General features: G+C 44.3%; 1 protein-coding gene across 1 annotated transcript; it reads left to right on the forward strand.

Annotated features, from left to right (window-relative positions):
- Positions 1 to 10,187: 10,187 nt before the first annotated feature.
- LOC118776724 (olfactomedin-like protein 2A) lies at positions 10,188 to 38,113 on the forward strand. Its single transcript, XM_036527250.1, has 8 exons — positions 10,188 to 10,495; positions 25,057 to 25,320; positions 27,686 to 27,793; positions 28,454 to 28,630; positions 29,248 to 29,503; positions 34,109 to 34,378; positions 34,714 to 34,899; positions 36,766 to 38,113. Exons 1-8 carry the CDS (start codon positions 10,424 to 10,426, stop codon positions 37,368 to 37,370), a joined length of 1,938 nt encoding a protein of 645 aa, XP_036383143.1. The 5' UTR covers positions 10,188 to 10,423; the 3' UTR covers positions 37,371 to 38,113.
- Positions 38,114 to 72,089: the final 33,976 nt, after the last annotated feature.

The following is a 72,089-nucleotide window of genomic DNA, read 5'->3' on the forward strand; positions in this document are numbered from 1 at the left end:
TGTCCTCACGGCCAGACTGCCATCTTTCACCCACACTTGGGGGGGGGGGGGGGGGCAAGAGGGAGAGAACAGGAAAAAACAGGGAGAGAGAAAGAGAGACTGGGAAAGAGAGAGAGAGGGGGAGATCGGGAAAGAGAGACAAATGTAGTTGGAGAGAGACTGAAAGAAGGAAAGAGAGGGAGAGAGGGGAAGAGGGGAAGAGAGAGGCAGAGAGAGAGGGAACAGGAGAGAAGAGAGAAATGGAGTTGCAGAAAGAGAATGGGAAACAGAGAAGGAGAATGAGGAAAAATGAAGTGGAAGAGGGGAAGAGAGGCAGGAGGAGAGAGAGAAAGATTGAGGGAATGGGAAAGAAGAACAAAATGGAATGACAGAAAGAGGGAATAGGAAAGTGAAGGAGAAAGAGAGAGACTGGGAGAGGGGATGGGAAAGAGAAGAGAAAGAGAGAGAGAGAGTGGGAGAGGGTAAGAGAGGCAGGGGGAGAGGGGGAACAGGAAAAAGAGAGAGAAGTGGACTGGGACAGAGAAAGAGTGAGGGAGGAATGGGAAAGAGAGAAGGAGAAAGAGAGTGGATTAGGAGAGGGTGAGGGTGAGAGAGGCAAGAGAGAGAAGGAGCAAAAGGTCTCCAAAGCCCTGACAGCAGTCACAATGGCATTTCAGTGTGAGCGTAGAGATGACAAAAAGTCCATCAGGAAATCAATACACTTCTGTGACTGAAAGCTTTATAACCTCGCTACTTTTTCCAAGGACATAACATCACTGCACGACTACTGAAAAGTTTAAATGGAGTGTCAGAGAATAAATACTCTAAAATAACTCCATTTATAACTTGTGTATACCTCGGGAAAAGAGAGGTGAGAGGTTAAACATTTGTGAAATGTGCATTCAGGGGAAAAAAATACAAAGTTTAGCTTAATATTTCACAGAATTTCTATTTTAAGAACAAAAGCAGCAGTATTTGTGAAGATACCAGAAGTTCAGACCTATACTTGAAAACATTTTTTGAACTATCGGGGGAAATCAATCATTAAAACGCAAAACTGTTAATAATTCAGAGTCAGAAATACAAACATAAAACATTCACTCATGATTTACCTGATCCCTGCAGAAATCTGCACAGGGATCAACTTTAAATGTTTTATTAGGTGAAGGAGTCGAGCTGGGTATCACCTCAGCTGCTCGGCTCAAAAGCCCGGGAGAAAGAGAGAGAGAGTGAGAGAGAGAGAGACCGACAGAGAGAAAGAGCAGGAGCAGTTGCGAGGAGCTGGTTTGAGGTTTGCACCATGACAGAGAACATGACTGGCCATCACTTCCTCAGTTAAACCTGCCTGCTGTGTCTCCTAAACTTCCTCCACAACCCCCGCCCCACCCCCGTTCCTGAGCCCCACTTCCTCCACTGTACTCTTCCATCATCATTGAGTGCCTCAGCAGGGGGGGGGGGGGTTGCTGCCCCTCCCCGCTCCCCCTAGCCACAGCACAACTGTCCCCCCAGGGAGGGACTATAGCATGTCCCCGACTCCTCCAAATCTGCTGGGCTGGCACAGGACACAGCGGACACTCTCCCTGTGTGTCTCCAACAGCTGCCAGTCTTTTTCCTCAAGGCAAAAGAACACACACACACACACACACGAGAAACAAAGCCATTGTGTTTTTCACCTCCCTCTTCCTCGGTGCTGTTACTGTACCGTTAATTGCCAGTTTTTTTCTTCCGCATGGTTTTAACTCAACCATGAAAATGCTGGCAGGCCTGGTGAAGCTTTCACCTAAACATCAAAACTGACTCCACCGCGGCAATTAAAGCGCATAAAAGTGGCAATTTACACTTCACAAGTCAGATGTTTCTAAAATACTTTAATGTTCAGACATAAAGCTGAGAAAGAACTGAGACTGTATGAAAACCAAGCCAATTAATTACATCACAATTACTACGTCCAGCTCTTCATGGACAATGGAAGAAAAAAAATCCAGAAAAAACAGAAGGTAATTCAAATTATACTTTTTTTAATGTTACGAAAAATTCCCTTCTGTGCCATTAATTTAAACCAATCAATCTGAAGTCTCTTAACTGAGCATCTTTTTTCACAAACTCAAAACAGTGACTCAAAACTACCAAGTAAACTGAAATGTCATTTCTCATATATTGTGACGGAAGGTTTTCAATAAACATTTTAAATGAAGCATGCAGGTAATCACTTTAAAAAAGACCTGTTTAAACTGATCGGTAGCTCTATAACATTAGTGCTCGTTAGGCTTTCCAGATCCATGAAAATTAGATTTCTGCTCTAACTCAGCAGATTAACGATCAACCACACACCAGTGGACAAAGGACTATAACTGATCAATGCATAGCCTCTCACCTTCAGAAACAATGCGCTCATTTAAGAGATATCTCACTGAGCTCAGCGCATTTACACTCACAAACCTGTGTAAATCAAGCCAAGAGAATCATTGTGATTTGAAAGAAACATACATAGAATGCCCTGCTCAATTTTAAATATTAAATTTAAAAGCAGCTATAACGGTTACAATGGGATTCAATTTGTTGGTTCCCCAAAACTAATCATTCAGCAAATAAATTTGTTGCATTTGATACTAAGAAATCCTCCACTGTTCTTGTCTTGTGTTATCAATTAATCATGTTATGAATGAATTCATTAGATTACTAATTTAATTCTTACCACGTTTGTAACACAAATCTCATGATGCACAAGCTTTACCTTCTGCATTTTATACAGTTAACTAACCAAATGTTTTGACATGTAACATTACACTCCAATTGTGATTTTACCATCCGTATGATATATTACAAATTTTGTTATCTTGTTTAATCGTGGCATCTGTACCGTGTAACACAAGCTGCGCAATTACAGATCTGATGTTATTTAAGATAGTAAATATTTATCATTCCGCTTGCAGCTGTAATGAATCTCTTGAATGAAGCGTCTTTTCGAATGATAATTATCTCTAATGACGCTGTGCTGCATTCGGAATTCTGACCGGCGTGTGAAATGGGCTAATTTGGACGCGATGAAAGCAGGAGAAATCAGAAAAGGTGACAAGAAAAGTTTTACAAAAAAAAAAAACATTGTATTCATTATATCAATACATCATTATACTGCATTGTTTTCTGTAAAAGTAAACTAAGCCAGTTTAGCAACATCTACAAATGAACTGAGATGATGCGATTTATTAAATAAATTTAATTTCCTTTTGAGCGGGCAAATAAAATGATAGTTGTCTAAACAGTTTCTGTTTATTTTGAAATTCCTGCTTGTATATTGTTAAATATATATGTTTTATATTTATTCATACGAACATTCATCATTTCTACATGAACAGCTCAATTAGACCTTTGACGATGGCCTAAGTTAAAACACAACCAATGCTGAAGATTTGATAGATAAAGAATGCAAGGCATTGACCAGTTCGTTTTGAAGTGTCATGAACTGCCCTTTCAAGACCCGGAGATACCACGTCATAAATCAAATTCCCAGAGAACTTCGCTAATCTGCTCTGATAGTCTCCGTGCTGGCGTAAAACAAGTCCAAGTACTGTAACCGTAATTATCCAAAATGTAACTGTTATAAATGGCGCACGTGAACATGCAAATGTTCAACTAAAATGAAAATCATTTTCGACTTGAAATTAAAAAAAAAAAACGTTAAAATGGATAACCTGCCTATATGAGTTCCAATTTCACTATCAGTGGAACCACTAAGGAAATCCATTTGAAATTTTAAAAGTTTGTTTTTAGACGCATAAATACACAGATTTAAAAGCAATAATGCACATATTTACTGAATAAAAAAACTTTGACGCATACACCAAGTTTTAGTTTGCAGCAAATGGAAGCCGGATAGATGCACATGATTTGGAAAATCAACCAAACAGCTAGGTTAAAAGTAAAGACGACTGTTTTAGTAGTACAATTAGCCACAAACACATTTATACCATTTTCAGTGACACTGTTGCTGTTCATATATTGAATAGTTTATTAAATCAATTGACTTGAGCAATTAATTAATTAATTGGCGTCAGGAAATTTAGCGTGTAAAAAGGGAATACATCCATCCTTCGAATCGCACGCTGCCAGCCTTGCGTAGAAAATACTAAATCCTATTTATTTCCTTAACCTGAGATCAAAGGAATGTATTCTCGTCTTGGGAATGTCAATAAATCTCAACAGGCATTCAACCGGGCACGATACATGGCACTGGCGCCTGGGTTAAAGACAATCACGTAGCTATCCCCAGGCTCCCCTGAAACAAAGGGCAATATCTACAAGCTGTTAACAATAGGACTTTATTTCTTCTTCGATAGGTATACGGAAACGTGTGCATATAAACTTACAAGAAGGTGCTGCTCTGTTTTTTTACGGCAAAGACATCCAAAACGCGCTACCTTTGATAAAGCTAATGCACTGAACACCCTTATTTTAAATTCCCCAAAAAACTGATTGAAATGTTGTTCGCGGGATACGTTTGATTAATGTTTACTTTTCTACCACCTGACGAGCACTTCACCACTCCAGCCTGACACTTGTAGTGCTCACTGCTTCGTGTCACTTTAATTTTACCTTCAGATAGTTTATTGGCTTTATCGTTTGGACATTGCCGCATTGTCCGTTGCCGATCATTTTAAATGATCCGACAGATCAATCAAACGCGTTTCATAGTCCAATGGTTATTTTAAGATTGACCGGTTTTTGATGAAGTGATACGCCTTTAATGCAGATTTTCTCCCCCCATTTCTGGTTATTTTCATCATTTGCAAGGGGTATTCAGAGGAATCTTGAGCTATACCTAACAGCTCCACAGCTTTCTCCCAAGTTCAAAAGTTCACCTTTTACGATCTCTCGAAGACCACTGACTACCCCCGTCCAAATAAAAACATTCCTATTCCTCCTCTCACCAAATGAAACTTTTACACCCACGACAAGGGAAAAACACGAATCTGCAACCAGGATTAATTTAACACTTTAAACTCCGACTGTGCTGATTCAAACAGTGAGGAAGCGCAAACACAAGCCAGTTCAGACACATTTGATAGGTGATCCAGCAGTATTTTTTTTCTTTTTTGCAAGAAACTAAACACAAAATATGCAATTTGCACTTACTCCAAGCGAGGGAAAAACGGTTACAGAAAAAATTTATTCATAAAAGAATTTTATAAATTTTTGAACGTGGAATTTATTTTTTGCATGTGGACCTGGATGCATTCCGTGGCTATAATACCACGTTAAAACTGGCATTTTACAATGAAAAACACCTTAGTAGTAAACAATGTATTTATTGCTCAGAATATTTTCCGACTAGGCCACATCTTTAAGAACTTAAGCAAAATTCTCCTGTTTCTCAAACGGAAACGCGTCGCAATGGAAATGTATAACAATTTGCATCAAATATTCATTGCAAACGAAACTGAACGGGGATGCGGACTTACCGTTGACGGACTTCACGTTGCTTCTCTCGGTATATTCGAACCCATTCGTTCTGTTCTCTATCTCCATGCTCGCCCTCTCCTGCACTTCGGGCAGCCCTTATCGTTGTTTTTTGTTTCTAAATAACTAGCTATCTTGCGTGGGTAACGCTGTTATAATTAGGCTCGACGGACGCTCCGCTTCTCCATGCGTACTGCTGTCAGCATACAGAAAGATAGCCACGCTTTTACATCCACGAAAACAGCCCCTCGCAGAGCCACAACATTTACGTGATGACGTATTTCTATGTTACCTTGAAGCATCCTGGGCTATGTAGGACCTTATTTTTCTCTTTGTAGTTCTGCGTCTCTCTTTTTTTTCAGCGGAATAATGGCCTCCGCCAAGTGGTTGGGCTGAAGCCAATCGTTGCTATCTTTTCTTTTCTGTCGAGCTGCTGTTAACGTTACTGTGAATTATTACATGTTTATCGAAACATTTTAAATAGGTATTTATAATAATTTATAATCATATGTGCATAAATTATAATGTGTTTACAATCACCATTTAATTATTTTTACACTATAATTTACGGTCAAATAATATATTTATTTCTCCCAATTTTAGACATTTCATCAGCATCGATTAAATCAAGTGTTAGTCAGTTTTCGACATTCATATCTTGTATTGTGGAACCAGAGGTTAACATGGCGTTGTAGTGGCTACAGCGAAAATGATCATCGACGCAAAGCTACCTCTTTAGAAGACAGATGTGGACGACATGGCAGCATGCTTAAACACAGTCTGCCAACATTTCACGCCTCAAATTCAACACTGCCGTTACAATTCTATTTCTGTTGTTATATAAGTATTTATAAAAACGAACATCAAACAGGATAGTTAGTTACAGCTCACAAAACAATGCTATGACAATACCAGGACTGTGCAATGCACTCCATCAAAAAACTGTCAAAGAGAGAGACGTCACCAGGGCATCAGCTGAACCTGGCTCCAATCTCGCCAGCCAGGTTACACTTGCACATGTGTAAAAGTGCTTGATGTGACAGAGTATAGGCCTCCTTGCAGAAGCAAGAGCTCTCAGGACTGACCACACAGGCTCAATCAGAACCCAGCATAGCCTATATTACATCCTGTAACTCACAGCCCACTGGTTCAGTGCCTCATATTTCAAAACCTTTTTTCCATATCTGTTTCACTCTTCCTAAAAACACAACAAGAGCAAAGATCAGAGAAAAAAGTTATGCATAGAACATCTCACGTTCCAAGATGCAGTCCGTCAGTCCCTTCATTGCAAAGCAATAATTGATTTTCATACCTGTTACATAGATCAAAACAAACCACATCCAATTTTTGGCATTTCATTGGTATTCTTTCTTATCCACCTCTTCTCTGCCTGCATATTGTTATATGTATTGAAAAAACTGGCATAAATATGCCCAAGAGTGTGTAAATATGTGCAAGATAAGAAGAGGTGGGTTTTACTGGTCCTGCCTTTACACCAGTGGAGTGTTGTGAGATTGAAATAGGAGTGGCTAAAAAATAGGATTTTGTGCTATTATTCTGTTTTTGATTGATTTTCCTGATTAACTCTTTGTTATAACCAAAATGATGTAATATTACCCAGTCTCTTTACCCTAAATAAAATTATTTAATGCAAAGTGCATAATGATGCCACTACAAAGCTACAGTACACTACATTAAATGTAGCTAAATAAAAAAGCAAATTGAGTAACAGATGGGTGATCCTAATTTAGAAGGTTTTGAAGGTAATTTTTAAGCCTCTCTTTCTTTCTCACAAGCCTCCACTGTTCATGACTCTTGATATTAAAACAATGGAAAGTTCTCATAACACACTTTCACTCCCCTGAGCCCCAGTTCTACAAATGCAATTCAGCCTAATATTTTCTCTGCTGTTGTTCCAAACTTGGCCCAAGCAAAAACATGACATCATATGTAGTGATATAACACAAATCACTGTGTATGCAACTAGACAAAATAATCACAGGGTGGTTTCTTTAAATGAAACCCAAGATCAGGGGTGAAAACAAGACATGCTATTTTCAAATCAAAATTGATTTACGTACAGTGTAGTCAGTGAGTCAGTTGTTAATGTGTGGGTGATTTGTTCAAGACAAGGCACTGAGAATTGAAAGGAACTTGACCAATTTTTCTGTGACAAATTAGGACAGTGAAAGACACAATCCACAGAACTAAGAACCCCGACTCGAAACAGAGACCAATTAAATGACACACAGTTTCAGTCAACAGTTAATAGTGCATTAAAGGTATTGAAGTAACAAGCAAGGCAATTTCCTTTTTCTTGCCGTTTTTACCCCTCTAATTGGTACATGTTTCATGTTTGGAAACTTGACTGGTTCAGAGGCTAAAGTTCTGAGTCTTCATTTAACTTAATTCTTAAAATAGCAGCACTGAACCGGGACTATAGATAAGCTGATTGAAACTAAATTGGAGCAAAGACAGATATACAATAGCAAAGGTACACGGTGGCCAGAATTCTAAACAACCAGGCAGCGCAGCATGTACTCTGCTGCCCTCTGCTGGACCATTCAAGCGTAGGCGCATTCAGACATGATAGGCGGGAGGTGTTTAGCTGCACCGAATTTCACATTATTCAGAAAAAAAATGTTCAAAATCAACTAAATTCACCAACTTTACAGTACAAAATTTAAGAAATCAGTTTATTAAAAAAATGTCACTTGGTGCCCCATTGCGTGGTGTGATGTCATACAAGGAGGAACCATTTTTAGAAAGCGCAATTAAAATGCAGTCCAGAGCAATGACACCCTCGTGAAAAGTATTTCGGAGTGCGCCATGTTTCCTTTAGCGCAGCATCCAAATCGAAACGCTTAATGCGCGTGTTCAGTCTGGCACCGTGTTGCGTCACGGCCACCTGCATTCCCGTGTTGGAGGTGCCTGCGTGATCTGTGCATACCTAAACTGAAGATTGTGGGCTGAAACGGTACTGAAGAATAAAACCGGAGGTTTTAGGGTGAATCGGAATTTTGACATGCATTAGTAAAAACTGCATTTTTGTATTAATAGGCGCCATTCGGTGTTTCTCAATCCTACTCCTGGAGCCCCCCTGTCCTGCATATCTTCTATCTATCTTTGTTCCAAACACACCTGATTGAAATGACTAACATACTATTGATTAAATCAGGTGTGCTCAGCTAATCAAAAGTGCCACTGGTGAGTTCAGCCAGGTAGGTAGAGCAGGGAAAGATGGAAAACGTGCAGAGCAGGGGGGGCCCGGGAGCAGGATTGAGAATCAGTGGGATAGAGCCGTGTTTCCCAACCCTGCTCCTGGAGGCACACTGTCCTGCATATCTTCTATGTATCCTTCCTGCTTGACTAAATCAGGTGTGCTCAGCTAATCAAAAGTGCCACTGATGAGTTCAGTCAGGTAGGTAGAGCAGGGATAGATAGAAGATATGCAGGACGGTGTGCCTTCAGGAGCAGGGTTGGGAAACGCTGGGATAGAGGATAATTGTAAAAATTATCCTCTAACAAAAGGCTAAAGGCCTCTAACTAAACTAAAGGCAGGAAGCCCAAATAATTCGACTAATTAACTTTCGATCATTTTTTTTTGAAAATGCGTACAGATATACGTGTGTAGTGAGCTGCATTGCGATGGAGAGCGTTACATTTTCAATATTTGTATAAAGCGTTGTTCTAGATCCCGTCCGACTTGATTCAAATGTCCGTGCAATTTTAATTTACGTCCGTATAGTGCAATCGCTCTGACAGATTCACAGCTGCTGTCTACCTTCAACGACAACGTTTTATTATTATTATTATTATTATTATTATTATTATTATTATCATGACAGCGTTGCGCTCCTGTTAACATTAAGCCCATTTGTAATGTACCAATGTTTAAGGTGAGAACAGTGACGCACAATACCAATTTTTACCAGAAGATGGCGATGTCCTGATATTTTTGGGGTGCTGACGGACTCGCAAAGCGACAGCTCGAAGTTATACAACGTACATTTAAAGTATTGTTGCTTCGCTGCCGGCTTTCTGTTAATCTCATGAATGGATTTGGAAACGTGCAAAGTAAGACAAAACTATATATAAAAAAAACTTCTAGGGACTTTATTTGTGAAACGCTTTGGCTTTGCAATGCCTTAATTACATAACTGTTTTATACTCGTGCCAATGTGTGTGTGTACATACACAAAGTATACATATAATGGCCCTGCAATGTATGTCTATAACTATATATTGTTTGTGGTTGATTATCTTTTGTTCAATGTGTCCAATCAATATCAATTACAATCCAGTTTTACTGTGCAGTTGTTTTAGTGTTATTTGACAACGCATTAACGAGGAAGAAGGTTACAATAGGCTTTGCTTTCACGCAATTGCAATGGAAAAGAAGCATATTAATTAGAAGTCGGTGATCGAGCATGTATGACGTAGCATCAACTTTCATTTGGGTGTCCAATTATACGGGTTATGGTAATGTAGTCATGTTACCTAAAGCTGGATCAAAGTTATGCAAACATACATACATACATACATAGCCTACATACAGGTATACACATGTGTACATACATACATTCATGCATGCATACATACACACATACTATATGTAGCACAATTGCAATCCGCGTAAATCAAAATTGGCATTTTTTTGTGGGTGTCCAGTCCAAGTGATGCCAGTTGCTCCTCCCCTCATATGTGTGAAAAAAGACCAGGGTGCAAGGGTGTTGCAGCAGACGCAGACACTGTCCGGGCAGGGTTGTGTGCCGACAGTGTCCGGAGTCGCTGTGGGCGGAACGCAGGACACCAGTCACCTCCAAGACGCGGGGTCTATGGCACTGTTGGCGTAATATTGCTGTCTGCTCTCAATACCCATGCGAATTAACCAATCAGGAAACTTTTGCTCCCTATAATTACGTTTTGCCTTGCGTGAGCGCGAAGAGCTCTACTCTGCCCGTGAGTTACTGGATGCGCCGGAGAGATGTGGAGGTTTACAAACATCATAGCTTGCGCAGTCCTCGTGCTGTCCAAAGATGTCATCGCTCAAAACAAGGTGGGTAAAGAATGCGCTGTATCCTTGCAACTGGACTAGAAATGAAGAGCTTGTTGACCCTCCCGGCTTTCTCAAGTTGCTTTGCATTTCAGTTCGAAAATATGACTATAAAACATAAACAACTGCATGGAATAGTTTTTTTGTTATAAGAGGCGTGAAAGTCCGTTTTGAGCGACACTGGCATAGATGTTCTTGTATATGCTAGTTTATGTACATTGGCACATTATTGCGTTACTTCTGGGGATATGCACGGGGGATCTGTACCGGAGAAATACGATCGTTTTAGAACTCGCTGTTTCAAGACATGTTCTCTGTTTCTATAGGTTCACTAACCCAAAGCAACCAGATGTTTAAACATTAAACAATGCTCGAGCTAGCCACGTGTTTAAAGATTTACACGTGGAAGCTAAACCGTATCATTCGTCAACAACATAATTACTGTTTTGAAACAGTGTGCATCCTGTGTTAACGAGATGAAGATATTACACTGAAATCGTGTAGTGGCTACTTGACATTTATGAGTGGCAAACATTTATCTTGTTTAAACGTGTCTCTGCGAAGGGATCTGGATACTCCTTACATATCTAGCTATGCTAAGAGGCATGCGTCTTTATGTTTTATTTGTGTTTTATTTTGGGGGTGGAGGTGTGCGTAACTCATTAACAAGACTTTTCAGCTATGGCGCGTAAAAGGGTGCAGTCCAAAACGCATTGACTTGTTTATGCTTCCATTAAAACAGAGGCGTCAGAAGTTTTCGCATGTATGACTGACAGCAATAGTTCACTGCGACGACATCGCGAAGCAGGTGGCCAGTCACTGGAAACCGGAGTCTTATCAATCTCATTTTTTGCCATTCTGTAGAGAGTATATATTGTTTTAGCCTTTCAACATGCGTGCAGTAATTTCTCTGCGCACCCGTCAGTCTGTTCCTTAAGCGGTTCCCATCCTCAGCCAAGTTTTTATTAATTCAACCGCTAAATGTGTGCCACTGTCTCTATAAAATGACAACAGCAACAACTCCACGTTTGAGCAGTTTTCCTGTAGCATGCTCCGAAATGCTCCGAATGCTTCCGAAACCCACACGGTCAACCTCCTCGATGCTGATAGCGCGAGCGCGGTGGAAATTGCCGATGTGATCTGTCAGTTTAAATTTGGCATTGAGTTTGGTTCGCAATGACGAATCTCAGACTAACTGACGACATTTCGGTCCTTTAATTTTCTCACTGTATACCAATAAGAGTGACGTCTCGGCTGTTGTGCAGCAGTGAGCAGGCATACCTTAACGGGCAAACTAATTTTATTCAGTCGGTAGTTTTCATATTATATGGGAAAACTAGGACTAAAAGACACACTTGGTTTTACCATAAGTTTTTTTCTCTCTCTTGAAGGATCTAACATACAAAACACGAAGGGTGAACTGGAGAACAGAATCGTGTCTGAAAATGGCTAGATAATTCCGGATAAGAAACTTAAAAAAAAAACAAACAAACAAACAAACAAAAACGACACAACAATGACGTGCTTGATTGGGTCACGACATACAGAGACGCTGCATCTCAGGACTGTACCGGTAATCAGACAAAAGAGGGCACATCATTCATAGCTTCAATTCCATTCAAGATCCTCTGAGAATTAACCCTTTAGTGTCCGTGGCTGCATCCCTCATTAACTAATTACCCAGGTTACGGCATTTCAGGTTGTTTTTATCCCACTGGTCTGACTTCCAACAATAGGTAAACTTCCCCAGGAAGCACACTCACCTCTGTTTCTAAATATGTTCTTCTTTTCTTCTTGTGTTGGTTGATTTTGTTGTATGCCCTTATGTAATTAAAGAAATTACTTTTATTTTTATTTCTCATCTGGCTTCCAGTAGAATTCCATGAGCCAGTCCTTCTCTATGTCCTTCAAATAAACTTAACAACAACTGACTATGGAAAGCATGTCATTAATCCATCAGTACATTTGTGGGGAAATCATACTTTTTGTTATATTACATTTATTTAGCAGATGCTCTTATTCAGAGCAGCTTCCAGCACAAAAGAACAGAAGTGTATCCATTCAGGTTGGATGAGAAACAGTGTCGGACCAGGCTAACAACACTCCCCGACCACTGAGTGTGAGCATTATACTATTCAAGCCCTACCGCAAGCTAACTTGTATGACCTAACTAGACAGCCTAGTACACACACTACCATACATCACAGTCACTAGATCACAGAAACCAAAACACATTGTGATGCTACAGTGTTGTCTAATAGTGCATGATGGCTGATGTATCCCATGTAACTATCACTGTCTTATACCGTAATACCGTGTCCACATTTGAAGTGACATTTGTACACCATCAACTGGCTGGTGTCAGTGGTAATGCAGAAATGATGCACCTTTTATTAAGCCTAGAGAGGATCACATGTTGATAGAGCCTGTTCCGGTCCTCTGAGGTTGTGTCAACTATTGTCACAGAACGGCAGGCAGACCTCATTGTGGCCAAAAGGAAATCTCTGTGTGACAAAAGAGGACAGTGACAGCACCAGATGAAAAACAAAGGCCTTTGTGACAACTCTGGAGTCACAAACCATAAACCGAATGACTCAGCGACAACAAAGTGAGACCTAAAGATAAAGCCCGTGTCCTTTTTTTAAGCCCCGAATTTGAAAGTATCACTGTGCAGTTCCATGCACATGGACAACATGCATAAAGCAAATTCTTCAATAGTGCATGTATGTCAATAGTGCATTCAATGTATTTACAACAGTGGTGCAGTCTGCATTCAATATACTTTTAAACCATTTTATTTACAATAGTGGTGCAGTCGTCAAAATTTCAAATAATGGCTTATGGAACATGTTGGGAGAACTGTTTGAAAAGTCAGCCATTTATATTTGGTGGGGGTGTATTTTTGCTGTAAACTTTATTTTAAGGATACAGTTGCACTGTTACAGTTGGATTCCTCTACAGAAATCACACAATCACAGCCTGTTTATTGCAGCAAGGCAGCAGTAGTATCAGTTGTTTTGTCTTGGCTCTGAGAGGAGTTAATGATCAGATGTAAGCACAAGAGGACACACATTAACTATTAATGTGGTCCAAATGTTACGCTAGAGACAGATCACTGACACTGACATTCTTTCGTAAGTGCATCAACTTTTCATCAGATCACACAGCTCGCAAAACACAATGGATGGATTTTAGCAAATGCTATTTCAGCAAAAAAAGTTTTTTTTTTTCATTTGAATCAGGAATCTTGCTGTGAAAGACCATGAGAAATGTTCCATAGGACAGGCTAGCGTACCATAGGATTAGGCCAATTTTTATAGGATTCTACAGGCTTAGAAGCAGCCGTGTAGGAACCCTTTAATGGAGGCTGGCTTATTTCAGTGGACAACATATCCATGAGCAGCCTGAATCTGTTTGATCTTCGTAATGACTCTTTTTTTTTTTGGACGACTTCTCAAACAGGATAACCGAGCTTTACTCGCGTAGCGAATTGTGCTGCTCCCCTTTATCGCGTTTCATAAACCAAAGATAATCTCTGCCCAGTGACTTAAGACAACTGTCAAATAATAGTTTCCATGTTCCGTGCGGTATTTCCTGTAGTGCTCTGGCTGAGGGTTTTTTTGACAGACGACACAGATCTGAGGCTGTTCCGCAGATTTAACAGAAGCGGCACTAAAAGAAACACGCAAGAGAGGACCTTTGCAGACTTTTTAAATTTAACTCTTAATTAATACTGATATTATCTAAATGCGTAAAGGATACCATCATTCATGACAGCACTGGTATATTATATTGTAGATGATGATTCATGTCATTGGACAGTTGCTAAAGCAATTTAGGTTAAGCATCTCTCTCAAAAATATGACATCCCGTAAGTGTCCCATCTGGCATTTGAACCTGCAGCGTTCTTGGTTCTTGGAGGTGCCGTGACTGTATACAGGAGCTGTGATGGTGTGTGCACCTGTGGGAAAGGTGATTGCAGCATTAAGGACAGTGAGTCTTCCAGAAGCTGTGGTCTACCTGGTTGGGGCAGGGAGGGACTGTAGCAAAGGTATGTATGGTGTGTGGTGATAGGAAACAGCTCTGGGCCCACTTTGCTTGGCAGTAGAATGGATGATGTAGTTTCAGTTTGCTGGATGGCACCTGTGCAAGGTGTGGAGCTCCCCCTTCATTCCCCACCACGCTCTTGCTCTGTGAATCCTAATATTTTCACATGGAAACTGTAACTCCATTCTGCGTGCCAGCCATCGTCCATCTCCGTCCCTGTTCCAATGAGGATGCCAGGTTGAGTCCAGTCAGACGTCTCTGTCTTTGAATACACTGGAAAAATAAACTCTACTATTCGCCTCTGCTGTCTGAAGTTATGGAGATGGGAAACAATGGTGCCTTTGCCTCTTCTTGCTAGACAATTCCCCCCTTATATCTTTGTACACATGAGCTTGTACTGTATGTACCCTCCGAAGTCTCTGTACGCTCCTTGGTTCAATTTCATTGTGTTTTAAGCAGCAATCTAAAGCCTGGGAGTATTGGAATTATTCCCTTTCAGCCTTTGAGAGGTTAGACCTGCTAGTTATCACTTAGCCACCTCTGTTTATTTTTTTTTCTTTGGCGTCCAAAAAGCAGGCTTCATGCGAACAGTATGCGTTCCCAGTTTGGAGCGAGATGGCGTCAAGTGGGTTCAAGACAATATTTGCCTTGTTTGCACAGCTGCAGGATTTCGGAGCAACCTTCCTCTCTCTCCCAGATCTGTGTGCCCCCGCCCTTTCCGAAGGCACACGCTAATCCCTCCTTCCAAGACCTCTCATTCCAGATGACAGCTTCCTCCTGCAAATAAAGTCGAGGAGTGCCACGAGCCGTCCTGCCCAAAGACAGCCACCTAGACTCTCCTTCACCCCCCGTCTCTGGGTTGGGAGTCAACTGCATGTGGGCGACATTGTAGCATAGTGGTAAGGAGCAGGGATCATAATCAGAATGTTGCTGGTTCGATTCCCAGACTGGGGCACCGTTACTGTATCCTTAGGCAAGGCACATAACCCAGAGTCAGCCTCAGTCGATATCCAGCTGTATAAATGGATGACATGAAAAAAGTATAACATATAAGTATGTAAGTCACTCTGGATAAGCGTCTGCTAATTGGCAATAATGTAATGTAATGTTATCTCCACACAGGAGGTCAAAGGGAGTGCAGTGCTCTCAGGGTCACAGACTACAGCATATTGAGCTTTGTGATGCACTCTCATTTGGAGGCCTGTGGCCTACTTTGTGAATGCACAGAGATGTGGCTCATTGCTGTCATTATTACTCATTACTATAATAGCTTTTGATATGTTGAATGTCCTCCTGGGCACTAGCGCAGAGGAGGGTATGATAACTGTGATTAAGGCTGAAGTGGCCTGGTGGCCTTGCCCGTATCGCTTTGCCTCTCATCCCATCCTGTGCTGTGTGAGGCAGCCGGTTCCACTGTCGTTGCTGACCGAGATGGATGTGAGACAGGGCCCGTTGTCAGGGCAGAAGTGGAGAGACCACTTGGCGCCGCATGGCACAGCTTGGCACCACTTGGCACAGCTTGGCACAGCTTGGCACAGCTTGGCACAGCTTGGCACAGCTTGCCACCGCTTGGCACCGCTTGGCACAGCTTGGCACCGCTTGGCACCGCTTGGCACAGCTTGGCACCGCTTGGCACAGCTTGGCACAGCTTGGCACAGCTTGGCACCGCTTGGCACCGCTTGGCACAGCTTGGCACAGCTTGGCACAGCTTGGCACCGCTTGGCACAGCTTGGCACCGCTCGGCACCGCTTGGCACAGCTCGGCACCGCTTGGCACAGCTCGGCACCGCTTGGCACCGCTTGGCACAGCTTGGCACCGCTTGGCACAGCTCGGCACCGCTTGGCACTGCTTGGCACAGCTTGGCACCGCTTGGCACCGCTTGGCACAGCTTGGCACCGCTTGGCACCGCTTGGCACAGGGACATGAGAGCAGGAGGGTGCAGCCTGCTCTGTGTTTTGGGTGTAAACAGGCCTGAGATTACCGTGGACGGGTCAGGGAGAGACGGGAAGGGGAGTCCAGGCGACACTCCAGCTGGAGTTATGAAACCGCGAGACGCGGTGAGGGAGACCGAGGGACTCTCAATCCCTCCAGCCTTGGCATCGGCCAGCAGGTTCTGGTGCCAGTGTGAAATGAAGACAGCAGAAAACGGCAGCCCCACAGTCATAATCATTTTCTCCTCTGAGCTTCACACTCCATGAATAATATGTGAGACATGCTGCCATGTTTAAAATGCTTTTAATGACATCATTAACAGTACATTGTTACAATATTGTCATTTGGCAGATGTTCTTATCGAGAGTGGCTTACACAGGTTATAATTTTATCCATTTATACAGCTGGATAGTTACTGAGGCAGTTTTTGGGCACCTAGTACCTTGTCCAAGGGTACAACTGCAGTGCCCCAGTGGAGACTTGAGCCAGCAACCTTTTGGTTATGAGCCCGGCTCCTTACCACCACACCACACTAATTCTCTATCAGTTTTCTATTAGGTCATCCTCTGTGAGAAGGCATATGACAACGGGTCAGAAATGGGTCAGAATGAGGAAGTATGACCCAAACATGGCTTGCTAATAGCTCTGAAAGGAAACCTCTTTCATCTGAGTTTTTTTCCCCAGCAGCCGCAGTGCTGTGTGGTCGTACAATATCATTCTCCTCCACAGGGACAAGTTTAGTGCTCTCTGTCCCACAAAGGACCTCTGCAGCGATCAGCACTTCCTGTCCACCCGTCACCTCTACACACTTGCTGGACAGCGAGGGGGACTCTAGACTGATTTTATTCAAACTCCATCATTCATCGACTGATCGTGGTTTCACCCAAGGGAATACGCTTTCACATATGCTTTCTGCTCTCCCTAAAAATGTCTCAGTTTACAGTGCTTGACGTGTTGGAGGCAGTTTGTTTTTTGCATCAGCTCTTAGAATTTCAGAACTCCGCAGCCCGTCAGGCTGTGTTAGACGTTTGTTCATTCATTCTGTTAAGGCTAAGAACAGCATTCAGAATTAGCTAATGCGTTTAGACCAGTCATTAGTCATTAGGACCCATTTGCAAATTGAATTTGTTATATGATTGCACTCCAGAATTTTGCATTGCATTTGTGCGTGGAGAAAGAGCAGGCTGAACTCAGCTCCGCAAATTGGAAGCGAATGTCAGAGAGTTATTACCGAGGGCAGAGGAACGCAGACTCCCTGAGAGAGTAGACGTAACATGGGCGTTTTACACATCTGGCTGCGAAAACAGAAACTCATGAAAGGGGAGGGAGAGCAATAGCAGTTGATATCCAAAGTGGCTGAGGTCCTCATAGTGTGCTGGGGGCTCTGAGGTCATAATTTCTAGTTAAGCACTGTAAACACAATGTTTGGGTTCTTGCACCTGCATGTGTGTGTATGTGTGTGTGTGTGTGTGTGTGCATGCAGGTGTGCAAGTGTGTGTGTGTTTGTGTATGCGTGCAGGTGTGCAGGTGTATGCATGAGTGTATATGTGTGTGTCTATTTGTTTTTGTGTGTGTGTGCATGTATGCATGTATGCAGGTGGGCAACTATATGTATGAGTGTGTGTGTGTGTGTGTGTGTGTGTGTGTGTGTGTGTGTGTGTGTGTTGAGAGGGTGGGAGTGTGAAAGCTCTCTCCAGGGGACAGTGCAGTGAAGCTTGTGAAACCAGAATGTGCTGTTTCCACCATTCACCTCAGATCCAACTCATTAGCTCAGCACAAACGAGTGTTTTGGACACAAAACACAGATCCTGAGGAGGTCTAGGATTACAGTGTCATTATCAGGCCTCTGTTTTGATAGCTTGTCTGTCTGGTCAGTGTCTCTGGACCAGTCCCGTGTAGATGGCCTGTGCTTTATCTGGGGGAAAAGCAGATGACCCCTGTCGAGTTGGATTCCATCTTTTACCCGCATCCACCCTCCTCCACACCCCTCCACACCCCCCCCATCACATGGAAACAGAGGAAAACAAAAGTACAAAGATTAGCCTGACCAGTAATCTTCTCCCAGGAGAGTTGAAATTTGTGTCCTCAAAGCCAGCATGCCTTCTCTAAGCTTGCCTTATGCCTTTAGGTATTGCATAGTACACACAAGGCTTAATATTACTTCCCTGTCACAAAAGATCTTGACAAAGACTCAGTAATCCTCCATTTCTTATCTCCAATCTGAAACTCCGAGTATCATTCAGCTGCCCAATTATAGAGGGCCCCCGGCCACAAGTAAGCTGATTTTTCACGTGTGCTGCAACCTAATGAGATTTGGGCAGTGGTTCAGGACTTGAGATTGACACGAAATTAATTACCTGTATTGCTTTGGCCCGAGGTGCCAGGTGACAGCACAGCGACCGCTAAGCCACCCCGCGTAAAAAAGCAGCATTCCAACGCAGCGGTAGGGATGGCGTGTGCTTTGATCAACTGACATGTACGGAGAAAGGCTCTCTCAGGGCGCTGTCTCTCCCTCAATCACGGACACTCCTCCCGAAAGTTACACAGAGAGCGCAGAGGACGCTCTCCTTCTGCGGGTCTCTCTCGAGATCCCGAGCACCGCGCTCCTCCACACCGGCTAGAGGAATCCGCCTGCTAACGTGTGAGAGGAGCGGAGACGACGCAGCTGTTGCGTCGTGTGAGAGGAGTCAGCTCCTGCTCAGAGGAGGCCGAGGGAAACTCGGGGGTCTCTTGCGGTGGTCCCGGAGGTCGCCCTCACTAATCCAAACCCCAACAAGAGGAGCAAAGGTCACCGCTAAACAAATAAAGCCTTCCTCCAAAATACAAGCCTAGAAACATCTGAGAACTGTAATTATCTCCCGTTTCTAACAACACACTGCAGCACCCAGTGCTTGTTTTGTCAGCTGCAGCCAGTACAGTATCTAACAATAGATTAAGCACCACCTGACGTCGTGCTGAAGTCTGAAATAGATAACAGATACAGCAGCTTACACGTCTTAGGGATACAGACAGCCCGACATCTGGGGCTGTGAGCCATCACCAAGCGACAGGCATGGATGGCTTTAAAGCACGAAGTCTGTGATAAGTACCATCAGGTCTGGGAGAAAATTATATGGGTTACAGGAGACGCCGCTGCTGAGGAGACAGAGGCCTTGTTCAGCATGGCCATTTAAAGACTTTTTCCACAGACTGGGCTTTAGCATGAATGTCTGAAAGATGTGGTGGCTGTTGATGAAGCTGCTTTAGGCATCTTAGTTAATCCCAAGCCTGTGCCATGCATGGAGTCAGTTCCCATGACCTGTTATCTTTGCACCAGCGGCCTCTTCCTCATGTTGGTGATCTAGTGCAGAGCACAGGGGCCCAGATGTGGGCCCACCCTGATGCATTCACTCAGGTCACGCTCTTTTTTTTTCTCCTGTCTCAGACCAGTGGAGGTGTCTGAGCCGAGGGTGAAGTCAAGATGGAAGCTCCACGGAAGGTGGAATTTTTCACTAATTGCGGCCGAGTCAAATCGCCGCCCCGTAATGAGGCTGGAATTTAAAAAGCAGAGCTGTCTGCTTTCATTACTGTCCACGTCACTTGCTTGGGAACCCTGGGACAATAGAGAGCTCATGATCAATAAACACGTAAGGGGTTTATGTGCTCTCCCATTCGCCCATCATCTCAGAATATCCTTGATCCTTTGCTGGGTGAGGGCTTAGAGGCCAAGAAACACAGATTATCCACACCAGACATCTTAAAATGTCTTAAAAGGTCCTCGGGTTGCATTGCCCGTTGGTCTCTGAAAAGAAAAAAAAAAAAACCAGAAGAATATGGGGGAAATGAGGTGCATAGACAGGACTGAACGTTCTTGTTCTTCTTACATTCTAATGTGTTTTACGCTGCAGCTTCAGGACACAACTGCAGATATCTTTTATTCAGCTGCAGATTGAGTCTGGCCTCTAGGCATTGGTGCGCTTCGGGGTCAGTGAGTGGCCTCGTTTCCTGGATCCCAAAAGCTTGCCCAGTGAGGGCTTTTGTACATGTCCAATGACTGACCAGGAAATGAGATAGCGATCGTGGAAAGCGTCCTCTCCTGGTGTTTGAACAGCGAGTGAAGCGCGTGGGAAGGGGCCGGTAAATCCTAATGCAGTAAATCTCTCTTGTTGTCCTCAACCTTTTTCTTTGTCAAACAGAGAAACACACAGGCAAACACAGGAAAAAAAAAAGTGAAGAGCAAACTCTCGGGCCCGGTTTCTCTTTGGCCCTGGTTCAATTTTGAGGTGTTTACCATTTACTCCTTTTCTTCAAGGCTGGACAAGCTGGAATTTCACTGCTTCTCTGGTGCTTCATGCTTCACTCAAAGTTACGAGCTCCTTAATGCTGTGTTGCTATGGAGCTGCCAGCGTGGAGCCTAGGCCAGCAGCTCTGGGGTTGCCGAACAATAGCGGCAGCAGGGGTCTGGACTGGAGCCCCTCCAAGTCAGGTCTGATCTGCTAATCCAGTATGTTTTCATGTGGACAGAGCAATTTTTTAACCTGCAGCTAGCTCAGTTGACATTGGCAGGAAATGGCCACCTATCCTTCTCAGAGGGCTCCAGGAGCGACAGTTGAAGAGGGGTCCTTTAATGGAGGTTAATGCCCCACACCCTCACCCCGGCCACATTCCTCTGCTAATGAGCTCTCGGTCGCAGCTTCGTTTTGTTTACCTCGATAGGCCACTTTACTTTAGGAGCGGACACACTCAGCTTTGATATTTGCTCAGAGAACACAGCACGAGGGTATGATGTTTTAGCAAAACAGTCCCGCAAGGCGCAGTCCTCGGTACTGTATGGTTTAATGTGCCTGTGTTGTACTCTGCCTCGCTTCTAAGTCGCTTTGGATAAAAGCATCTGCCAAATGAATAAGTGTAAATGTGGTGTAATGTAATATGTACGTGTTTCATGCTTTAGTGGTGTCTGCTGTTTCTCTCTCTCTCCCTCTCTCTCTCCCTCTCTCTCCCTCTCTCTCCCTCTCTCTCTCTCTCTCCCTCTCTCCCTCCTCTCTCCCTCGCTCTCCCTCTCTCTCCCCCTCTCCCTCTCTCTCCCTCTCTCCCTCTCTCTCTCTCTCTCTCTCCCTCTCTCTCTCCCTCTCCCTCTCTCTCCCTCTCTCTCTCTCTCTCCCTCTCCCTCTCTCTCCCTCTCTCTCCCTCTCTCTCCCTCTCTGTCTCTCTCTCTCCCTCTCCCTCTCTCTCCCTCTCTCTCTCTCTCTCTCTGTAGCTTCAGAACTGTACAGTTTCTCACATTGCAGAATTCTTGGAATGCCAAAGTGTCTCAGTGTTCCATATTGTAGCATCTGTGGGAATCCAGGTTCAGACTGGTCATTTTACAGCCTGGCCCTGGTTTTAGAATGAAAAGACAGACCAGGCCCACCACGCCGGTGGGTTTGTGCCTGGCCACCCGTGTCGGGATTGGCTTGCGCTCCTAACAGATTGGTGGTAATTGAGACAGAAGTCATGCCTTCATTGCTCCATAGTGTGAGGGATAATGTGACCTCTGGTGACACGGGGTCACCTTTTGAATCCTCATCTCTGTGGTTTGGGTAATTATACTAAGTGCCCAATGGTAATGGAGGGTACTGGTGCATATCACAGTGGCTCTGGTGATACCAGGAAGTGGTTCTCTTGTCTATTGAGTTGGATGATCACCGATACCCCCCACCCCCCCACCCTGAAAATGGAGTAGGTCAGCTGCACACACTATGTCCACTATAAACAAGTCCACAGGAAAACCCACAACCAGTTATTTGATGGATTCACGGCCATTGAGCAGAAACAGTGACCACCTGCAGAATGCTGCAGAGTAGTCTGCTCAGACAATGGTCGGCCCACAGGAGAAGACAACAGTCATTACCTTGTGCATAAACTCAAGAAAGTTGGGGGATGTGTGCATGTTTTGATTTTGATAGGCTGTGAGTTTTTTCTGGTTATTTTTTGGGTTATTTGACTACTCTGCAGATTAATCAATTAACACCTATTATTTAAGCAACACTTTCCAGCTGTCAAGTTTGGTCAGCTTCATGCTAAAACAGCATTCTCCTTTATCAGAGTGAACAAAAACTGTTTGTACTTTTACTCAACCAACTGCCTGACACGAAGACTGCCTGAAGACCTGATTTTCAGTCAGTAAAACAGAAATATAGAAAGGTGTTTCTTTTAAAAACTGTATGAAATGGATTTATAAAAAAAAAAATCAAATCATTGTCTGACAAATATACTGTATGGGCTACTATGACTGGTTCATCTGAGTACTGTCTGTCATAGACCATTAAATGACGGCTGGGTGTCTGCCATTCTAGACAAAGTGCTTTTAATTTAATTGTATGTGAATTCACTATAACAGGAATTTGATTATTTCTGTTAATTCTAGACAATTTTATTCCATTCATGTTTTATAAAATGAATGACTTCCTTTATTTACAATTCAAATCATGATGTCTTCTCAGACCTTTAATTAAAAAGCAAAGATGCAAAGGAGAATAAAAACACATGTATTTATTCACATTGTTTGAGCAGGAGTTTCTCATCATTAAGGAATTCCCTTTGATAGGGTGTGATTGTACGAATGTGTGTGGTTGAGTAAGTGGGTGCATTTTCTCCCACAAAAGCATGATAACCACGTGCAAAGAAAAAAAATATAGAATATAAAACAGACACATTCTGACTGTCACTGTGGAACTGATGTGGTTTTTCTCTAAAGCCCAGAAGTGGCAGTGGTCTTTGTGTGGTCTGTGGTTGAATAGGGGAGCTTTCCCTCATAAACTGCAGGTTCTCAGCCCAAACCACAGGCTCAGGTACCAGCTTTGACTCACCCACCAAAAGCCAGAGCCATTTAATTACAGACCGTGGCAAAGGAGGCTAGCAGGCATATTACCTCTGGTTTAAACAGCAGGCCTACCACGGTGTCAGTCAGCGAATCAAAGAGACGAGCGTCAGCGTCAGCGTAAGCTAGGGAGTCAGTTTGTGCTTCAATAGTTTGCCTGCATCTCTACGCTACTGTGCACAATCACAGCTTTTCATAAAGATTATGACACAACAAAAGCATGACATGTTTCAGCATAGTTGTCATCCTTCGGATCCTGCCTGTGGCAAAGACTTGAGGTCAAACGTAGCCACGTCTTGAGCCACGTCACAATATGGCTGACCTGAGTTGAGATTCAGCCATGTCTCAAGCAGGGAGATGGGAGTATCCTGCTTCAGATGAGGCTGACCTGAGTTCAGATGGTGCCACGTCTTGAGCAGGAACGCAGGAGTATCCTGCCTCCAGCGAGGCTGACCTGAGTTCAGATGCAGCCACGTCTCAAGCAGATAGTACAGGCAGGATTCTCTGATGAAGAATTCCTGTAATGTAGAGTTCTTTTGGGGCTCTAACTGGTACCACATGTGGGCCAATGCAGAATTTATGGAGATCACTAAATCTCATTTGAGAAAGATGACAGAGTAAACCCGCCTACCAGTGGTCTTAGAAGCTGGCCTCTTGGGCCTCTGCGAAAGCAGTTTACCCCTGAGCCAAGACAAAGCTCAGTCTTTGCGAATTTTTGGGGTTTGTTGTGTATACATTGTATATATTAAAAGTTACATGGAAACCAAAGGATTGTTATCTCCCGTTTCGGTATATTAATGTTGTTAATATTCTTACAATGGTTATGCGGTTGATGAACACACTGATGTCGCTTGGTAATGGATTTGGTAATCGTTATTAAGGCTGGTGCTCTGCCTGCACACTAATTTTCATATTACGCATCTGCGGCTCTGAAAGCCCACCTCTGTGTCCATCCGTCGCCGTGCCTGTGAAACGTGTTAGCGACGATTTCATTTGTCTCAATGGCTTTAATCGGTTCCATGTGGGTTTAAAAAAGAAAGACAAAAAAAAAAATCTTCAAAGAGCGGAAGGCTTGTGGGTAATGTTCAGGATCACTTTCAATGTTCTGCTTTTGTTTATATGAATCCACTCCTAAGAAAATGGATTTATTATTCATAAAGACGCAGAAAGCTGGCAGAGCGAAGGCGTGACGGTGGCTGGGTGCAGTGTAGGCTTCGGTCGACCGCTGTGAGGAAAAAGCGCCTACAGTCAGCACACCTCTGCGCCGACCCTCAGAAGCAGATTTATTGGCGGTTCAAACCTCAACCAACGGTCATGGGATCCCATAAAAAGCGAATCCGACACCTCTTTGCTGCCAGACCAGACTGCTGTGCGTTCTGGCCCAAATGATAAGAGCGTGACAAAGCCCTTACTGTTGACGGTGGTGCGGTGCTACAGCACAGTGCAAAAGTAATTAGCTTTTATGAGGCGTAGCAGAAACACCTCAGCTTTTTCCAGGAAACTCCCGGTAAATTCATCCTAGACCTCAGCTTTGAATAACGAATTTAATTAAGCGTTAAATTTCCTTTTCTATTCCCAGACCCCGTTTTCAGGTATTCCCATGACCTGTGGACTTATGATGTTAAGTAAGGGTCAAAATAAGAAACTCTTACTTGAATTTGCGACTGAGGAGAAAGGACAAAGTGTGTCACTGTCAGAGTGAACGTGGGCCCTAAAACTCCGCCCCATTCTCCTGTCCCTTCGGCAGATCTTCGGGGAGACGGAGCCCGTGCGGATGACGTCGGAGGGGTCGGACTGCCGCTGTAAGTGCATCATGCGGCCGCTGAGCCGCGACGCCTGCGCCCGGCTGCGCAGCGGAAGCGTGCGGGTGGAGGACTTCTACACGGTGGAGACGGTGAGCTCCGGCTCCGACTGCAGGTGCTCCTGCACCGCCCCGCCCTCCTCCCTCAACCCCTGCGAGAACGAGTGGAAGATGGAGAAGCTGAAGAAGCAGGCCCCGGAGCTGCTGAAGGTAAATGGACTATCGAGCCCCCCTCCTAGCCTGTGTATCCCCCCCCCCCCAGCCCGTGTACCACCCCCACCACCCCCAACCTCTGCCCTCCCTCCCTCCCTCTTGTTTGTAAAACATCAGAAAATCATGCTCATGTCTCTACTTACATTCAACCTTGAATCTCCATTGCCTCTTTTGGAGAAAGTTGAGGGGACGGTCTATACTGTCTTTGCTTTATTCACAAGCTCATGATGGCAGTGCTACAACCCCAAAACGTGGTTAAAAATGAGCCCGGAAAGACGTGGCCGTAGGAAGGTGGGGGTTGGGTGTGTGACAGGGAGAGCGGGAGGCTGGTGGGATGAACCTGCTCAGGGTCGTTGTCTTTACTGGTGTCATTTGCCAGGTACGGCTTTAACTACTTACACAAACAGGTAGTGACTGAATATTACCATACTGTTTCTGAAAGCAGGGGGGTCCATGCCCATGACTAGTAACAGCAGAGTGAGGGATGTTCTCTGACTGATGCTCTCTCTGTGCCCTTTTTTTAAATCCGCACTTTGACGCAGCGGTGTCTCTTATTTTATGTAAAAGGTTTTTTTCTTTTTTTAATTAAAATGAGTAGCTCTACTAAGCAAATTAATAACAAACAGTAATGCAAAGTTAAGGCCTTGGCTGAATTTCAAAGCAGTAGCGGGGACATTGATCATGACTTAATAGTAGAGCATTTCTGGATGATTACCAGGGCTGCAACTGGAAGGGTTTGGAAAGGTTGCTTGTGAGTTCACCGGAGAGTACAAGCACAGGGCTTCCGTGCTGCCTCACAGTCGCAGATACAGCACCTTTGAATTATGGTCCTTTTTTTTTAAGCGTACAGTATATGACTTTTAGGAAAAGAACGCTAAGGCCCTGTGTGAAAACGGAGGGAAAGAAAAGCAGATGCAGGAAAGCCGATGAAGCACCTGGTGAAACCAGGCCGGGTTTGGGACCGTGTCCAAATTCTGAACCACCTGCTAAACGCAGACCGTAAACACAAAGCGGGCCGCGGCTCTCTCGGTCGTCAGCGGGTTTTATTTCTGCCCCGTAGGGAATTAGCCATCAGCACAGGTGCTGTTTCCTTGCAGAGAGGCAGTGATGGGCGGATCAAGGCTTTCAGATCAAGAATTTAAGTCAAAGAATCTCTCACATCAGCCAGTGCTCTCTGTTACGTAACATGGAAATGATACAAGATCAATTTAGGCTTAACCACACCTGTTAAACATTCTGATCCTGTAGTTTCTCTGTACATCTAGGTTTTGATTCCTCAGAGATACATCAGCAGTGTCCCACACTGTTGTGCCATTGTGCGTTTGAACCCGTAACTCATTAAGCCCACAGTATGTTATTCCATCCTTTGCACAGCAGGTTGCTCCTGGTATTGATCAGAGTTATTGATCAGAGAACACACGTCAATGAGTTTTTACCTGTTAAACATTCTGATACAGTAGCTCACTTAATACATGGCTCATCTCATCAATGAGTGTACTGTAATGATATTGCTGTCTAGTGTATGCACTATGAGTATGCGCTTTGTTCAAGTGTCGACATTTTTATATTAATTGGCTGGGGGGGCAGCAAAGACACAACCTCTACACACATTTTGATGGCATCTGAGAAGGGACAAACAGGAGGGGGTCAATGAACCATCGTTTCTCTCTCCACCACTGAAAGAGCGACTGCAATCAGTCCTTTTAATCCATTCGACCTATTTCTCATCCTATTCCCTTGTGTCACTTTTGCTGCGGATGTAGTGTGTAGCCGACCGAGGAAGGTTTAGTGGAAGCAGGACCTTGTTCCGTGTGGGGGACCAGCTGCGTCCAATGTGTTTTCCTGTGGTGGATAAGGCAATGCCGTGAGCACCGCTGGGGTAATCAATCTTTCACACCATCAAAGACCTGCTCAACACTCCCTCCTGCCCATATATTTTCCCGTCTTCTCCAGATAGCAAAAAAAAAAGCCCCCCCAAACTGAACGTTGTAACCACACGCGAACGCGTCCTGATTCGAGTCGGGACCGGAGCAGTCTGCAGATTGAAGCAGCCGTGGGGACTCGGGGGTCTGGGCCTGTTCCATTCCATTTTTAGGGCTCACAGAGGAGGCTGGGGGCAGGAATCTGTTTGAGAAATGAGATTCCGTGGAAAGGCAAGCACTTCTCGAGCAAGCAGACAACATGACTAATAAGCACAGAGCGTGTTTGCTGGTTGTGGCTTGGCTTTGGATGTGTGTATGTTTTTTTTTTTAATTTTTTAATCGCACAAAAACAATGTGACGTAAGCACAAATATGGAACCTTAAAACTCTTAAGTGCCCAAGTGAAAAGCATGTGCCGACTGAAACTTGCTGTCCCAACAGCTCCAATCTATGGTGGACCTTCTGGAAGGGACGCTCTACAGCATGGACCTCATGAAGGTCCACTCCTACATCAACAAGGTGGTCTCCCAGATGAACAACCTGGAGGAGGTAAGAATCGACGCCGACCTTTATGACAGCACGAAGGAAACAGGCAGGGGGGGGAAGCACATTTGGATTTGTTTTATTTTCAACAGGACACTTCCACATTGGAAATGAATTAATTCCGTATTTGTAAAGCTGTCTTGTTTCAGCACTGGCAGACACAGTGGAGCGCTGGTTCTGGTGGGACATGATTTGCTTCTTTTAAATTGTGCGGTTGCCCACACTCGCCTGAGAGTTTTCTTTATTGGCTGCCTCCTTCTCTGTTGTTAATTCAAACCAAGCCGGGGCTGAAACCACAGCTATTCCTCGTCCCAGGGAGACACAGAGAGGGAGACAGAATGCTCATACTCCCCTGTCTGGCGGTTTGAAGGGATTTCAGCTGTAAAGCCACTCTCTTGGTTTTACAGGAAGTTCTAAGCAGTGCATGACAAATTAGGTGGGTCAATTAAACTTACTTAAACAGACGTAAACGCTTCCTCAGCGTTCTTTGAAGTGCTTCCAGAAAAAATTTCAAACAACCTGCGTGTTTCACAGTGGGTGCGTTTTATCCCTTTCTTATTGCCTGAACAGCGTCAAAAAGACGGGTTTGTAAAGACTGAAAAAAAAAATGAACAGAGCGATGCTGGATTTTCACACGAATCTGATGCCCCCCTCCCCTTCCTCCAGACCATCAAGATCAATCTGACCCGAGAGAATGACTTTGTGAGGGACAGTGTGGTCACCCTGACCAATCAGCTGAAGCGCTATGAGAACTACTCTGACATCATGATGGGCATAAAGAAGGAGATCTCCAGCCTGGGCCTGCAGCTACTGCAGAAAGACGCCCCCGAGAATAAAGCCCAGGTAACTCACCTGCACCGTGCAGCACTGCTGAACCAAACCATGAGGCCAGTGGTAGGATCACACACACACACACACCCACATACTCACGCATGCTCACACACGCTCACGCACATGCTCACACACATGCTCACACACACTCACACATGTACACGCATACACACACACACATACACACACACCCACATACTCACACACACTCACACATGTACACGCATACATACACACACACACACACACACACACACACACACACACACGCACACATATGCTCACACACCCACACACACACACACACACACACATGCACACACATGCTCACACACATTCACACATGCACACACATACATACACACCCACACACACGTACACGCACACATACACACACACATATGCTCACACACCCACACACACACACACACACACACACACACATGCACACACATGCTCACACACATTCACACATGCACACACATACATACACACCCACACACACGTACACGCACACATACACACACACGCACACACACACACCTACACACACTCACACATGAACACACATGCACACACTCATCCACACACGCATGTGCACACCCTTTATTAAATTCCTCCGCCTGCAGGAAACCGCTGAAGGGAAAGCCAAAGATGCCACCAAGTACCCTGCCAAAAAGGCGGCAGGGTCCAAACCGCCCCCCAAGCCCCCCAAAGAGAAGGTGGCGAAGCCGAAGAAGGAGGCTCCGAAAGCAGCAAAGCCAGCAAAGCCAGACCCAACGGCCAAAGCCAAGGCGGCAGGACATCAGCCTGGAGTAATCAGGGGAATCACCTACTACAAGGCAGCCAAAGTGGAGGACACAGAGCACAGCGCTGGCAGCAGAGGTGAGGGTGGTTTGAGGAGGTGTTGGGGAGAGGGGAGGGGGGTGTCAGCGACGGGGGAGGAAGGATAGGGGTCAAGGAGGGAGTGAGGGAGAGACAGAGTACATACACTACTTGAGGCACTATTTGTGTAGCACTGTAAGACAGACTGACACAGATTCAGGTGTGGTCTGTCATTTTTTTTTGTATGTGATGCTGTTCAAGCAGTCTCATTAGGCGCACTTGTGTGCGCCCTTGCTTTCTTATAAGAGTTTGTTGTGAATAAGTCAGGAAACGTAACGGAAATGAAACCGAGACGAGAAACAAGCACTGCACGGTGGATACACCAGATATGTGGCACTCAGTACCTGAAGGAGAGGATTCAGAGAGGGTTTAACAGCTTCACAGGTTAGCATCTGAGTAGGTTAGGAACAAGGTTTAAGTGACAAAAGTGACAGAAGGTTTAAGTGACAAAACAAAAATGTCTATGAGTGTGTAGAACTGGGACCTGGTTCTGCAAGTGGCTTCTTTAAGCAGTTCTGTTAAGTCAGGCTTAACAATAACATATTCAACACAATTCTCATTTATCGTTTGTTGCGTGAGGTCTGAGGCAAAATGGTTCCTGAAATACTGAACAAAAACATTCCTCTGTCACAACATTAGATCATTTGTGTTCTCGGGCAGAGTCGCTCAGGAACTTCCCCTCGGTTGCATCGAAGCACTCTCTGCGGACATCGCTAGAATGTCAACCACGCTGTCTAAGCCCCGTGAATCCAGCCCCGCATTGAGAAAGACGCGCGGCTTCCTGCCGGTCGGATTCCGTTTGCGAAATTCCAGCTGCGAAATGTCTCTGTTCCCGGTGACCGGGCCCTGCTGGGCACTCGCATGAATCATTAATGCTGCCTTGTTTTCTCTGAGATAGCGGTTAGAAACGGACGCGTACACCCCCCCCCCCTCCCAAGGAGGAATCCCAGCCCTGACACTCGCATCTCTGCGCGGAGACCCCCCTCCCGGGCTGTGCAGGCGGGACGTGGGGGTCAACACCATCCGAAAAGTGGTGCTGTGTTCACGGGCTCCCAGAGCGGCACGTTCGCTGATATGAAATTTCAAGAAGGGCTTTTAACTTTCCTGTCGTCACGAGCACTGGGGGTCAGAGGTCAGTTCAGGATAAGCAAATGAAGGGCTTAGCTGCAGAAATATCGGCTGTCGGCTAAGGCTGCTAGACCAACACGGCGAACATCACACCACTCAAGCTAAATCAAGGGCCCCTCCCTCTGCCTCCCTGGAGAGACATCCCACCGCCCCCCACCACACACACACACACACACACACACACACACACAACATCGGGTTTTGTCGAGTGTGCATTGCGTCTGCAGAAAATAATGTTGTGAAGTCATATGCGTGTTATTTTTATTAAGCTGTGGTTGAAACCCTAAACTCGACAATAATGGTAATATGAAGAGGAAACAGGACACAACTAATACAGCTAAAAAAAAAACTGTCCCTCTGCCATGAGGAGATTCTGGAGATAAAACTGAATGAATGCCTGCTTTTTAAGCAGCCCCCCCCCCCCCCCCCCCCCCCAGACTCCCACACCACCCCACCACAATAGTGATTCTGTCAGTTATCTGATGAGGCAGATCCTCTGTATCCAGCATTCTTTCCTCAAGCTGATGCCAGTGCCCATCTAGATGCACGCTTATCACTGAATTACTGAAAGCAGTCCACTCATATGAGGTGCAGCCAAGCAAGTATTCCCTTAAATTTAGCAGCTCGTGATGGAGCAGCCCCACATCTCGGGGTCTGCACGGGCATATCATTCCTATGGCAACAATAAGTGACTGATTTTTAGCTGAATAGGTCTGATCTGGATTGCAAATCAGTTTTCGAGCAGACAGCTCCGCATGCTCCTCCACCTGTCCCAGCCTCCACACCTCTTTTGCACGACCCTCACCTAGCCCCACCATCGCCAGAAAGAGGGTCGGTCCCAGGACAGGGGGAACTCCCAGCCACCCTGTCAAAAATGTGAATTGAATTAGCTCAATTTCCATAATCCCACAGAAAGACCAACCCGCCTTCATTCATCTGGGGGTTCGGGGGCCAAACCCCTGTCATTTGGCGCTCAGAGTATCATGAATTATCCCTTGGGCCTATCAGCATTACACCTGCGACACATTTCACAGGCCTCATAAGACCCCTGAAAGGGTACAGTGAATGATTTATGCCTCTTTCCAACGTGTGAGGGAGCCTACAAAATGATGGCAAAAAAATTTATTCCGGATATTTTTGCTTGGCAATATTGCGATCATATATCAACCTGTCATTATGCAACATCTCTTTCCAATAATGAACGTTAGCTACAGTACACTCCATGAAAATATTCTTCCCAGAAAAAAGTGATGTAATCCTTTGTAAATCTTGAAGAAAAAAGTCCATTTAATCATTTAGATTAATATGAATACTTGTTTGACAGTGTGAAAATATGCTTTTCAAAAATTATAGAAGATGACAGCTGTTTCAACAAAGCCTTCCATTGTACATGTTCAAAGTGCATGACCATAGCTGTTACTGCCTATTTCGAAAATAATTGGCCTTCCGGTTCGAATTTGGTCTGTATTATAACAGAGATTTCGTGAGCCAGGCTGGAACATTTATCTTATTTCATTTAAAATTTATTTAAACATTTAAATCTTATTATTTATTTATCTTATTTCTCATGCATTAACATATGATGGCCCCATGAGTAAGTTATATGAATACCAGAGACATTCAACACACACAGATTGTGTGCTTATACCTCTGAATTAAAGTAAATACAGGATGTAGTCCTATTGTGAAGAAGTTCTCCAATAAAAAAGATTGCATGCTGTTTCTTATCCAAAAATACGCCTGTTCTTAATGTGTTTTTCATGATTTGACTCCCATTACCTCAGAAACAAAATACATCAACAAGTAACACCGGTTACCGCAAGTTACTCTCCAAGAACTAGAACATTTGGGGCTAATGTCTGGGGAAGTGAGTAATTGATGTTTTTTTAAAGACAACACAGAGCTGAATGTTCTACAATATAATGATTAGGTTACTTTGGGACAACATCCCCACACAACATACTGTATGTATTCAACAGAGGTGTATGAACATAATACAGAGTGCTGTAGGATCTTTATCTCTGAGTGATCTTTTGCATCTTCCCTTGGCTCAGAGCTGTCAGGGCTGAGGCGCCAGGAAGAATGAGAGAAAGGATACCACATATTTTTAGCTAAGAAATAGCTGGGGTGCCCTTTTAAATCTAGCTGAATAGGTCTGATCTGGATTGCAAATCAGTTTTCGAGCAGACAGCTCCGCATGCTCCTCCACCTGTCCCAGCCTCCACACCTCTTTTGCACGACCCTCACCTAGCCCCACCATCGCCAGAAAGAGGGTCGGTCCCAGGACAGGGGGAACTCCCAGCCACCCTGTCAAAAATGTGAATTGAATTAGCTCAATTTCCATAATCCCACAGAAAGACCAACCCGCCTTCATTCATCTGGGGGAGGGGGGGGGGAGACCTGCCCATCTATCGAATGTCAAAGGAAAACAAGGAGTTCTCGCCCCCCGAGCTATGCGAGGTCCGCCATCCTCCTCGCGCAGACTTCCTGTGGGATTTCACTCTTTGCCATTGTGATTAAAAGTAATTGTGTTTGGGTGACTCTGTAGCCCCAGCAAATAAGACCTGGTGTTTGTAGAGCTCAACATCTGTTTAATTTCTGTGGAGCACATCACAGATGGCACCTGTGTCCTTACACTGCATTCCCCCCATTCCTCCTCTGCGCTGTAGAGCTCATCATAGGGAAAGAGTAAAAATAAGTGAGAAAAAAAATCTGAAATCTAAAATTTCTCAATATATCTAAATAAGGTTACCTGATTATTGATAAAAAATGTGTCAGACAGTTCGCCATTTGATTTAAATGCACGAATAAAGCTAAACATTTAATTTTAAGGTGTGGTACAATGATTAATTCACATAGTGGAATAAATGTCACAATGTAACATAGAGTTAAATATTAACTCACCTTACTGACCTCTAATGCCTTCCACACTGACAGGTGATACTGAGAAAGTGTGTATAGGACAGGTAATACAGAGAGAGTGTATATATGTGTTTGAGAGGAAGAGTGAGAGTGTGTGTGTAAGTGTGAAGGAGAGAGTGTGGGTGAGAGAGATGTGTGTGTGTGTGTGTGTGCGTGTGTGTGTGTGTGTGTGTTCTGCCATTTTTCTGATGCTCCAATGCTAGTTAGTGGAGCTGTCCGTCACACTGACAGTCACCTGCACAGTGTGCTGAACCCCACTACACCACCAGAACCCGAGTGAAGGAGCTGCAGGCCATCACCCTGAACAACATTGTCTGCAGCCTCACATTTACGTCATCAGTAAGTGGAATGCCAAACATCAATAGACAGAAGCGTTTCAGTATGGGCTGGGTCACAGGAGAGGGGTGAAAGAGCAGAGGCTGGCGTGTGCCGTGAGGTTCAGTCTGAGGGAACTCGCTGTGAGATGTCTCTGGGTGACCTCGTCTGTAATCTGTGGTTTAGAGATGCTGACTCTCACAGCGGAATAACTGGTGCTTCTTCGACTCTGTCCCGCAGAGAATACGGCCAAAGCCCAAACAGCCCACGACATCAGAGAGACTCAGTCTGAGGACACCAGTTCTGAGGTCGTCTTGGAAACCACGGAAGCCCCCACCACTCCATCGACAACGACTACCACAACCCCAGCAACAACCACCACCAGCACCACAATGTCCACCACCTCCTCTACCACCACCACCGCAGCCAGTCATGAGAGACCAGCACCAACTATAGTGTTAGTGCTGGATAACTCCAACAACAGTAGCCGGGCCATTCCTAACAAATCAGGTATACTGTCTGCAGATGCGTCTGCATCTCTTTTCTCTGTTAATTTCCTGCAGGGCAAGTATTAGTCTACCAGTAATACCCAGCCATGTTCCTAGAATGTGACACGGTTCACCTCAGGTCAGTTCAGTTCCAGACTAATTTCCTGCCCGATTGCGGTTGTCTTCTTTGCAAATACTCACAAAATAGGACTGTTTCCCCATTAGGAAAAGTCCAATATGACAGCAACCACATTAATCAGCTGAATCTCTTCTCCTAGATTAGGGCCTTATATTTTTTTGTTGTTGTTCTTGTTCTTGACATGATTTGGATGTTGCGTAACTTTCCACTCACGGCAGTGAAAGACGTGGACTGCGAGGGGACCATCGCCTCGGTGGAGCTCCCAGAAAAACAGCACAGCTACGGGCGCAATGAGGGTGCCTGGATGAAGGACCCCGTCGCCAAGGACTCCAAAATCTACGTCACCAACTATTACTATGGCAACAACCTGGTGGAGTTCCGGAACCTGGAGAATTTCAAGCAAGGTGGGGTGGGGGGGACGGGGCATGGGTTTTTAAAACTTGTTCGTGATGAATACATTTGGGTTTTCAGTCTTCTACAAATACGGACACACTTATCATGAGGTTTTGATTGAACTGATCACCTTTTTTTGCCATGGTACATCTAAAACAATCTGTCTGGATGGATGAGTCAAGACGCCTTGTGAAGGTATTTGTTGTATGATACCAATATTTTTCTTAAATACCACTGAAGTCACTCATTAGTTTTATGGTAACAGCTCTTCTAGAGTAGCTCCACTGAGGGAAATGTTTATGGAAAGTGGATGTAATATTTGTGTATGAATAGTCCACCCACCCTCTTCATGAGAACAGGGAGGATTAAATTTGTTGGGCAATTCCTCATCCTAAAGCCCTGACTGTTCTGAATTAGTTGTGTTATGACGGGAAGTTATTTAAACAACTGGCGAACACTTCACTGGAATTTTCCTTTAGTGCAGGAGACAACCTAATGAACGATTTATGAGACAATGAGCTTGTAACAACAAGGAGGCACTTCCATCCTTCCCTGTCATCCCTTGTGAGGCTGACTTTTGACCTTCAACTTTTAGTGAATCAGAGAGTTTTAGACACAACCTTTCCCTTTGACCTGGCCCTCGGGCCCTTTTGGAGTTGTGAGAGTATTATACCTTTTTCCACTGTAAAGCTGGAACCAGGCTTGTCTAGTTATATTTTCTACTATAGAGCTGGTACCAGGCTGGATTACTTATACCCCCACTGCAGAGCTGGAACCAGGCTGTTTCCCTCAAATTCCTTTCCACCATATAACATATAAATGGAACAAGGATAGTTTAGTTATACCCCTTTCCCACTGTAGGGCTGGAACCAGGCTGGCTCACTTATACCCCTTTCCCACAGTAAAGCACATACTTATACATCGTTTTTACACTATAAAGCTGAGGGATTCAGCACAACCTTTTTTGCAACATTGACTCATATCTGCTCAGCCTGCTAGTAGTATTCTGGCTGGCCAGAATAGTGAGCAGTGGTCTAATTCAGCAAGTATGATATTTCAGTCCACACCAACTCTAAAAACTGTGCAGATATCAATACAAAGAGGAAGAACCACCACTGATTTTCATAACAATCATCCTGGAGTAACATGGAGTCTACTTTTCTGGAGAACACCCCACCCTCTCCAAGCAGTTGCCCCAGTCTGGGCAGCTGACATTCAGACTAATGTCAAACAATGCAGAAACAAGTCACCCAGATTTGGCTACAACTCCTATTAGTCAGGTGCCAGCCCTAAAGTGGAAAAGGTCTATTTGTGGCATGCAGAGCGCTGGAGCTGAAACGAGCTGCTTTTGTGGTTGTTTCTGTCAGTCACAGAGTGTCCATCCATCACCTCAGTCACACTTCCTGAAGTGCTAATGTTAGCGAGCAGATGTAGGCCGACACTCTGAGCGTCACATTAATGCAGGATGTGTTTATACACTGAGGGTGGTTTAAAAGAAACAGGTCGAAGGGGTGAATTTAAAAGGTGAGTTCTCTGTGTACACTCTACATATTTTCCAAGAGCATTCAATCATGTTCATATCAGGACCAATCAAAATATTTGTGAGATCGTTTTTTGCTTTCACTGTTATCTGAAATGGCTTGACTTGGGTTGTCCATTTACATATTGTTGAAATGTGATTTTGTGTTTGTTCAGTCATAAGAGGCTGCTATTTGCAACTCATGATGAAACAGACAATAATGTTAACAGGGTACTCACGAAAATGAGAGGCACCAGGTAGTCTCCCTTCGCTACAATGTTGCTTATATTGAATGTGTCATTCATTCAGGTTCGTGAAAACAAATAACAGAACCGTCCTGGTCTCTCTTTCTCTCCAGGACGGTGGAGCAACCTGTACAAGCTTCCGTACAACTGGATAGGAACGGGTCACGTGGTATACAACGGAGCCTTCTACTACAACCGCGCGTTCACCAAGAACATCATCAAGTACGACCTGAAGATGCGCTACGTGGCGGCCTGGACCCTGCTGCACGACGTGGTCTATGAGGACACCACGCCCTGGAAGTGGAGGGGCCACTCGGACATCGACTTCGCCGTGGACGAGACGGGGCTCTGGGTCATCTACCCGGCCGCCGACTATGACTACTCCCAGCAGGAGGTGATCGTCATCAGCAAGCTGGACCCGGGCGACCTGTCGGTGAAGAAGGAGACCACCTGGAAGACGGGGCTGAAGCGCAACTCCTACGGCAACTGCTTCATCGTCTGCGGCGTGCTCTACGCCATCGACGTCTACAACCAGAAGGAGGGCGAGGTATCCTATGCCTACGACACCCACACCAACACGGAGGCTGCCCCTCGCCTGCCCTTCACCAACGAGTACGCCTTCACCACGCAGATTGACTACAACCCCAAAGAGAAGGTGCTCTACGCCTGGGACAACGGGCACCAGCTCACCTATAACATCAACTTTGTAGGGCAGTGAGCCGGGACCGCAGTACCAAGCAGGGTCTTCATGACCTGCACTGTCAGTTCCATCCTATCACCAAGCACTTTTTTTATTTTTCCTAATTGATCTCCAGTTTTTTTTAAAAAGGCTTGTTGATGCTACATATGTGTGGGGGGGTTTGTAACATTTCATTTTTTACACAGTACTGAAGATCAATAGCAATGACTGCAACGTTTGTGAAATGTTTGAAACAAACGCGTAAGAGTATAACAGTGACACTTGTAAAAGACATCAATTCTGTGCACCTCCATAAAAATCATGCTTTTTCTTTCAGAAACTTTTCTTATATTTCAGTTGTGGGGCCAGTTCAGTCAAACTACATTGCTCGGCCATAGCCATAATTTTTCAAGAAGAGCTCATTTTTTATAAAGAGAAACCTTAAATTGTTCAAGATTAGTGTAGCTTTGGCAAGACATTTTTGGTTAGACTGCATTTACCCCTGACCTCTAACAAAGGGACTGGATGGATATTTTCATGCAAAACTTGTCCATAGTACTGTAAGTGGACATAACTTTTCTCTCAGCTGTTTTTGTTATTCTTTTTTGAAGTTTACAGCCAAATTATTAATGAACTATACTGTAATGCCAATATGTTTTTTTTTCTGAGACAAAACAACCACCAAAAGAAGCAACCAAATTAATTCTTTAATCAGAGGACTCTCAGATCAGGTTAATTGTTCTTTTATACCTCCATGTTATACATATACTTGTATTTTTGTGATAAATAGCTTAGACGAAAAAGAGAGAAGCTACTCCTTAAACAAATTTGTCAAAGAAGTCCATATTTTGAGACTGGCATTCTAAGAGTTCATAAATCTTTGACCACTCCTTAGCATCAAGGATAATAACAAATTTTAAATGAGCTTTAAGTGTATCAATACAATAATTACAAACCATCTATATTTAGTGATTTTAAATGTCTGTCATTTTGTAAAATAGTTTTCCTTTGTAAATAAGAACATGTCAGTATGCTTTTTATTAAAGAAAAAAACAGTTTTTTTCAATATTTGCCACTTCACGTTCAATTATTCAATATTTATTCAGGAATGAACTGATAATATCTTTGTTTCAACTAAAAGTTTGACCAGAAATGTTTGTTAAACATTTGCTGCAAATGTATTTTACAGAAATGCTGTGCATAACCTAGTTTTGATGTTTGATACACATACTGCTTCTACAGGAAGTTTCTTCTGAAGCCCATAGTGAAGTTTTTCAGAAAACCTTCATTTTTTAATTTGGTCTATTTGTCAGTTTCTGTGCAATGGTAAAAAAATAAAAATTTTATGTCCACCCTTGTATGTCTGTCTGTGTCATGACCTTTGTAGCACAGAAGACTTCTGTTAAGCACCCTGACCACTGAAAAAAATTTCCATAGTTTACTTTATAATTATCATTAAACATGCACAGTTTATTAGAATCAAGAGTTAATATTTGTTCTGGGAAAAGGCCAATAAGTACTTGGAAATGAACCACAGGGAAAATGTTCAGTTGGCCATACAAAGTAAATGGCTCTATCAAGGCAGATTCACAATTGCTCACTACTGTATGAACCAAACATTTTTCCTGGGTTTAAACGTCTCAAGACCCAGGGTGCATTTTAAGAGTGGTTCAGTTGCTCGTCCTGACAAACACATTTCATTTGTTTATTTTTTATTGTTATATGAGGAAAGAATGAGTAAGAATCTTTCAGGGAGAGCTTGCAACAGTCTGTTGTGCTTTGTGGGAGAGCTAGGAGTAGCCCGCTGTGAGCCGTTTAAGATCCATCCTTCACTGGCATACACTGTCCCCTGACCTAATTGTTTAATTTCATGTTGGACACAGTCTCCCTCGTCAAGCCTCTGGCATCGGACCAAGATCAATACAGCCGGGCTATCCAAAAAACACTTTATGTTTACTATTGAGACCCAGAGCCTCCACAGTCAGCCTAGATTAAACACTCCCTCCTACGAAAGACAATGATTTATCAACCACATCAGGATAGCCCCCCTGAAGGCCCCCAAGACCAAACCCCAGCCAGCTCTTTTCCTTATTTACATAGCAGCAGCAGTGTTGGATTCTTTTGAAAATCTAATTATGTAAAAGTGGGTTACTGCAACTTTGAACCATGTTTTTGTATGCTGTGTGTGACAGTTATTTTATTAACATTAGTTACACAAACTGCAGCCTTTTTCTCTCTCTCTAAATGATATGAAACAATTCCTCCAATTACAGGACTACCTTGATTTTATTTGCAATAGGAAAAAAAAACATGTATGTGAAACATAGAACAAAGGAAATTTGATATAAAGGGATGAATACAAAATGGAGAATGAGATGAGATTACAAAGTTACAAAAGAACAAAGAACTTAATGACAACATTTAAAGAACATTACTGTAATCGTTCAGGGAGGTTTGCAGTGGGGGTAGGGAGTAAAACACATGGAGTTATATACACAAGGGAATATTTTGGAAGACAAAAGCAAGACTGAATGATAATTAAATGTTTAAAATTAAAGGTATTATGTAAGTATAATTATATATATATATATAATTGAATATAATTAAAGGTTTAATTAAAGTTTAATTGTATATAATTGCAATTTGTGGTTGTCAGGCTTAAGTAATTGCTGTCATTGTGTAACCTACTGTTGGCAGAGGTGAGATGCACACTACCATCTACACATGTTAACAAGAATTACTAATATTTGCTTATGGACTCACACATAAAAGGGGAAAGCATGGGGGAAAAGGATCGTTACACTCTGAGGAAAAAGGTTTTAAGTATGGGGCTGCAGCATCACTTCTTTTCACGGAATGCAGGACACAACTTATATATGGTTTCAATTCTGTTGTGAAGGGAGACCATCAATCTTTTAAGGGAGGAATGATCTAACAGGAAGTTAAGCCATTGATTCATCTGAAGTCTGCTTCTGTGCTTACGTCTTTCCAGTTGAATATATGACTTTATTGGCTACTTTTCATAACTCGTTTGGAGTCACTGGTCACACTGGACAGTGGTGGTGGAGGGGTGCGGCGGCTGGGATCAAAAGCGGGATCAAAAGGATCATTCAGGGGCATGGGAAAATTCTGAAATTACCAGCAGGAGTTTTAGGGGGGTAATTCCGGAATGTGTTGAGGTACTTATTTGGAAGATCTTTTACACACTGCAATATGGGTCCGTGAGTCCCAACACAAATAGCTTTATTTTTGTCACATGTATTTGATGTGATTTTCTGTAGCTGAGGTACCTGGACTGCGACCCCACTGCTCTCAGTCTTGAATGTTGGCTTAACTCAGCAGCAGCAAGAAAAGCACCGTTTAAACTGCAACCAACGACTAAATTCCACTGAGAGCTCATTTTTTAAATGCTGCCATCGATTCAATATGACCTCCCCTGCAGCAAATGGCAGGTTCAATTATGACGTGTGGCAAAAAGGCAGGATGTGATTAGAGGTGTTCAGGAATAGGGTAGATCCTTTCAACACACGATGCCCAGACTTCATGTCCACGCTACTTCAGAGTGAAGAAGTTGACCATACTCACTAAAGGGGGGCATGGCTACTGGCTAACAACACCCAACTAACTGTCAGATGTGTGGGCAGATTTAGCTATTTTGCTACTTTGCACTTCCTGATGTTGCCATCTCTAATGTAAACCTGTTCCATGCAGTTGTTCCTGCAGCCTCCTCATTTCTGATTGGTTGGAGGACTACTCCTGTTTGTGGCCTCAGACATACATTCAGGAAAGTGGACAATAAGAACATAAGACAGTGCAATAAGGAGAACGGCTCATTCAGCCCCTCTAGGCTCCTCATTTTGCCTATAGCGTGGAATGTATCCAACGCTGTGCCAGGCCTGATTTTGAACAATCCAATGGATTGTTCTACTGCTTGTCCTGAAACGAGGTCCTGCGAAGAATAAGACCATCGTGCATCTTCTCTCCACATTCAGGCCCAGCCTGAGCCACCTTCCATCTGATCCCAGCCCGGTCTGGTACCCCAAATCCCCATGTTAGATGAATCACTTTATTGCGCTCTTAGCCGTTATTATTGTGAACGCTAAGCAGGGGAGATGTGTTTGCCCAGTGTTAATGGGGAGCTGCCGAATGAGTCATTACCCCGTCCTGGTGGTATCTTAATTCAAACCTCTCACGAAAACCCCTGTTTGCAGGGCTGGGTTAAATAGCATTTTTTATGCTTTGTTTTCTCTTTTTTTTGTTCCACAGAGAGGGCTACTCTGCTTATTATGGGGAACAAACCATCTAATTCAAGCAAGCCAACGAGAGCTATATAAAGAAGAAAAATGTGGTAATCTACTTGGGCTGGGGTTTGATTGGCAGGCGTCTTTGTTATTTGGGGATTAATAACTCAATTCAAAGTCATGCAATGTGACTGTGGGGACTGGAAACTGGCTGTAACCTGAATGAAGGGTGCGGCTACCCCTGTCATGTGGTCCTCATCTGCTATTGTGTCCACTCCCTCCACAGTGCTGTATTAAGTCTCCCACGCAATGCTATATCAGCACTTTCAGTGTATTTTCCATCCACTCAAGGCCAGTGCCCAGCCTGCAATAATGGGACGCGATCAATGTGGGTTTGGTGCGGTGCTGTACGTCCGGGACACTGGTGGGGATTCCAGCTTCCAGCTAGGGAGCACAGCTGTGTCAGAGCCCCAGACTTCAAGGAATCAGCAGTGACCCACAGTGTAAACCATTCGGAACAACCATAATCGCCCAGCCCAAATGGGCTTGTCAGCACGCAGCTCTGAGAGCTCAACCTCTCATCACCTGTGATGGAGAAACACCAGCATGGATGCTCTGGAGAGAGCCAAGCCTAATGTAGCCAGTCCGTAGATGCAGTGCAGTGCAGTTCATCGTGTGTTTTTTATTTTTTTTTTGCTTTCCTTTCCTGTTCTTCAGGGGCCTATTCAAAGGCCCAAACCTTCTTTGAGTGTGAGTAATTTTACCCCTGAAGGACTTTAACTGCCTGCTGATTCCTCCCAGAATATTAAAAGTACCAGGTGCAGGGGAATCCAGATTAACTATCGGGGAGCTGAGGGGCAGGAGAGCTGGCAGGGATTGCACTCCTGGAAAACAAACCGCTGCACGGCCAGGTTGCAAGTGGGAAAAAAAAACAGATTGGAAAGGCTATAACTGCAGTAAATAGGGAGTCTATAAAGCAAAGCCTGCAGCCTCCCAGCTCAACTTCCTCAAAACATCTACGGCATAGGGGGGCTCTGGGTGTTAGTAAAGTGTAAGGGAACAGCCAAATTAATTTAAAGCTAGGGGGAACAGGTTTCACAGCTTTAGAGCTTAATTTTATGGAATACTTGTTGTTGGACAGTTTGGCTGGACAGTGTGGTGTTTAAGTTTGCAACACTGGAGGCTATGAGCTGACTCCAAATGAGAAATGGCAAAATTATGTCCGTCTGTATTAAATAAAAATTGGTTGATTGATTGATGCTCAGGCCCAAGGACATAACCCTTCATATAGTGCACTGCTCCTTTTAAAATTCTTGTTTCCAAGGAAACAGAATAGGTTGTTGGGGAAAAATAGAGGGGCTGAATTCCACTACAAATAAACAGTTCATGTGGAGTTTCATCGAGAAACCCTATCCCCTGTTATTACCCCAGAAAGTCCAAAAATTCAAGATAGGCCTTTTACATAGGATGAAGGAAACATCAATGCAAACAAGACTGTTTGTTTTTAAGATCTCCACAGGGCTTAAGAGCATTGCGTCAGTGAATCCCAGCTACATCATCATGTATCGTACCGATTTTTGCACATTGTAGAATAGTGTAGACACCCTCCAGTGTGCCAAAGGGAAGGGTCTGATTACTATCACAATGCAGGCGTGTGCCCTTGGGTCACAGATTGGCTTATTACATCATGTAGTTTGTATCATGTAGTATGAAAGTCAAGAGGCACACAGAGCATGCAGTCGACTGCATGGAGGTCAGCCCTGAATGTGCATTTACTGGGCTGCAGTACTGTGGAGCAGTTTACATGGTGACACACTAGAAGGGACCGAATTGGTTAATATGCTGATGGACTAACCTGCCATCCTAGGTCCACTAGTTATTTGCCATCTTGGTCTTTCCCAATGCCACTGCAAAAAAACATGTTAAGCAATCAGTTATGCATTGGTTTATTAAACATCACATTAGTTTATCTTCTCCAGAGAGACCTACACAGCTTGCCATTTTTGCATTATCCTTTTATACAGTTGGATAAGGCTGCATACTAAGAAAATGTGGGTTAAATACCTTGCCTAGGGGTGCAACAGCAGTGACCCACAACTTACAACGTACAACTACATCACACAGTCCTCAGAAGTTCCTATATCAATGGCCACACCTTTTAGTTCCTCCTGACTAGTTTCTCCACACTGAGCTACACACACTGAACTAAATGGCTACCCTGAGCTCTGCTAAGGCCTTGTTGAACATACAAGGAAGCCCACTAAGTATAAAGGCCAACAAGCTGGCAAGTTGTGAGCATGTTTAGCGGTGTTCAAGTTGAAGGGGACTTCAGTATTCATCAAGTGAGTGAGTGGGTGAATGAATGTATGAGTTCCTGGGCAGCTGAGTGAGTGATTGAGTGAGAGTGATTTAGTGCATGAGTCAGTGTGTAAGTAGGTGAGTGGCTGAGTGATTGAGTGAGTGAGTGTGTGAGTTAGTGAGTGGCTGAGTGATTGAGTGAGAGAGTCTGAGAGTGAGTGAGTGAGTGACAAGACAGGGGACACTACCGTTCCTAGAACTGCCTCCTGCAGTTGCTTCCAGAAAAGTCAGGCCCAAAGAGTAATCAGAGCACGTCTTGTCAGGTCTGTGACGGGAGCGATCCAGGGTGGGTCTGTGTGCCTGTCTCAGCTGCCCAAGCAGAACCTGCTTGAAAAAGGCTTGTCCTAATTATGTTTCACAGTTCATTTCAAACACAAACACCATATCGTTAAAAACCCATTAAAAAAGAGATCATGTACAGAATTATGAAAATATATGTGAACGAACAAATGTCAGGGCTCATTTACAAGTGTATCGAGTTACAATCCCACCTAGACATTTACTTAACAATCCATATCTGACACCAAGGTGTAGAGAGTGCTTTCCCCTAACAGTCTCACTAAATATGCAACAGTGAGGAACATTTTCAGGGATACAGTGCCTCTCCATGGATTAAATCAAAACAATCAAAATCTTCTTATTCAATTAAAAAGCAAACCTTACCAGATTAATCTTGTACTGTATTACAGCAAAGTGATTTTTTTTTTCATTTGAGATGGCTTGCCAGTTTTGATTGGATCACTATGTTAAAATACAGTGCCAGATTATTCTGGGATATATATTTTTATGTCATGAATAGCACTTTCCGATAATATAACATAGCAGATTTGATTGACTGCAGGGGTCAGTCAAGTTCAGGTAGAAAAACATTATTAATAGTGTTAAAGAAGTAGGCTAAGTGGACTTCAGGAAATCCAGAACAAAGTCCACAATCCATTCTTTTTCTAGCCAGCTAGATTTTATTCTGCATCGAAATCCGACTTGCTCCAAAACAGGACTAAAAGGCTTATAAAATGAATGATTTTTCAGCAATTGAAATGTTCAAGCGACCTTTCCCACACCCTCGGTGAAAGACATGCAGATGAAGTTTGACGAACCTATCTCCTTACCTGCTGCTTGGTTACAAACATTTATAGGGACTGCAGATCATAGTTACTCTTTCCATTAGGCTTCCTCTCTAGAGCATTCTAGAGCTCTGTAGATTACAGTAAAATGACAGTAACATTATTCCAGCAGCCCTTACTGGTTCTGCCTCACGTTTAACTTTTGCAAGACCACCATTCACACCTGTTTTCACTCTAATTCTCCACCCCCCCACCCCCCCCCCCCACACACACACACACCTTACACACACGCACACACATATACACATACACACACACACGCACGCGCACACACACCACCCCACAAAAACCCAGTCGTCAAGGCCATCTTTTGTTAATTACTCTCGAGACTCGATTTTTGTTTTAAATTATCAAGATAATCCCTTGATTACAATCAATACTTGTTCTCACGCAGACGGGCACAACACTGCATGTCACCACAAAACCAACTGCTTAATTTTCCTTGCGAGGCGTGCATGGATCAAGCTCTGGAGCATCTGCATTTTGGCATTTTCCAGTGATTTATCTGAACTATTAGGGGCCCCAGTGATGTAAGCCTTGCTAACAAAAGCCTCTCTAAACTAACAATAAAAAACACCCAAACGAGGAGGTGTGACTTAAAAATGGACCCAAGCGTGGAAAACAAGACACCAGGGGAAAAAACGAATGTAAGGGAAGAGGGAAGTGTAACAGCGACAAAAACGTTTCGCGTGGGAGGTCAGTGAGAAACGTTTTTCCACATGTGTCTTCGATCCGGGCCCACATGCGTCCATGCAGAGATGGAGCTTGATAGCAGTGAGCTTTGAGGTGGAGTCGATCACGCCTGTGCCGGCCGTGCTCTCCATTTCACTGCAGTCCCGTCTGTTTCACTGGTATCGCAGCATGGGCACAGAGACTCGGCCTGGTTTCCCCCAGATCCATCATTCTACGCTCGGCTAGACAAAGCAAAGGAACGCAAACGGCCCTGGCGCTGTGCTGCGGCTTAATATTATCCAGATCATCGCTGTATATAATCTCACATGCTCTTGTTTTACACCAAAGCATGAACACATTCATTACACGCTGTTAAATAAACACAGACCAGCCGAGCGTTTCAGCGCTGGCCCCGATAACGGTGCCCGGTTGTATAATTTAAAACCCCCCATTATGGATCAAAACTGGTAATTCTATGGAAACGTGTATGTCAGTTCAGGCACAGTTTGCTGAACGGGACGGGTTCCAGGAGGGTGTGGGTTCTGTGCTCTCTGAGTTAGGCCTCACACAACATTACCTCACGATACAGGACGGCGTGTGCTTTAATCATGTGAGATCGTACATTGACTCCATTAAATACTGCTCTCTGCCAAGATTTTCCATGGGGGGGTGGGTGGGACCGAAGACGATAAAAAGTGGTAAATTGCATTACCTTTATAAGAAGTAAATGTTCCTAGAGATCCATGCTTATTCATTCATTAAGTCAAGTCACTATGTATTTACTTTTCTTTTACCATGCTGTACCATCCTTCCCCTACAGCAAGGGCAGTAGGTGTAGCAGTGTGATGTAGTGGTAAGGAGCAGGGGTCATTCCTGAGAGGTTGCTGGTTCGACTCCCTGCTGGAGCACTGCTGTTGTACCCTCGGCGCAAGGTACTTAACCCACAATTACCTCAGTAAATATCCAGCTGCATAAATGGATAAAATTGTAACTTACTGAAGTCACTCTGGATAAGAGCGTCTGCTAAATGAAAATAATGTAATGCAAGTCAAGTCATTATGTATTTTTTTTTTATTATCCATGCAATAGAGCAGAGCCACTTCCTTGCCCTCTTTTTGCCTTCCAGTGTAGCGATAAAGATTGGGTACACTAAAACAACCCCATTCCCCATGTTACTCTAATTGTCCAACTTGTGATACCTCATAAATAACAGAGCCGTGAATGGGAATAGGCTTTTCCGTGCTGTTTAGGGAAAGCTTGAAGACTCGGTGGTTAACGATACCTTTTTTTCCAGGCAAGGAGCTCTAAGTTTTACGGTCTAGCACTGCTGCAGGTACATGTGCTAATAAATCATGTCCACGGGTGCTGGACAGCCTTAGTGGTTGAAAGAGGGGAAACTGTTATGGTACAATAGCGCCAGAGACGTCCAAGGTAATATAAAAACAGCACTACCTAGCTCCTAGGTAACACGATAATAAAGCTGATCTCGGGAGCATCAGGAGTTTAGTGTGTGGAGGAAACTTTAAATAGTCATTATATTAATCACCTCTACCTTGCAATTAGAATAAAGGGGCTTTAAAATGAGGCCGTGCTTGAATTAAATGTCTGAATAAAAGAAAAACAAAATGGGCCGAGATGTTTCAGTTCAGTGAAAAGACAGAAGCACATTACTGATACACACGCTAAAGCATTTCATTGAGGAAAAAAAAACATACTTTTAAGCTTCAGTGCAACACTAATTAGGCTCCCCGAGGCATTTCCTGTCACAGCAGATTTGAAAAGGAGTTCATTAGACAGGAAGGCAGACAGTTTCTGAAGCGGCACAAGGAGAGAATCACCTCCTGCATACACAAAAACATAGCAACATAAGACTTGCGTCCCTGCTGCCAGTTCAGTAATCGGTAATGTTACCCATCGCAATCGGCTACCCTGAGCATAAGGCCAAGAAGTCCTGCATTAAGACGGTTACCTAATTAATAAACAAGTTAAATAGCTTTCTGTAGGCTTACTGGAGAGAGCTGGCACCCACTAAATAACATCTTATTTCCATCATAGGAAGAACACTTTTCCCTCCTAGTCTAGACTCAGTAGTTGGAGTAGAGCGCTAAAGGACACCATTGTGCAAAACACAATAGGTTCTTTGCTGATTACCCACAAAGAAGCTTAGTGTCAGTACCGCAGCTACACCAAGAGGAGCCGGGACCCGCAGGAATGCAGAGAAACTCCTACTCATGCTGACATAAGTCGTCGGGGCGCACTATTCCCTCTGGAACATTCTTGAGAAGGGAAACACTCTAAAAAAAAAACGTCGCTTTTTTTGTTGCGAAGAACCCTTGTAATTAATGAATAAATCAGAGGGCCCCATGTGGCCGTCGCGTCCGGCATGCCTTTAATAATCTAAAAGCATGTCGTAATCCTGTTAACAAGCAAACAGAATTTACTTGCATTAGCAAATCTATTAATCCTATCATGTCAGTCAGGCTTTGCCTCTTCGTGTCTTTTAATCCTTTGGGAAATGGCTTCACGGTGAAGTAGATAGATGTGAGTTCGGTTACAGCATGTTTCACTTGCGCTGAGAAAGCAGGGAGCTGAAAGGGGAACAGAAACCCAAAACAAAAAAGATGGACACACCGACCGCAGGTGATCAGGTGCAGACACAAAACGACACAAAAATAAACCGCACCAAATCGGACTAAATGAGTCTCGGTCCCTCCTGTGAAAGCAAACGGAAATACGGTGCAACAGTTTTCAGCTCTTCGCACACGGCAAGTCGCCTCTTCTCTGACAAAGGGCATCCATATAAACACAACGATACATCAGCTATATTAGTTTCTCTGGCATGAGATTGCAAGGTCAGTAATTCTAACATGCCACAGTGCTCCTGACCAAAGACTCCAGAGGGTAAAGGCCCATGAGATATAGGGACTGAGGAGTGTTTTAATGCTGTGGTTGAGATAAACTACCCCATAAAATGCGTACATAGTGACTTCCATAAAATGTGGTGGCATCTGTTGCTTTCTGATACCGCAGTGAAGAGAGGCCATCCTGTAATGCGCAAAGTCTATTGTTCGACATTTTCCCATGTATGTGTGCCTTCCTGTTCTGACAGGCTTTTTCCTCTCACGTTCTTAAGCTAAGTGTGATGTTGTCCTTTCGGCAGCTGCAAAGAGCTGCTTCCTCTACAGTCTCCACCTGTAAAGTACTCCTGACTTGGAGAGGCTAAACTCTAGGTGATGGGGGAACCTCCAGGTGGAGATATCTTCAAAAAACATGCTAAGATCTTCGAAGATACTTGCGTATCAGCAAGAGAGAAAGCAAGATCCAGATGTCATACTAGTGGCATGAGAACCTTGGAAAGAACGTGAGTGTCCCCGGTGATGTGCTGGAGAGGGGATAAGAGTATCGGACCAAGGACTGAGCTTAGCAGTATGGCTTTTATGATTGGCTGGGGGGGAAGGGATGTAACCTCCACAGGAAACCTGGTCTACCAGGTAGGAAGGAAGCCAGGACAGGGGGTAAGACTGAATCTCATAAAAGGGTAGTTAAGATGTTAGTTGATGGTACAATGAAGTAAAATGTACACAGTGCTGTGGTTTACCATTGCCCGGTGTCTGAAAGCTTTATCACGGGGGGTTTAAACAAAGTGGCCTCTCTCCAGAGCATTCTTGGGTCTTAACTGTCCCACTGAGAGGCGGCCAAATGGAAGAACACAATGTGATTAATACTGGCACTTCTGCACAACAGGCAGCATAGGCAGGCCCCAAAGACTGGCTTAATCCCGGCCCAGCGCTATGGAGCCGGCCTGATTACTGTAGGTGACCGATGACTGCAGTACATTAGGATAAGTGGACGCTTCCTGTCTTTTACTAACCCCAGAGAGCAGTTGACTTCAGCTATTTTTGTCAATTGACTGTGATAAATGACATTGCTATTGAGCTGGCAAACATTCCAGTGGCTTTGTGACCCAACAACCTCCTCAGTTGTTAAATAGGTAGCGGTTTCTTTTCATTCACTGATTCATCTTCGGGGTTTGTAACCCAATGGTTGCAAGTTCGATTCCAAGGAGGGGTTCTGGTGTTATCCCCTTGGGCAAGGAACTTAAAATGAATTCATTCAGTAATAGTCCAATTATAAAACTGGATGAGATAAAAAAGCCATTCAAGTCACCCTGGCTAAGGGTGGATGCTAGGCCACAAAAGAAATCTTGCCACAGAGACACAGAGATGGGAATTACCTTGGTTTATAAGGGCAGTTAATCAAATAAACCCAACAAAATGGCTCCCTGCTTTGTCCGTACCCATGTACAAACAGTCAGGTGAGATTTGGACTTTGGTTTAATGCTTTTCTGTTTAGTGCAGAACGAACAGCTTGTCTGTGTGGGGCTGATTTTAATTGAAACAAACACACATGAACACACTTCAAAAGACCTGCTTTGTATTTGCTGCTTTTTACAACTGAGGATGACCCCATTAGCACCTCTGTGAAATCACATTCTTACCCCAGCACTAAAATAAGCCATAGTCAAAGAGGAGCATCGCCATCCCGTGGACTCCTGTGAGGATACCTGGCTTTCTCTGGATGCTTTCGCAAAGTAAGGGTGCAGTCATTGTGATGATCCCCAAGTGTAGAATGGATATATCTTATTTTATAAGGTACAGCCATCAGATTTGGCTGATATCTTAAACCTCACACAACAAGTTCGTCTTGGTCTACAGACAATGTGACTTGGGAATGACACAGACACTCTCACACACACAAACACATACACACACACACACACATGCACACGCACACACACACGCTCACACACACACGCACACACGCGCACACACACACACACACACACACACACACACACACACACACACACACGCACACGCACACACACACACACACTAGATTCCACACACTTCTAGATTCCACAAGTGAAATACAATAAACATTGATCTAAATTCATCATGAAATCTCATTTCACCAAAAAACAGTAGATTATCATAAAAATTGTTCTGAATTTTGCCATTGGGGTTCCATAAGGAATTCCAGATGACTTCACCTAATCCTTTACATCACAGCAGTGACAGCTGTCCTGTATGCCTTCCTTTATTACAAACAACTGATATATTCAGTTGTCCTTGTTAGAGCTTTATGATATATTTTCCAGAGTCTTCAAAAAGGGAATCAATAAATGCCAATTTGATTAGTCCAGAGAGGGATAAAATAAATGCATTCACAAATGAGAACAAATTTGGAGAGCCGTGTTTCCCCAGATGGCCTAAATGATTGAGCTGAACTCCACACTTCCAGTCAGATTCATCCAGTTTGGTGGGGCGGAACCCTCGTTTCGTGATGCGTCACTGACTGTTCCGTTTGGGACTCCGCTCGTAAAAATCCTCCACAGTAACAGCGCAGATTAATCAGCCTGAAGAGTCTTTCCATCCCTGACACAGAGCTCTGCAGTTCATCTCTGGTTGAAATGCCACACTCTTTTGATGTCTTAATTTTTGTGGGTTGCCTTCCAAGCCACGAAGATGAATGGTTTTATTTACCTTGCACAGAAAAAAAAATACTGGCTGATAAGTCAGGCTGATGGCCACCAGCCCTCGAATGAAGAAAAAATATTTTAAAATAATAATAAAAACATATTTGTTCTCATCCCATCCAAGATTCTCCTAATTTGATTGATTTATGTCTATTATCACAATGAACAAAACTCTGTTAACAAATGTCCCTCGTTTCCACATGGGGACACTTATATTTTTACTGTTGCAATGTTCAACAAAGAAAAACAGACGAGGAAATTAAGTTCAAAATGACATGTAGTGCAGGAAATTAGAGCCCTGTTGAATCTGAATACTGTCCAGACTTTCCTCTAACGCAGAGAGATTGTAATCCCTTATGCATTATGATGGTAACACATATACCTTTGTTTTTATAACCATGTCTGCAAAATGTAGTACCAATTAAACAGCTGTAAACAAGGGGAATATATGAAACCTGTGAGACTAGGTAATATAATCTGTGTCCCAGGGCATTTTTGCCAGAGTCCGAAATGCATCATTACCCTCTGGCCTGTAGCGGCAACACCGAAAACCCTAAAAACAGCATGAGAAAACACCCCGAACTAAAACTGAGAACTCAAAAATAAACACGCAAATCGCTTCCAGACCGCGGTGGAGTCACCAAGCCACCCGGCCACTCTCTTTTTGTTATGTCCGTTTAAAGAAAACAGGGAGATAAAAACAAAACGCGAAGGTAATAATATTGTTCTAGGCCGGGCTTGAAAAACGCGTGCGCTCAGCCCTGACGGCGTGTCGGCGGGACATGAGGGATTTGTGAGAGGGGCCGGATGCTGCGGAGTGGGCTGACACAATGAGCTGGTGTTGTGCCAGGACCCATCTGAGGCGCGGCCCGGCGTGGCATACCCCCCCCCCCCGCTATGAGCACGAGCTCAATCGGTGCCAGCGGTCGTGGTATCGAGAGGCAGGACAGGGCCCAGTCACCAGCAGTGCCAGCCCGAAAGCTGTCCGCAGTCTGGGTGGCAGAGTAGCGTAGTGGTAAGGAGGTAGTGGTAAGGAGCCAGGCTTGTAACCAAAAGGTTGCTGGTTTGATTCCCCACCGCAGTACCCTTGGGTAAGGCGCTTAACCCAGAATTTCCTCTGTAAATATCCAGCTGTGTAAATGGATAACATATAAAATTTGTAACCTATGTAAGTTGCTCTGGATAAGGGCCTCTGCTAAATGACTGTAATGTAATGTAACGTGATTCAATAAGCTCTGTCATCATTCAGGGTTCTTGCATTTTACCACTCATTCTGTTGTCAGCTAACTGTCGCTCAGACATTTAGAATTCTGAATAAGGAACGGTGACATGTGAACAGTGTAATGGCTGACTCAGCGGTTGGTGGTCACGCTCTCTCACAGCCTAACTGACAGCGACGTGCGCAAGGCGCGAGGCTGATATATGATATGCATTACTCCGTCTCGTCCTTCCTCCTTGCTCCATTTCTGACTGGAAAACAATGATGTCAGTCAGTCTGGCAGCGCGCAGAAGAGGCTAGCATACAACAACAATAACAACAATGGCAGTGGTCACGTCTCTGCAGTCAGCAAGTCTCTTCAATTTCTCCGCGTCATCCATCCAGCAGTCTTGCTCGTATCTTCCCAGAAACCCCCACCCCGGCCACTGCTTCGGTCACCCTTATCCCGTACTGAGGAGCCGGTCCCCGATGGCTGGAGTGCTTGCCTTGTGACGGCATTTCAAAAACGAATCGGCCTAATAGGGAACACGACGGACACGCCATCAATCATCACACCCCGCCACTCGGAGCTGGCTCCTGACACGGGGCCGACTTGCCAGCTGTTGTTTTGACTCAACCCAAAACCGAATGCCTTGGCGTGGTTTGGGAGTACAGTAGGGCCTGAACAGCACATCTGTGGGATTCTGTCACGCGGACCCCCCCGGGCGAGGGGGGATTAGACTCCTGTGAAAAACGGCTGGTCCCTCACATTCCCCTCATGCCAGCTTAGGCCGTGTCCCTCGTGAAGGAAATGCTGATCTGGAGCAGGAATCAAGGAAGACGTGTCCAAGTGTTTTCCCTGGGCTGACACAATTTCATTATGGTGCCCATAAAGGCCTGGTTCACACCATCATTAAGTTCCCAGAGGCCACCCAAAAAAGGGTGGCTCTTTCGGGGCAGCACGTACAGAGCAGATGTGTTTTGTATTCTGGCAACTCCACTGTGATACAGTGCAGCTTCTCAAGGTTCGTCTCCGATCTCTGAAAAAGCTTTGCTAATCGCGGGTGGCACACATTCCATTTGTCCATCCGCACATTGACGCAGACTGAGTCCAGCTTTCCTCCAGCTTTTCCTCTGAGGGTCTCCAGAGGAACCGGGGGGAAGCCCCTATCCATCCAGTAACGAGGCTATTTAATTATCTACTGTGCAGAGCCAGCCAGGACACACTGATACAAGTCTAGGGGACGTTTCCCTGGCCGCAGTCCCTGTGTTTGGATCAGCTGTTTGCAGAGCTGGAAAAAAAACAAACAGTAACTAGGCACGTCTGAGCCTTTCTCACTTAAATCTGAGGAGTGCAAGTAAGAGCGACCAAAAGCCGAAAATAATGGGAAATAATAAAAAAAAAGCATTCCATCTGTAAAATTATTTTAATTCTGACTTCGCTTTCCTGCCCAAAATACTTAGCAAAATGGTACAGTGTTGTATGTGGGATCAATTCAGAGAGAGACCTATTTACCGCTGCAGGTCAACAGAGTGATAAACCAGCAAATGGATTTTATTGAAACCTGCAAGGCAAAAAAACCCTCAGCATGTGGCCAGGAGTGTGAAATTTCCTCTGAATCTGTCTTAATCGAGTTCAACACTGAAGTCTGGTCTGTTCCTTACCATGTGGGACTTTAATGCATTAGTGACACCATTCTAGGAACACGGCCAGATATTGGCAAATGTTTTAATCTGAAGATGACATTAATTTTTAAAAAATATTCCACTATCCCTTTTGAAGCCTGTGCTTTGAGAATGCTGTGCAAATGAATAAAGTTAGATCTCTAGAGTCTAGACAATGTGAATCATCATTTGACTCCTTTGCAGTCTGTCTGTGTCAAAATTTAGACCAGGACATTAAATATAAAGAGAAACTCCTATCTCTTACCCTCATTATTTCAATATGTTTTCCTGTCATAAACATTAGTTGATACGTAAAATATATAAACCCTTAGGTCAACCTCATTCACGTAAATTATATGAAGCAACACACAATTCAACAACCTCTTTATGTGTGTACACTGAAATCATGTTTGAGGGTGTGCATTTGCAACTGAATAATATTTTTATATTTTTATAATAAAGTTTTTTTTGTTCTGCTGCATAGGGTTAAAGGTTCACTTTGGCAGACTTTGGCAGAAATACCATGCATATGTTCCCTTTAAAATAACTCTGGACATCAGCCTGTCTTCTAAGTCCATACTTTCGGCAGATTCCGGTCGAACATGTGCTTCCCAAATGCAAGTCTGTCCTGGCTCCACCGTGGATGATCGACATCATGACTATGCTATTTATTCACTTCCGCCACAGGTCCTGAAGTCATTACAAGGTCATCTCTACTTTAAAAATGGAAAGTTCAGGCTAATGTAATCAAATCAAACCTAAGTAACGCGGTTAACACACTCCGGCGTGTAGCACAGGTGTAGCATATGCTGCACAGCATGCACTTAAAAAAGAGGCCTGAATCATGCTTGTCCTTTTCAGGTGGTTCTGCCGTGTGTTTGCAGTAAAGGCGATCCTGCTGTGTGATGAGGATGTTATATGGGCGGCAGTGTGGCATAGTGGTTAAGGAGCAGGACTCGTAACTGAAAGGTTGCAGGTTCGATCCCCGCTGGGACACTGCTGCTGTACCCTTGGGCAAGGTACTTAACCCATGATTGCCTCAGTAAATATATCCAGCTGTATAAACGGATAACATTGTACACAACTGTAACCTATGTAAGTCGCGTTGGATAAAAGCGTCTGCTAAATGAATAAATGTAAATGTAAATATAGAACACAAGCATGCGCATGGTCTTGCAGAGGCTCCCACAAATGTGCAACCCTGCAGGATTTGCTTGTGTTGCACTCTGCCTCACATGTAAGTCGCTTTGGATAAAAGCCTCTGCCGAATGAGTAGACGTAATTATAAAATGTAACGGAGTGTCTATTTGCACCCTGGGTATTAATAGTGGAATGAAGGCTATTCTTCTATTTACACCCAGCTCCAGAAAAGACTAACATTGCGTGCCTGGTTGCACGTCACTTCATTATGTAGGTGCTGGTATGTGGCTCCCATAATTGTGCGTACCTGTGTTGAACTTGGAGGGACGTGCAAACAATACAAGGTAGGTTACAGTAAACAAAAACATACACTTTTCCAGGCTATTTTCCAAATGTCTGTATAATTGAAATTGATTCAAGAGATGTGCTAGCAAGAAAGCTAGCAGCCTGGAGCTCAGTTGCTGTTACACTCGCCTCCCAATCCGAGGTGCTGCGAGTTGTGGATTCGAGTCTGGGCAGGATGCAGGGCTGAACTGTGCGGTAGACACAACGCAGTTTATCGTTACATGCAAATAATACTTAACCGGTAAAAACACCAGCTCAGTTGAACACACCATTCAGACTAGAAAGACAGCCACATTGTAATCATGGTAAATGTTAGCATTATTTGGACAAATGGGCTTGGATGTCATATTTTCTTACATATCCTACAGTTTGTAGAAATACTCTTCTATTATACGTTCTATTCCTTACTGTAAAAACGTGTAGACAGTTAACACTACCATCTTAAAGCGGATTAACATTACCAGCTAGTTCGGCTAGTTTAAGGTGTGTTTTCATTTGATTTTTGATTATTTAGCTGGTTATATCAACTGACCAGTTTAAACTATAAACGAGCATGTTTTCCAGAGATTTATTTTGGTAAAAGAAAAATGGGTGTAAATAGCCATATTGGCTAGGTGTACCCAGGTGTAAGTAGCGTTGTTGACTATGGACACCTGGGTGCAAATAGTATCTGCCTAAATGTAAATGTAGGAGCAATCCAGCAGGAGAAGAGTGAGGCTGTACCAGAAATATGTACGATATGTCTCTTTTTGGCCGAGATTATGTGCAAAGCCACGCGCAACACATTTTTTTTTACTTTTTATGCTACAACTATGGTTGTGCATTTTCAGTAGTGTCACACCCAATTCAAAATAGCTGCGCATCTCAAAAATATACAAATCATCCATCAAATCCGTATTCAAAGCCATGTATTTGTGTTCACCAATCTTGAATGTGCAGTACATACATACAGCACACCCCCCAGGGTATGTGGGTGGCTGGGGTTGTGCATTGATACCACGCCCAATTCACAACAGCTGTGCATCTCAAAAATATCATCCATCAGGCCTGTAGATCAAGCCATGTATTTGCACTCACCAATATTCAATTTGCACTAGATGCACACACACCACCACCAGCCCCACAACCTTCAGGTTTTCCGTCCAAATGCTGGCCTAGCAGCAGCTGTGATTCCTGTATGATACATGAGGCCTCAACGGTGTTTAAATCAATTTCACGAGGGACAAGATGTGAAAAACCCCTGCCTAAATCCCTCTCGCTCACATAGACTGAGCCAGATTAGCGGTCAATATTCAATTTCACCGCTGGACATGTTGAACGTTGAACGTTTGTCTTAACACCCAGCACACACAACTGCAGGGCTGAGCAGGCATCCGAGAAATTCACTCCCCGGTGCTCCAGGCCCATTACATCTTACAGTTGTCAAATACCAGTACCGTGATATGTCAAACCATATTTCCTATTCAAGACACTCAGAGCAGATGATCAATACTGTTTTGAAACAGGATACGTGTACAGGCAGTGCACAGTTGTTGCTGGCTGGATATTAATTTGACTTTGAAGTTAAGGTGACTAAAATATCATGCCAAGGCAAACAGGACTTTCAAAGTCGAAGTAAAAAACAAGAAACTCTACATCTCACGGGAATCTGCCGTGCGGTTCCAGCCAAAACATGATCTTGTTCAGAAATGCATACTCTAAAATAAGCTTTGAACTGGAAAGTTGTTCCTAAGGGTCCAGAAACGAAGGACAGATGAAACCTAATCGGGGAAACTGTGATCAACTGGAAGAAACCCAGGTGTGTGTTGGTCTCCCTCTGTGACAATCACCTGCACCGAGACTCTGATCCATCCTTGTCCGACATTCCCTCATCAAGAAAAAAACCCGACTAATGAAACTGTATCTCTTCCTAAATCCCCTTGCCCTTAGCACATGTGCATTCAGAGAAATGGAACCTAATTAATCCAATGACATTTCTAGGGGCTTTTTGAATCCTGGGCCAACGAACAGTAACCACAGCAATTAGCAAGGATGTTTCAGCCACTTTTGCCATTTAGTTAGTCATGAACATGTTTGTACAACTGTTCCCCACCACCACTGTTTTGGGAGAAATGAATGCTGTATTTCCACCAACAAGTCCGTTTATAATCCATTTTTAACGAGCTAATTACATTCATACTGCAAACAGATGCCCATTACATTAGGTTACATCATTGTTTGGAGGACAGGTGCGGAAAACGCCGACGCTCCACCCGGGGTTCTGATTGGTAGACTGTGACAGCGCAGGATGTTTGTCATGTGTGGAACAATCGCGCCCGTAAAGGAGGAGTCAAAACTCTGCTTTCGGGATTGTTGCTGCCTCCGCACACCACCCCACCCCTCGTTTAAAGGATTCCTGAGCCTTGGGTGGGCTGAGCAGAAAGTACCCAAGGATTTGGGGGAGACTGAGTGTTGGGGTTGTGGTTGGGGGGTGGAAGGTGGGAGTTGCGTGGGACTGATTTGAGGTCTTTGATGGGGAGTTAAGCACATCCTAAACTCACCAGCAGGCTTAGATGTCCTTCTCATGCTGTGTGGTCTTATATCTTCTCTGTGCTGCAGTGGGAAGATTCATTTCAAATCCTACCAAAATACTTTCACATATTGGGCACCGTTTTGTCTGTCCACGCTACATTGTCATTTTTGTTTCTTGGCATATATGTTGCTGGTGGACCTGGAGCAGGACAGCATCTTTTGCATGTTGCAGTGGCTGCTGGTATTAATTTTTTTTTTGCCTGATGATACAATGCAAAACCAAGCAAAAAAAAAAAAAAAAACATTTTCAGTTGAATGTAATTGTCATGAAATGCTATCTCTTTATTTAAAAATATGTAGTAAATTTTTTTAAGGCAATCAGAGGTGCATTGTGGTGGAGCACACCCATTAAATCATTGGCATGCAGAAGATATCTCTGCCTCCTGACTTCCCCCAAAGCTGGTGCACATATGCAGCAGTGCCGCTCTTTGAACGATAAAAATGCAATATGAAAAAAAAAGCATTCGCAGGATTCATTTTCAGACCAGATGTTGGCAGCTCTGCGTTTCATTTTACTTGTAAAACAGAAGGGAAAGCCACTGCGAATGAATAATTCCATGGTATTCTATCTTTGGAATTGTCTGCATTGTTTTATGAAGGAAATGGTATGATCTTCGAAAGCCAAGCACTCAGAGATGAACGCCAAGATAAGGCTGGGATTTCAGAGGTAAAGCTATAAAATGTCCGGACAGCTTTCAAAACACATGCAATCTGTTTTTGCCAGGTTTTGCACTTTTTCCAAAGCTTAATTCACAACGTTGCCTTCTGATTGTGAAAACAAAGTTTGCATTTGCAGATTGCATAGTACTTGTTATCCCTCAAAATAAAGACCAAAACAAAGGGAAGATTCAAAAGTTTAGCTTTAAAGATTTTAATTTTTTTTTCTATAAATTTTTTTCTGGATAGTCAAATTTACATGATACCAATGCATCTGCAGCCAACATGCCCCTTAACCTTGTAATTTCAGTTTCGTACAATGATAAACCCACAGCAGGGTATGAAGGACATTCTGTTACAAAGACATTTGAGGTCCAAGGGCTTGAGGCTTCAGTGTATGTGGTACGTGTAAGTGCAGCGATCACAGTAATCTGCAAGTAGCCAGACAGCCTTAATCAAATTACTACTGACAAGGTGCCCAGAGCAGCTGTGTGCACAAACCCGACAGACAGGACATGCTGAGGTCAAGGAGACAGTGGCGATTTTCAGAGCTGGGATGCCCCGCAAAACACCTGTTTGGAACACGTCTGTATTCTCTCAATGCAACAGGTGTTGGCTCTAGACTTGGAAGGGGGGGGGGGGTAAGGGGTGTGTGGTAAGAACCCAAACAAATTCTTCCTGACTTCAAATCCAGTTCCTCCCACATTCTTATAAATTCCACACATTCTTTTGTATCTCACAAATGTGAAGGTACTGTGGGTTGCACTGAGGACTGTGGGTTGAGGACAATAGGCTTAAAATGTGATTCCATTTCCATTGTGAGCTTGGTCCATTGTGAGGCAAGCCTATATTTTCCAGAATCTCATAGAACACTGGAGAAAAGGTGTCACTTTAGGTTACAGGTTTTGCGTTGATATGCATTGTGAAAAACTGCTGCAGAGCAGTAGATTTCTCTGTGCCAAATGGGGCATAACGCTAGCAGCTGGGAGAGGGTGAGATCATTCGTATAGATGTTGCATGGTGTCTACAGGGAGGGTCTGAGAGAGGAGCCAGAAGACAGCAGCTGGGGGAACACCAGCAAGGAGACACCAGATCCTTGTCGCTGCCAGAAAAAAACAGGGGGGGACCGAGCACTGGGGACTCCTTTTAAGCCGACATCTGGACTCTTTAAGAACGACACACGCAGTCCACCTTAATTGGTACCAAACGACAGCTGTCCCTTACCGCTCACACATCCCGAATGTTTGAGTTTACCAGCACTGACCCCCCCCCCCCTCCTGCCCAACTGCCACCCCTGCAAGCAGCACCACTCAGCAGCTGTGTCCCTCTCTCCCGCTTCATCTGGATTCAAATCAAGCATCAAATTCCAGCTGAGACGCCACGGCCAAGCCGCGCTACGTAGCGGGAAAGCACCCTGACCCTGCTGTTGCAGGCATGTGAAAAGAGAGATGCGGCTTTTCCCCTGGGGTCTTGTTTGTTCCATTGCTGGACTGAAGACCGTGGTGAAGTCGTAATCGGAGATTTAAGACGTCAGGGACAAGAAACAGCTCTTCTGATGGTATCAAACCCTCAACCATCTATCATCATTGCCAAGGGCTTGATTTGCCAGGTGAAATGACAATGCACTTTGGGTGCAGGGCTGGCAACGTGGTATAGCGGTTGTGTAGTTGAGCCTGAAACCGTGGGGTTGCAGGTTTGATTTCCAGAGGGGGCACTGCTGTTTCATCATTGGGAAAGATACTTCATCCAAACTGCTTCAGGAACTATCCAACCGTAAGAACGGATGTTGTCTTTAAAAAACGAAAATGAACCGTAAGTCACCCTGGAAAAGGGTGCGTGTGAAATTCATGAAAATTGCATTCAGAAAAGAATGTAAAAATTGTCCACAGCTCCATGTCTCCACATCACTCTAATCTCAGTACAATGAAATAAAAAAATTAAAATCACCTATGGGCCTCTGGATTAGTGACATGTTTCTATGGAAACATCTGAAGTACAAGAGAGGGAGGAGGGAATTTCAGAAAGTTTTCTTTTTTTGGCAATCGGACCATTTCCTCGTTCTGTTTGTTGAGGAGCAGGCCAGCTCGAATGGCACGGATGACTTTGTTTGACTTTGATTTAAATCTGGCCTAAAATATATGGTCAGGGGAGGGGAGTGGGGTACACTGTTCATGCTGACCCTCTGTTAAATCACTGTTCCTTCGACAGCCACGCAGTTGTGTCAACAGACACGTGGGAAGGGACGGCCTGATCTCGGAGCCCAGCAGCTGAAGCCGATTAGCATGAAGCGGGCCCATGGCACCCAGTACAGGCCCGCTACTCTGACACAATAGCGGGCCCCTCCCACCCGGGGGTAATTAAAAGGGCTTCACCGCTGCCGTCACTTTACGCTGTAACATTCCTGCGCCGATTCAAGTTGCAGCTGGGTCCTGTGCGTCAGCGCGCGGTACCGCGCTTCTGTTGAGCACTCGGCTCCTCCCTTCATCGTTTGGTTGCTCCTTGAAGATTACCCGCTTCAGCTGGGCTTCCACACAACCCCCCCCCCCCCAGAACTTCGGCCAGGAAGCACCGCCCCCACACAGTGTGGGACGCGGTGTCTACCCTGCCTCTCTCTCTCTGTGGCTCTTCCAAGCAGAGTATTCAGAACAGATATGGGGCTCCAATTTATTTAATTGAGATAAACTAGGTTTAATATTTAAATAAATGAAGATAATTTATTTCTGCGTTGCACACACTGTTGCAGGAAGATTTGCAGTGCTCCTGTTATTTTTCGACAGCAGATTCTGCTGACTGCACTGTAATAGCAGAGTGTGTCCCACTGTCATAGAGAAGAGCTGGGGTTAGGGGGTTGAGGGGGTTTGGGGGAGGGGGAAGGGGTGAGGGAGAGGAGCAGATCACGATTAGAACTCGAACTAGCTCTAGTTTTCTGTCTCAATCGCTGATCGCGTCTGAGGATGATGTGCACCCGTATTCAAAAACCAACTTCAAAGGGAAATTTCAAGCGTGTGCTTCTCGGCCTGACTCGCATAAGTCCCCCTCATTTAGCACTCAGTCGAGTGCTATTGGCTGGCCTTCCTTCCTTTCATACGTTGCACAGTGACCTGTTAAAATACAAAACAACAAAGAAAAAAAGAAGAAATAGATTTATTGGCAGATGTGTTGCAAGACGGGGAAGACCTGAGTCTGGAACAGAATGTGCAAAAACAAAAATAAGATAAGCCAGAAAGGCTTATTAGCTGGTAACCGTAGATACCGAGCTGAAATAACAGGGAAAGGGTTGACTTGAGGGTTTCTAAACTGAACTCGCCAAACTGTAACAGAATCACTGCCCTTCTGCCTCCTGTTTGTTTTCGCTGTGAGGGGGGACTGTTTTCTCACGTCATGTTCCACTTCCAAATGTACCTGAGGGTGTGTTTACCTAGTGATAAAGCTGTTTCTGCTCGAGAAAATCTACACTGTATTAACAAGACCCATGGACATAATCTGTCCCACAATCACACTCAGAGAGCTTGGTTATGTAGGCATGTATTTGCTGTTGTCTACATAAGCATGTAAAACTACACAAAATGGCCTACACAAAATTTATGCTCAAACATGTGTCATTGCAGCAGCTTTTGTTTTAAAAAAATGTTGAAAAAGAAACAAAACAAACCAGAATCTACTGTAAATCTAGAGAAAAGCCTCATCTTATTAGACTGTCACATATATCACTGGAAGTGGTTGGGGTCATGTGGGCTGTTGGGTGGCCTGGGCTCTAGTGATTGGCTGGTTTGGATCACCCAGAATACTTTGCTCTCCCAGTGAAGGGCTGTAGTTGGGTTTTACCTGTCATTTTCAGTGATCTTCATATTTGCCTTCATAATGTTACCTGCTGATCCCATACTCTTGCATCATAAATCCTCTTCCTGCTAACAGTGTTATGTATCTACTGCAGGAAGCATCAGGACTTTGTGCATCTGTGTGTGTATGTGTGTGTGTGTGTGTGTGTGTGTGTGTGTGTGTGTGTGTGTGTGTGTGTGTGTGTATGTGTGTGTGTGTGTGTGTGTGTGTGTGTGTGTGTGTGTGTATGTGTGTGTGTGTGTGTGTGTGTGTGTGTGTGTGTGTGTGTGTGTGTGTGTGTGTATGTGTGTGCATGCATGCATGCGTGTGTGTGTGTGTGTGTATGCATGCACATATGTATGTGGGTCTGTGTTTCAGTGTTTGTATACATATGTATGCAAGTGTGCATACAGCTGCATTATAATTACCAACTTGTCAAAGACTTCTCCTCAAACTCTTTCATCCCAACTTTTGAAGAAAGGCAGCTCATGCCCCCAGGCCATGCAGAGCCCTGCCCCGCAACGGTGTCTGGGGATCGGAGTGAACAGCTAAAACTGCACCTCATGTCTCTGCGCTCTGTGGGTACCACGTCTCCTATTAGTCCACCGGGACCCAGTGAGAAGTGAATTCCAGCTGGCTGGCCCCTGCCAGGGCCTGTAAAAATCACACAGGGGAGACAGTGCAGTTAATTCCGCCATGCGTCCACTTCCCACACAGGTGCAGCTGCATTGCCCTTGCGAAGCATGCTAATGTCAGAAATTGATGTTATGGGATGAAAGTTTAGGTAGGCTTAGATCACCCAGCCCCCCCCCCTCATGGAACTCAGACCAGCCACCTAGCTGGACCCAAAGGACCAGCCATTCCCTGTGTTCACTTTGATGTGTTTTCCTGAACAGAGAGGGACCAATACACTGATAGAAAAATCGCACCAGTTAGCCAGGTCATACAGCAAAGGTTACTCATTGCCAGAGCACCTCGCATCCCATTACGAGTCAGATCAACTGTCCCTTGTTTTGTAGTTTTTAGATTTTAAAAAGGGGAGGACAGAGAACTGCGGGTATGAGTATGGCTGAGCAAGGCCAATGGAAATAACACAGAGGAGCTTCAAAAGTCATTCAATTTAATCAGCATCAATAATGAGCTGGCAGTCTCTTCAGCTGGCTTACGGCATTAAGAGACAAAATCTCCAGCAGACATAATGACCTCCGTAGCGGGAATTCGGTAGATTGCATCCGGGGATTCCTGGTAATTATCTGAGAACCCCACTGTCAGGAAGAGGATACAGAGAGGACAAACTGAATGATCATCTAAGGCTGAAAAACCAGGAACCCCACCTCGAACCAACACGCCCAGCCCAGTCTGAGAGTCACCGAACCAGTCAAGCAAGAACTCCAACTGTGTATGATCTAATCATCCTTTCAGAACATCAGTAAAACTGTCCAGCTATGAGCTTTATGGTCCACTGAATATACCAATCCCATGTTTGCATTGTATAACAAACGCTTTTTGTTCATTGAGTCTATGGAGAGGATCCTCTCATGCGTTGACAAATGGCTACTGCCACAAACAATCGTAGAAGATTTCCATTTCTTTATCCTTTATTTATTTATTTTGTAGTGATATGGTGGTGAAAGCAAAGTACTGTTTGCATTAAGCTTTGTCCATGCTTTGTGCAAGAGATGAGAGTGTCAGGTTATATCACTGATCCCATCTGGTCTGGGCCATAAAACAGGGGTTTAGAGTTCCCTTGCTGGTCTGGAGGAGTCTGCACATATGGCAAAGTTTTGTGGAGGTTCACAGTCCAAAGAACGAACTCTCATGTCAGGTCTTAGGCAGGGATTTCCTCAGATTTGTCAGACGCCTACAGTCTTCTGTGGTCAAGGCGTATTCTCCCTATCTAATATTCAATCAAGAGTTTTATTTGCTCTCCACTGAATGAGGACGGTGGATGTGTCATTAGCTGCACGAAGATTTCGCTGAGATAGTGATGTTTTCAGAAGCTCTGCTTTCTGCAGAGATTGTTCTGAAGACCTCAAGGTCACGTGAACAGTAGTGCCAGTATTTCTTCATGTTTTTGTTTTGTTTTTACTGCCTTGAGACCCAAAATTCCTAGGACTGATCCTTCATAGCAGTGGAAATTCACAATAAGTCATACGTCGCTAGCTTGTCCTTTTTTTTTAAACTAATTTGTTGAGATTTCTTCCGTCATTAAAACCCAGGCTTTATTTCTGTGCACCAAATTATGTTCAGAAAACACGCAAATGTTTTGAAAAGGTGACATTGTTGCTAAACTCCGTGGCATAAATTAGCGTTGGCTTACAGAGAGATTCCGCAGGGAGTAAACTAACGGGCCTTTGAAAGTTGCTGCTGTCCCCTCCGTGAGGTCTTGGACAACTTTCAAACATCAACAGCAGCTCTGCTTCGAACAGCCAATGATCTTGAACGTTGCAATATACAAAGATCCTAAAAAGGTATGGGGCACTTCCACGTCACGTAAGTGAACGATTTCCCACCCATGTAAAAATATGAAAGTCTGTTTATCTGGAGCTTGGGAAGCAACGGTCTGAGCGGTCACAGTGGTTAGCAATCACAGCACACACACTGTTTTTTGCTTTATTTACACTGGTGTCTTCATTTCCCTACTGTTTAATGGATTCATTTTTTAATGGTGGAAAAACAGATGTTTTAAAGTGCACACCTGCTGTCTCCCTCTCCTCGGAGTAAGCGCGAGAGTTTCCGCAGAGTTCAGAGCTGTGAACAGAGCCCTCGGCCCAACTTGGGGGGGGTCTGGATGACGGCCAAAGCGATCCTCCTCAGCGTAGGCGACTTGCATTTCGGGACGCTCTCCTGAAACTTCTCCTCTCCAGAAGAGCATAGAAGCGCCGCGCTGCTCAGCCTCACACGGAATGTACCACCCAATCTGGTAGCCTCGCGCCAGGCCAGGCCCTGCGGGTTCCACACGCTCAATTCCCCACAGCGGTAACAAGAAAAATACACGCATAAACAACCCTTTTATTTGCGGCCTGACAAGCTGGATCAGTCGCGTTTCCAAAATTCCAGGGATTAATGGCTGACAGCCTCAGTCCAGCTGCGTGTTTGTCGTTGGAACACGAGTGGTGCGTCCAGGAGAAATACCTCGCTTGAATATCAAGCGTGCTTCTCAGTACTCTCAGACACGCTGTCCTTTCTAACCTGCAGATTCCCCTCCCTCATTTTACCATCGATCAAACTGCCTTTCGCTAAGCTTCACCCTCACAAATGCAATCAGCTCGTGGCACGTTTGACTTTCTTTTAAGCTGTTGGCCAAGGCCAGTGATAAACAAATCGCCATTCTCGAGCACTTCAGTTCAGGAGGTCACACATGTTGCATGTACGGCCCGTGCTTTCCTGTGGGGGCAGACTGGTGATCTGACCTTTTCCGGTGTTTGAGTCCGTCCTGCCCACAGCACCAGCAAACGGTTGACCCCTTTCCTTTAAAATATGGATCTCTTTGCGCGGCACCGTGCAAACACAACACGTACCCTGCAGGCTGCAGCAGGCCCTCACGCTGTGCTGTGGACAGCGGCATGCAGGCACAGACCCTATTCTGAGCACCAGCACAGCGTAGCCTGGGAAAAACTCACCTTTAACCTGCACTGCCCACACCTGCTCACATGCCAAAACAGAGACACAGACTTCCTGGTGCTGTATGTGATTATTGTTCTGCATTTCTGTCTCTATGTTTGTATGTATGTGTTGACCGCGACGCCAAAGAGCCAGGCTCTTTGGCATGGCAGTCAGAGCGCATACTCAACCGTAGTGACGGCACTCAGTAGGTATGCATGTACGGCTGCACTTTAATGGGAATTATTTATGGTGTACTGTATTTATGGACTGTAATTACAGTATTTAAGTATACTGCATATATGCAGCATGCATACTGGGTAAAGACTAATTTCATTATGAAGCAATGGAGAAAAATAAAATTTGCACCTATTTCTTCAGTGAAAAATTGGGTCCATATGAAAAAACTTCAGTCCTTCCTCAGTCCTTGTCTATAATTAACTCTAGATCTGAAACTTGGCAAAAATTCAAAAGACGCTCATATAAGGACAATGTAAAGACAGCACTGGCATTTTCCCGGTTCTGTTGGCGTTTGATCGGGCATGTCAGAGCGGAGCATAACTCTGCTTAATGTGCACACTGTCCCACAAGAGCAGCACTGGGTAGACATCACCCACAAATCATGACAAACCACACACTGCACTCATTCAGCCACGCCGCAGATTACAACAGGAGAGGCCTGCGTGTGTATATACAAATGCAGTCTTTCTGTTAGACCCACACCGTGCTCAGGCATACAGCTGGAAGGTCATTTAACATCACAGCATGAAGAATTCAGAGAGGAAAAAGGGCATGTTCTTTTTCCTTTAAAGAGGAGCTTTGGCGGTGTTGCTTACAGAGTACAGGTCTCGCCTGTCTCTTCATGGAGCCACTGTTCTCTGTCACTGTGAGCGCCTCATGGAGATGTGAAAACACGGAGTAGGAAGTAGGAGGAGGTGTATCTTGATAATGGTGATCTTCGTCAAAGATAAATGACACCTGCAGTTAGGGGGATGCAGAGTTAAGGATTCCATTTGCAGCCTCTCTCATCACAGCACATCTCTGTGTGGAATTCTGTATGTGGTCACCACATGTAAGCCAACATTATCCAGAAATGCTAATGGTCTGTCAGTGATCATCAGTTAGTTCAGCTGAGGGACTGTCGTTCAAATAATGAGGTTCATTGAGAAGAAAGATATCATTTTAAATCCTTTTTTTACAATTTGGATTCAAAATGCACATGTGCATTCATGCCCTCTGACATTTAAAAAACATAGCATGCTAGCTAGTTAGCCTGAGCTAAAATGCAGCAGTGCTAGCAGTACTACTAAGAAGACCACAACATCAGTGTGACCACCCTGGCTATTCAATGTGCTCACCAAACTGCCAAAGTGGGAGTCAGCACAGGAATAGGCCCAGGAAGCCCTGGCAATAAATAACCAGTAATCAAAAACATGACTAAAAGAACACCAAAAAGCAACATTTTTCATGTTGCATTCCATTCATAGCAACCGGATGACAAATCAGTACAATTATACAACTGGCGAATAAAATGCAATTGAAATTATTTATACAACAGAAACTCATCCTTATCAGGTCTGTCTGTGCATCAGTCAGTGTTGAGCACAATATTGAGAACATCTGAGTATTAGCTGAAAATAACGACCCTTTGATTTCCAGCCAACAATAACCAGCTGGAGGAAAATACATCTATTGACACAAAGCAATACTACTACTGCTAAAAAAGAATTGGAAGCTCAGTATGATTCTTTGTGCCATGAATTGACAGGTAATGTAACAGTAGCATTTTCATAAAGAAAGAAAAAAATATCATATTATAGATTTCTATCAATTAGATTTTTTTGCTTGGACAGTGGGCTGAGATTGCCTGTGTCACTTGGAAGCCTTGAGCTGGAGGAAACGGTTCTCGCAAATGTTCTTGTAAATGAATTTCCCAGTCAGCTGCTCTACAATGGCTGCAGGGGGTTAACGGTGGCTGAGGTGGAAATTGAATTCAGGTGTTAATATCTCATGCGCAAGGTTGCTCCAGCAGAGGAATGCAAAGCCGGGGGCCTGTGAATGATTTAAAATGCCACCCAAGACATGGTGAAACATTAATGAATTTCAACACAATTTCTGAAGGCCGGTGGAATGCAGCCGTGGACACAGCAAGAGACCGGTATGCTCATGGTGAAGCAGGCCTCATTTTCCCCCCCAAAAAACTCCGAGCAAGGGACTGCCATAGAAGGAGTAGCTGACAGTAGCGTGCTGTCATGAAAAAAATGGCTTAGGGTTAATGGGGTTAGTTATTTGGAGTTGCTCTATAGCGTGCGCTAAAGTCCACCTGTTTTTGATTGTTCTAAATCATGACAAACGATGAACACTCCTTTGACAAACATCACCTGAACAGACCTTTAATGCCTGCTCCTGCCTCCAATTAACCTTTGAATTGGAATGATTCAGGACAAAGGGCACATCTGACATCTCACGTATACCTTTTTTTGTCGGACCCATTTAGACGTGACTCACGGTTGCAAAAGAGAGCGCCAGCGTAGATCAGATACCGCTACACTTATGATACAGAAATATAAATATATTAGATGAAAATAAAGCATGCATTTGCTTTACTTAAGATTGCACAGGTTCACACCCTTCTCCAACAGTATTGATTCTGCAGTCTGTTTGGCGAGTACTGCACTGGGTTCATAATGTCAAAATATAAGCATATGTGATGTAAAGTGAAGTTTATTTATATGTCACTCTTCAATGCCACAGTGTTAATCACAGTGCAAATCAGAGTAGAATATCACATAAGTACATAAACATTGCATAAAAACATCCCATCACATCATATCACATAACTCACCACTTCTGCATACCACATCACGCAAATGGCAAAATATTAACATTATGACAAAAGCAGGGCGCTGTTATGACCTGTATTGAATAACCCTCGATAAGCTTTATGAATCACAGTGCAAAATAAAGGCACAGAAGACTGTAAAACTGGATTTATGTTTTCTGGTGTGTGCGCACAACATACACATGGAACTGAAATGAACCTTACCATCGAGGTCTGTTCCCCAAAGAGAGCTTCCCAACCCCATGGCCCCGTGCTTGCATCTGCATGACTGCACGCTCCATCAACACACGAGACCCAGGAGAGCGCATCAAAAAGTTCCCACCTGGTCAGGCGGAGGAGCTCCGATCACGTCATCCCGACCTCCCGCCCTCCCGCCGAGGGGGGACCCAGGAAGGTCAGCCTCATTTTCGGGGTGGAGCACAGAGCCCCCCCCCGGGTGGAATATCTCAGGTCTGCCTCTCGATTGCGCTCAGACCGGGTTCACTGTGTCACGGCGGGGGAGGCGGAGCGGTGACCGACGCCGAAGGGGAAAAGAGCCCGCGAAGAGGACCGGGTCGTCTCCGCGGTTATGAGGCAATGAGGTAAAAGGTTCAAACTGTTCCATGTTTTTTGGAGTTTAAAGCAATGATTTGAAGAGAGAGGGGGAAAAAGCAGAGGCTTTTGAACAGAACCATTATCTGTCCGTGTTCAAAGGGAAATAGATGGCAAGACAGCCGCTATTCTGCAAATGTTTTCTCTTTTCAAACCACTTTCTCTTGCTGTCTGTTAAATATCGTTCACGCCTGACTTTCGTGTTTGTGAGGTGAAACAGCTGAAGGCAATGTGTCTCCTATTAGGCAACTTGGCTTCGGAGGTCTCTCAGTAATAGATACGGCCTAATTATAATAGTATATATGATTAACAACATATTGATTCCTTTCTACCAATGCAGAGCCAGAATAAACATATGGCAGATATCTGTACATGATTTGACCTGGGGAATTTAGAAAGCTGACATTCACATACAGTTACTCCCTTTTTTCATCATTAGTTTTGAATGTAAGACACATGATGTCAGTGGTTACCTTTCCAGAGAGAAAGAGACAACTGATCTTCACAAGGGTGAAAGCCTGCCAGTTGACAAAAGAAAAGCATTTCAGAGTTTCAGTTTTTAGGGTTGCCCTTCAGAAGAAAAAAAATGCACCGCTGACCTTTACTCGGTCATGGGAAGCTTGTCTTGGAAGAGGGACCCAGACGGAAACTGTATGTGTCCCAACAAGCCCCCAGGGAGATCTGCTCTTTGATGATGTTCCGCTCGGTGTCCAGACACGGTGCCATCAGGCCTCTCACAGGCCATAGGAAATTTCGGAGAAATCAGGGACCTACAGACATCCAGGACCTAAACTATAGCAGAAGGGCCTAACAGATTTCTTCAAGAAGAACAATTTTTTTTGCTGAAATGTATTGCATTCACGATGGAACCACTTGTGTGTCCTAACAAGGCGTTGTGTGAAGGATTGATGGCTCGGAAGGATTGATGTTCAGATGTGGTCTGCCTTTTTCTGCATGTACTATTGTTCTTGTGACATCATTATACCACATGCCTTGTGTACCCTTGCCTTGTAAGTCGCTCTGGAGAAGAGCATCTCCCAAGTGTGAGAATATAAATGAAAGAAAGCAGGGAAGAAGCAGGCTGTTTTATTAAGTGAAGGTCAGAACCATAGTAAGCTTTATCAGGACAACGGTGGACACCGAGCAAAACGGTACATCTGCTGTATATGGACTGGCCAGGCCAGTCTTGGATGAGTCCTCCGTGGTGACTCTGTAGTTCAGAGCACAGCATGCATGAATGGAGTGGTTAGCCTCCTGCTACTTTCATGACATGCAATCAAAAGACAGACTTGGAGGTCAGCTTAAACTTGGCAAATGGTGGCGAGCATGATCTCCCTTCTCTGGACCTGAACTTGATAGTTGTATTTCAAAACATTCACATCATTGCGTGTCATACATTTTCAGATGCTTTCGATGCAGCTTTCAGATGAGAAACATAACCACTTAATGTAGATCTGTCAATCTTTGGATCTCCGTCCAAATCAGTTACAATCAACAGAGATGAACAGAAAAGCTTAAATGTCGGCATGACGCCCAGCGTACCCCTCTCGTGGCAAACGTGATATCACGGAAAGCAGCGTAATCTGATCAAGATCCAAAAGCCCTATTAATAAAGTTGCCCATCTGCCCCCAATAAATCACGAAACTGCCGGCCCAAACAATGCGCTCTGAATTCCAGCCCGATGTGTCAACATGCGCTTTCATACACGCGCCTCTCTGGGGCAGGGGACTAAAAGCCATTTATTGCTTCATAGACGGCTAGAGTTGCACGCATATGCAGGCCTGGCAGTGCCTCCAAAATCCTCCGCTCAGCCCCGCCTCCCCTCTAAATTATCAAGAACAAAGCATCCGGCTCCCTATTTATCTCGGTTTATGTGTTTTGATGGGCATGCGCTAATACTTTGTAACTTTCTTTGTTGTACATACACACAGCTGTGTGCCATGAGACCTCAGATATGTTGTTCCTGTTGCTCCATTTCCCCATCAATCCAGCATCTGTCCAAACCAAGGTCTTTGGCTTAGGGGAACCTGGGGGCCCCAAGAACTAAATTCAATCAAGTTAAAGCAAAGTTACAGCTGCATTGCTGTGGGTGACTTATGGAAAAGGTCTTTGTCAGACAACGGGCATACAGTTGTTGTCCGTCAGCATCATAATTGTGAGACTTCCCCGCTCAGAGACCAGACCCCCAAATTCCAAAGGGGTGGGGCCAGGCAGCCGTGCCATCTGCCAATGATGACTGAGAACTCGCAGCAGTGAAGCAGACTGGCTTTGTTCCACCGGGGATATGGGTGAGTGGGTCAGCTGACCAGGGTTTCCTCAACCAGACGCCTGTGATTCATCAGCCGAGGCCAGGGCGTGCTTGCCTCACCGCTGTGGCACTCTGCAGCGGCTT

This window comes from Megalops cyprinoides, chromosome 4 (assembly GCF_013368585.1).
Source record: "Megalops cyprinoides isolate fMegCyp1 chromosome 4, fMegCyp1.pri, whole genome shotgun sequence".
NCBI classification, from domain to species: domain Eukaryota; kingdom Metazoa; phylum Chordata; class Actinopteri; order Elopiformes; family Megalopidae; genus Megalops; species Megalops cyprinoides.

Excerpts from the sequence above, each read along its gene's own strand:
- LOC118776724 (XM_036527250.1), top strand. The coding sequence starts at position 10,424 with ATGTGGAGGTTTACAAACATCATAGCTTGCGCAGTCCTCGTGCTGTCC. Across the intron at positions 10,496-25,056 it reads ATGTCATCGCTCAAAACAAG|ATCTTCGGGGAGACGGAGCC; the intron begins GTGGGTAAAGAA and ends TCCCTTCGGCAG. Across the intron at positions 28,631-29,247 it reads CCCCCGAGAATAAAGCCCAG|GAAACCGCTGAAGGGAAAGC; the intron begins GTAACTCACCTG and ends CTCCGCCTGCAG.